The following is a 72,089-nucleotide window of genomic DNA, read 5'->3' on the forward strand; positions in this document are numbered from 1 at the left end:
TTTAAAGATTTTATTTATTTATTCATGAGAGACACACAGGGAGAGAGGCAGAGACACAGGCAGAGGGAGAAGTAGGCTCCATGCAGGAAGCCCGACATGGGACTCGATCCCAGGTCTCCAGGATCACACCCTGGGCTGAAGGCGGTGCTAAACCACTGAGCCACTCAGGCTGCCCCTAAGTATGGGTTTTTATTTTGTGTTTTCTTCCCTGCAGGTGTCACTGTAGATGAGCTATTGAAGGCCAGGGCTCATGTTGCCTGGGACTCCATTACAGATATCTTTTTGGACTCTAGTTCCTACTCCCTCTGTTTGCTTCACCACACTCAGTGGCAAAATGTCCATCCTACTGTTGTTAGCTCAGGACACTGTACATTTGCTTAATGCTCATGCATCTATGAACAGTTTCTTCACTATACCAAGTTACCCCATTTTAATTGTGCCCTCACTTCTTCAGATCCTGACTCATACAGTAAGTGATACAGGAAGTTGCCCCAAGAAACAGACCTTTAAAATGGGTTTGTAATGTCATCTTGCTGAAGCAGAATGGGGTAGTAGAAGTCTGTGTCTCCTGAAGGTGTCACAGTTATGGAGCTACCACCAGTGGTAGCAGAGGGTGAAGTGCAGATAGAGAGCAAGGTGTTGGGATATCAAGTGGCTATTGCATTTACCAACCTTGGTGACCACAGTGATTGCAAAGACTGCTGTACCAGAGCTAATGCTGAAAATCTGAGAGCATAGAGGGGAGAAAGATAAGTTGCAGTCTTCCATTGCCCAAATCAGAAGAAACCAGTGGGAAATTTTTTAAAAATCTGTTATGGCAGCATTGAAGGTGTCTCCTATTTCTTGCAGTCACAAGATAGATATGAGAGAAGATAAAGCCCAGGTCCTTACAGCATTGAAACACTAATTAATCAACCCAATCAGGCCTCTTAAGTAAAGATTAAAGAACTGATGTGGGAGCAGAGAGACCCTGAGAGATGGTAAATGCCTATTTTGGTAAGCACAGATAAGACTGATGAATTTTATGTCACAAATTTCAATGAATATTCCTAGGTAGGGGAAGCAACAATTCTCTCCTTAACCTGCCAAAAAAGAAAAAAGAAAAGAAAAGAAAAAGATGGTTTTTGAGTGAACCAGTTTTTCAAGTCGCATAATAGCCTTGCAGTGATTTGATCTGGGATGGTTACTTCACCATGGCATACTCATACTCTTCAGGACATCTAGCTTGCCCCACTCCTCACTGACTCTCCACATGTAAGAGTTAGAGCCAACATAGTTCAGGTAGTGACACCCAAGGCCTGGTATAGAAAGAGATACATTACACACTGAAAGACTTATAGGACCTTACCAATTTATATCACTACGAGTCTAGGAAGATATATACGAGTGGATTGTAAGGGTGTTAGGTCAAGGGAAATGAAATATAAGGTTTGATCAGGCTGAAGTAATCAAAACTGGTGCACACAGCCAGTGACATTAGTTTCCTCAAAACCTCTATTGAGATTGACCTCTGTAATTTGGAGCTGTCACTGGGGGTTGATACAATGGTATCAGGCTTCCTGATTTCATTGGGAATAATAGGATTTGGGAATGGAGAGACCAGATGTATCACTTAACTCAAAGGGATAGGTGGGCATAGTTACCACAATAATCTACATTGAACAGGTAATTAGAATGTTTCACCCAGAAAGATCTGCCATATTGATGAATTGATCATACCGTCTTTAGGAATGAAATTAATAAGCAGATAACTAACAAGCTTCTTGATATATATGTATACAGGCAGCCAATTCTGGCTGTACTCATTATTTGTGTGGTATTTATATTCTACAAAGCTACCAGACCACTCAATTAGGGAAAACTGAAGCACTGAACCACTACTCCAAAAGGGAAATACAGGGCTACGTTCCCCAAAGCCTCTGTCCACAGCATTTTCATCAACTGATCAATATATTAACTTTGTTTTATGTGTGTTTTTGTTTAAAGACACTTTATTTAATATATATTGATTCATTATTAACATTGGACACCTGGCCAACGTCACCATAATTACTATGAAATTTCTAACATAATTTGTATGAAACTTCCCTAACACATGTGTTTTCTCCATAAACTTTATCATGCTTAAGAACATTACTTAGGAAAAAAAAAAAAGAACATTACTTAGGTCTATGCTTGGGGGACATTTTAAACAGTAAAATCACCAACACAAAGCATAAAAATGTAGAAAGTGTGGCATTAAATAACTCTGAATGGACCCTTGTTTACTTGTAAGCTGAAACACGAAGGCAGGGAATCATTTCATCCAAGCTCAGCTGGGAACGCAGGCTTTAGGTGATTTCAATATTTTCTTCACTCTGTACATATCTATAAATTACTGAGAAAGCCAGTGAGTATGGACTTTGAGGTTACAGATAAATTTTAGCAAGTATATGAATTCAAAGGTATGGAATCTGTGAATAATGAGAATTGACTGTATATATGTATACACACACACTATTTTAGGTATTATGGGAAGAATCCTAATTCACTTTGTCATAGTTGGGATTCGTTCTCCTTCTTATAATTTTTTTTTAAGATTTTATTTACTTATTCATGAAAGACACACACAGAGAGAGGCAGAGACACAGGCAGAGGGAGAAGCAGGCTCCATGCAGGGAGCCCGATGTGGGACTCGATCACAGGACGGCGGGATGACGCCCTGAGCTGAAGGCAGATGCTCAACCTCTCAGCCACCCAGGTGTCCCTCCTTCCCGTATCTTAAAATTAAGGTATTCCACATGTTGGAGGCATCAGTTGATGTGGAAGATAGGTCCATTAGAAGAAAATCACTGTAAACATGACTCTTCACACAACGTTTCCCCAGAAGAATCTGCATTTACCAGATTGGTGATGTACTCATAAAATTCTGGAATTAACTAAAATTTCTAGAATTTTCAGGGCTTAGTAAATATTAGTTTTGAATTGATGAAAATTCCCAATGCCACTGTGATCAATAAGTCATAGTAAATGCTTATAAAGTTCAAGTGATGAGTCCTGGACCAAGTCTGTCCTACAGTTGGCTCAGTGGGACTGCGAATACATTCTTTGGTTATTTTCTTATTCCCAGAATTCTAATAGGGATAATTGGCAGTACCCCCACACTGGTTCCTGGTCTATGCAGTGAGAATGATAGGGGAGGCCAAGTGGAAGCATCTGGTATCATTCCCTCCCCTATAAAGTAGTAAAGAATTGACACAACTGTGGTGGCAGTGGGGAGAAGGGGACATATTTTATTTTGTGCCACCTTCAAAGATTTGAAAGCTGTAGACTGGGGAATCCTTCAACATTCAGATTCCACTCACCTGAAGAATGATTTTTCACAAAATTAAACATGTGGTGATGCTAATTGCCATGTGCTCTTAAATGTGATTTTGTTACTGAAATAAATCAATAAACCTCCTGGTATCTGGGATACAGGTATTGATCTAGAAAATGCCACCCCTCCCCCATCTATCAACAAAGATAATCAGAGCCAGTTTCCTTTTATACAGCAAAAGCAAAGGTATTACACGTTGTTTCAAGACCATGTCAACATTCATTTTCTCTGTCATAACAAATTCCAGAGAGATCTTGATCACCTTGATATTTCACAGATTATACTAATCCATTATACTGATAACAGTAATTGAACCTGAGGAGTAGAAAATATTAACCACCTCATTGTATTAATAAGAAGAATATGTATCTAAGGGTAGAAGATGTAGCCTACAGAAGTTTAGGAGCCAGCTATGTTGGTATAATTTAAATGGATTTGGTGGCCTGGTGTATATTTGCATATTTATCTTAAAATAAGTCATGTTGATGAACCTGCTACCTCAAAATATAATGGAGGAGGAAATTTCTTTTGGTATGCCTTTCTGGGTTTTTGGAAGAAATATACATCATATGGGTTCTTTGTTGTGCTTCATTTTCCTGGTCACCTAAAGACTGCTAGCTTTAAGTAGGATGGGAGCAAGAAAGAACCTTGAATCAGGTCAAGCTGTGATGTGAGGTGCACAACCACTCGGACTTTATGACTCAGCATATCTAATGAAATTGGAAGTGCCTGTAGCATAAAGAAATGCTATAGGGAGCATTCAGCAAGCCAGAATAGGATAATCACAGTGCAGATCTTTAAACTTTTCCATTTAAGGCTATGCTTTATTTAGCCAATAACTATATTCCATTTGAAAATCAGTTTGTGGCTTGCTATTTAGCCCTCCAGATAACTAAAAGCCTGTTCAGAGGACACAAGAAACTAGATGACCTGAGTCATCCATCATATATGAGGCATTATCCTATCTACTAAATAATAAAATTGGATGTATGCAGTAGCATTCCCTTGGAAATTAGAAAATTGTATATATAAGTTTAGGCCCAGCAAGCCCAGAAAGTACAAATAAACTGCTTAAGTAGGGGGCTCATTCTTTCATGCTATATAGTCTTGCAGCTTATTTCTATCTCAACACATATGTATTACCTCAAGGGTATTTTCCCTACAACTTCTGGTATGCCAGCACCAACTGGATGCGGATGGCCTCTGTACCTACTTAGGAGTTCAAGGCAATGCTGTGAATCGTATGCCTATATCTACTTTGTATGAAGAAGACATTACTTAAGTGCTAATCTATATGAATTCAGATGTTTCTGATAGATTGGCCATCCTGTTAGTGATTTAGAACAGGATTAGAATATTGTGTTGCTGTTCCCCAATAGAATATAGATAGATATAGATATATAGATATGGATAAGAGAAGGTTTATTATAGGAATTGGCTCACATGTTTATGGAGACTGAGAAGTTCCACAATCTGGTATCTTCAGGTTGGAGAACAGGAAAGCAGTGGTATAATTCAACTCAAGTCTGAAGGCATGAGAACCAGGGCAGTCTGCTTGTATAAATTCTGGAGAATGCCCAGCAGTTCTAATGTCTTAGAAGAGGAAAATATTGATGTCTCAGCTCAAGAATTGAGAGAGGGAATTTGTCCTTCTTTTGCATTTTGTTGCATTCAGGCCCTCAACAGGCTAGATGATCCCCACCCACATTGGTGAGAGCTAATATCGTTACCCAGTCTACTGAATTAGTGCTAACCTCTTCTGGAAACACCCTCACAGACATACCCAGAAATAATGTTTTACTGGCTAGCTGGGCATTACTTAGCCCAGTTAAGTTGATACATAAAATTAACCACCACAAATATTGGTGACAATGGTTTTATGAGAGATATGTTGGTGATTCTTGAAATAGTCACAGAGTGTCAAAATATTCACATTCGATATAAATGTCCATCGTGATTTGCTGAGATGAAATGACCTATCTTGTGGATGTCAGACTACTTCTAGCCACTCCAACGCTTATTCAATAAGTCCACTTAAAAAGTGCTATGATAGCAGGGAGTAGGCTGACAACATCGAATTCATCTTATTAAGGGTGATCTGATTTTTAACAGTGTTGAGTGCTCAACTTGCCAACAGTAGAGGCCTATACTAATGCCCCATCATTCCCTGGAGAATGAACAGCCAATAGGAAGATTGTTCGATCCCATCTTTCACAAGTAGCAGATGGAGAAAAGATAGAAATCAATTTTCTTCAAAATACACCTATATTCTTACTGTATAGAATTTCCTTATTATCGTCTCTGGTTGTGCCAGCACCATCCCTTGTGGACTTACAAAATACCTTATTTGTTGTCATCGTAACCCACAAAATAGTGTCTTTTATCATTTGTTGGGTAACTACCACCCTTGCTCACTAAAGTCTGTTGGTAGTAATAGCTCCCTGTTATTGCTATACCTTACTAAATTTTCTAATTGTACCTATAGTTTTACAAATAGTTTCCATATCATACCCTGTACACCATATTTTGTTTAGGTGTGCCAATTCCATTCTGCCCAGACTCTCAGTGAGTAATTTATCAATATTTATAAAGTAAAACTAGCAAGCAATTAAGGAAAGTTGAAGTTTCTTCAAAGTGATTTTGTTTGTTCATACGACTAACACACTTTTTCAACCCTTTGAGCTCAAATTAAAATTTTAAAAATTAGAAAGAAATTAAATTTAGAATAAGGTCTTAGTTATGGCACAATTTTTCAGTCTTTTTCCATTTCTGTTTTTAAATGCATTTGGAAGGAGAGAATGCACCACTAATAAGAACTAAAGAGAAGACAATTTCTGGGCATGACTGAGTGGTTGCTCAGTGTACTGGGTCATCTGTTTGATTCTTTCCTTTCTTTCTTTTCCAATTATTCTACTTTCATTTTTAAAATCATCTTATTTCGCCATCCCCCCAAACATTTCCATTGGCTTTTCCTAGATTTGCTGATAACATCACCCTGTTGGACCTAGTGATTTCCACTAATCCTGTGGTAGCATTTTGAGCTTTTTGAGGACCTGATTTTTGGTCTGGACAGAGGAGATCCTTGGTCAGTCTGGCCAAAAAGAAGAAGCAGAATGTAACTGGTGTTTCACTTAAATCATTTTCTTCTTTCAAGATTAGGGCTATTAAAGTATAACTTCTTGAATTTTATAATTTTCTGATGGTAAAGAGAATTATTAAACTTAAGTGTTGTATATATGATTGACCAATTGAGATGAGTATTTTCAAACATGAGTCTCATCCTTTGTGGGGTTTTCAGAGTTTTAATCCATTATGGCAGAACAAATTTTATTTTGGCATCTCTTTTTCTTCTTCCTTCCTGGAAAGTATTTAACATAGAAATAAAGAAGTAAAAATAGCAAAAGGTAAAATCAGTTTTAATATTAAAGAAATATTTTAGTATTTTCACCTACTCTCCTCCTTGAGACAAATAGAACTACCTAATGTGTTGAAAATTCAGGAAATTCTGGCATAGATAATAACTTTGGTTTCATCTTGCATACTAATTTGTTATGTAGGTAAGAAATTGCAGCCTTAGTGTCCCAATTTTATCATATCACAAAAGGTAATTGTACTCAGCCTTTATTGTAGCTTTTAGAAAAAATACATTTATGAGAAATGCCTTGATTACCTTCATTTAATCATTATTAAGATAGATTGCTCTTAAATTCAGATTATTACATTCTATTATTGTTAATATTTCCTAGTTGAGATTGGGAAGCAATAATATTAACTTGAGACAGGTGGCATAATAGCATTGGCAACAACAATAATCTATTGAGTACTTATGGCATTATCTCATTTCATCCTTTAAAAGAATACTTTAAGGTATTTTTATCCTATTTTTATAGTTGAGAAAATTAGAGCTCAGTGATGGTAATAAGCTTGTTGGGTAGGATGGTATCCTGTGGTATAGTGTGGATATGTCCCTTACTAGCTTTGAAAATTTGCACTTACCACTTAATCTCTAAAGGTTACAATACATGGATCTGTGACAAGAAGAATTTAATTGAGTCACTTTGAGGTACCATTTCAATTTCAAAATTCTCATATCCTAATTGTCACTATACACATACTGAAATATCTCCTACTGTGCTGAATTTATAACAGTGGACATGTTCAGCATAAGTACAATATCATTAAATACATCATTAGTCTTCATTATCTATTGCCCTACACCTAGGGTAATGAAAAGAACTTTTATTTTATGGTATCTTTTCAACTAAAATACTTGAGATATTTATTGTGTACCATGACTACTTTACTTTCATAAAAGGAAATCAAAGAGGCAAATAAACAACTTTAAATGACTTAACAAATTTCATGGAATTCCTTTTACTAGAGCAAAGTCACCAAAGTAATAAAGATATGGTCTCAAGTCATTAAAGAAAATCATCTTATTTTTTATGAGTGAGTAAATGATTCTGCTAACTCATGGAAGAGCAAGCATCAATTCTTCTGACAGCTCAATTATGGTACCAGCCACCCAGAATTTCTAATGATTTTTAATTACAAATGTCTACAAAATTTAAAATGTTGCAAAATCTATTATTTAAAATATACATTTAGAAATTTTTTATTAAATATATTACTTCAGAGGTCATTTAACATGCACATATATTTAATTAGATTTATAAAACTTCAACCTACTTAAGGAATATTTATCTCTAAATTAGGTATCATTTATAGTTGATACAGTTACAATATCAACAGAAGTTCTATATTCCAATTCAATATTTATTTATTTATTTAGCTTTATTTATTTTAGAGAGAGAGTGTATGCGTATGGGGGGAGGGTCAGAGGGAGAGGGAGAAAGAGAATCTTAAGCAGACTCCCCGCTGAGCATGTAGCCCAATATGGGGCTTGATCTCATGACTCTGAGACCATGACTTGAGCTAAAACCAAGAGTCAGATGCCTGACTGAGTCACCTTGGCACCCCTCCATTTCAATATTTATTAAAGTATTACAGCATGTTGGTTGTTTCCTTATGTGCTTTTGATAGGGAAAGAAAAGACACGGAAAAATGAAACTAGAATTTTGGGTACCTATTAAGTACCAGACACTATGATAGTTAATTGCCTCCTAATGGATATAGATATTCAGATTCTTTAATTGTTTAATTAGTAAATTTCATAGGAAATATTTTACTTTGATAGTTGATTAAACTAGACAATACTACCAAGACTAAAGTTCTGTATAGAAAACACTAACATACAGACTATGTACCAATTCAGTTCCAATCAACAAACAATATTGAGTACCTTCTAGTGAGGTAAATCCCCCATAGTGATAATTTGGGATTCCAGGATATGGTAAGGAAGGATTGTCAAGTAAATCTGAAGATATATTTATTTAAGAACCTTAGACTTCCATCACAAATATCAGTTTTCTTCTTTTTAATAGGCAGTTGAAGTCAGCTCTTTTCAAGTACATCTTTGGAGGTGGAGTTTCCATTCATGCATCCCTTCTTTCTACCTCCAGTTTCTGACTCCAAACAAAAGAAATGTTCCTATCCTAAGGCGACATTCTCTAAAAGTCCTTTAATATCCTTGCTTCTTAGTGCAACTCTGAAGCCAGGCTGTAATAGTTGCTTCTCCAAAAGTTGGGTTGTTTCCATGTACTCCTGGGAATCTGTGTATCCACTCATTTTTGAAGTTCTCTGGAGGCATGCTTTGTTGCTGTACTTAGTTACAGTGCAACTCTTAGTTATATTAGCTTTTCCTCTTCCCTGCTTCTGTTTGATTTTGCTCAAATTCTGCAACTTCTATAATTTGAAACTTTATATTAGTACATTAAGTAGAAACCTTAGGTCCACTTTGTACGATCAACAGTGCTCTTTCTCTCACAATGCACCCTGATAACGTACCTCCTTTTATCTTCACTCATATACACTTGGGGTTTTCTCATCATTTTTACTTCCCCATTTCTATGACCCTTAACTTTTATGTAACAGGTACAATGGTAGACATTCAACCCTGAATAAGACTTTTTCTTCTCTGTAAAATGTGGCAAACAAACAAATAAATAACAAGGTTATAGACTCCACAATGTAGAATGACATCAAATGTACTCTAGAATCCATAGGAAGAACTAACTTGTTGCCACTTGGGAGCTCTACCAGGAAAACACAAAAGTAAGTTGACACATACAGAAGCTTTTAAAGCAGTCTACCTGCTTTAAAGAGAGTTAGGAATGGAATATTTCAAGCAAGAAAAGCATGAACTGAGACAATTAATAATTGGGATTAATATCTATCCATTCAGCTAAATTATAGATCTTGATTTCAGACATGAAAATTCCTCTAATTTATCTTTCACATATAATCTCTTATCAGATCCTTGCTGCTCTTTTAAAATATCTCTTACCTAATCTTCAAGTTTTCATCTACACTATCCCAAAAGACATCTTTGTAAATTATCTAATTTTTCTCCCCTCAATATCCTTGGATGGTTCCACGTTGCCTAATAATGGAATGCAAACTCCTAAGCATACTGTTTCCTGTTTTATGGTCAGATCTTTGTGGAAGCAACAATTGTACCAAAGGTCATTTCAATAGGGGAGAAAGGCTAGTCTTTGCTCAATTCCACTGAAGCAAAGACTCTGGTTTTTATGAGCTGGGGTTAGGGTGGGGAGTCATTGACCATCTATGTTTACTAATTGGCTTTACACAAAGGAAAAGTAAAGTTTCTTTTATCTTCATGACAGGAAATATTTTTACAAGTTGGAATAAGACACCTGCCCAAATTAGACTCCTATCTGCCCTCCCACAGAGAGTGGGAAATAGGGGTGCTATCTTCCCTGATGATTACATTTGAAAGACATAGCTCCCAGGTCCTTGGTGGATACATCTCTAAGTCTCTAAGAAAAATTGGCAAAAAGCCTTTAAAAATAGTTATACATCAAATGAGTAGAGAAGGAATTTGTAATTACAGGTTTGTAAAGTGAATGCTCTACGATGATGATAGAAATTAGAAAATAACATGGAGAAATGGAAATACATTTCATACTTATGGATTGGGAGAAAACACTCCTAAAATTTTAGGGAACTATAAAAGATCCTGAGTAGCCAAAGCAACCTTGAAAAACAAAAGCAAAGTGAGAAGCATCACAATTAGAGACCTCAAATTATATTACAAGCTGTCATGATCAAAACAGTATGGTACTGGCCCAGAAATAGGCACATAGATCAGTAGAACAGAATAGAAAACCAGAAATAAACCCCCAGCTGTATGATCAATTCATTCTTGAGAAAGCAATAAAGAATAACCAATGGAAAAAAGACAGTCTCTTCAACAAACGGTGTTGGGAAAACTGGACGGCAATATGCAAAAGAATGAAACTGGACCCCTTTCTTACACAAAACACAAAAATAAACTCAAAACGTACTAAGGACCTAAAGGTGAGACCTGAAACCACAAAAATCCCAGAGGAGAACACAGGTAGTTACCCCTTAGACATTGGCCATAGCAACTTCTTCCTAAATTTGTCTTTGGATACAAGGGAAACAAAAGCAAAAATAAAGTATTAGAACTTCATCAAGATAAAAAGCTTCTGCAGAGTTAAGGAAATAATCAAAAAAACTAAAAAGCAACCTGTGAAATGGGAGAAGGTACAAATAACGTTTCTGATGAAGGATTAATATCCAAAATGTACAAAAAACTTATAAAAATGAATAATCCAATTAAGAAATGGGCAGAACACATGAATAGACATTTTTCCAAATAGATGGCCAACATACACATAAAAATATGCTCAACATCACTGATCTTCAGGGAAATGCGAATCAAAACTACAGTAAGATATCACCTAACATCGGTCAGAATGGTCAAAATCAACAACAAAGGAAGCAACAGGTATTGGATGTGGAGAAAAAAGAACCCTCTTATACTGGTGGTAATGCAAACTGGTACAGCTACTCTGGAAAGCAGTATGGAGGTTCCTTAAAAAAAATTAAAAATAGGGGATCCCTGGGTGGCTCAGCGGTTTAGCGCCTGCCTTTGGCCCAGGGCGCAATCCTGGAGTCCCGGGATCGAGTCCCACGCTCCTGGCATGGAGCCTGCTTCTCCCTCTGCCTGTGTCTCTGCCTCTCTCTCTCTCTCTCTCTGTCTATCATGAATAAATAAATAAATAAACCTTTAAAAAAAAAAAACAAAAAAAAAAATTAAAAATAGAACTAACCACCCTACAATCAAGCAATTGCACTACTAGGTTATTTACCCAAAGAATATAAAAATACTCAAAGGGATACATGCACCTTGATGTTCACAGCGGCATTATGTACAATAGTCAAATTATGGAAACAGCTAGGTGTCCATTTACTGATGAATGGATAAAGAAGATGTGCTATATATATATATATATATATACATATATATATAAAATGAAATATTACTCATATATATACATGTAATGAAATATTACTCTTATTTATATATAGATATATATACATAATGAAATATTACTCAGCCATAAAAAGGAATGAAATCTTGCCATTTGCAGTGACATGGATGGAGCTAGAAAGTATTATGCTAGGTGAAGTAAGTCAGAGAAAGACAGATACCATATGATTTCACTCATATGTGGAATTTAAGAAGCAAAGAAAATGAGCAAAGGAGGGAAAAATAGAGACGGGCAAACCAAGAAACAGGCTCTTCACTATAGAGCACAAACTGATGGTTACCAGAGGGGAGGTGTATGGGTGGGGGGATGGGTGAAATACTTGATGGGGATAAAGGAGCACACTTGTGATGAGCACCAGGTGTTGCACAGAAGTGTTGAATCACCATATTGTACACCTGAAACTAATATTATACTGTGTTAACTAATAGGAATTCAAATAAAAACTTTAAAACAAGAATAAAAATCAAACAAAAATAATTGCTAATTATAATGGAGTCCAAATCTTTTAATAAATACGCAATCTCTCCACTAAAAAAAAAAAAAAAAAAAAAAAGGTACTCTAAGGAAAAGGAGGTCAGGGGCTATTAAGGCTGTCATGGAGAGCTCTCTATATCCATTTTGCATTAATTAAACTCAAAACGTTACCATTTTCTGAGTATGCCAAATGCTCTCTTATTTTAATGCTGGCATTGTACAAAATCCTTTTCTTTGAATGATAGAATTCTATTCAAAAGTTTCCATTGGTTTTCACTGCTCTTAAGCATTAGTATACAGTCTTAAACATGGCCTAGGAGTCTTGCCTATGTGGTCCTGACTAGGGTTTCATGCCATCTTACTTTATCCTTCTTCAATACTCTGCTTTACTACAAGATTTTTGGTGGTTGTGGTTGTGGGTTTTAAAAATCACTTCCCATGTGTTCTATTTTCTTTTAGATGATCTTTGTGTATGCAATGATCTTTCTTGATCTCATTCTTTACTTTGCCTAACCAATTCCACCAAGCTTAAGCCACATTTCCTTAGGGTAAATTTGAGTACTGTCTTATATGCTTTTACAGACCCTCATTCTTTGTCTTTATATAATACACTTCAGTTTACAATTATATATCCATTAAGGAAATTATTTAAATCATTTCTGTATCCTGTATTAGTTATAATATATCTGGGGTTGAATATATTGCTAAAAATTACATCACTATTACCTAGGCCAGTGCCTGGAACATAAAGTTTCTCAAGAACGACAACAAAAGGGTGGATATATAAATAAATGAGTGGATAAATTCTTCAAGTTGAATAGTATTTCCTTGGTTAAATCTTTCTTTTCCCTTCAGAGGCAGGGTTAAACATTTCTTTATCTGTGTTTCTGTTGATCATAGTTCATATATCCAGAATAGTATTCATTACCTTGTATTGATTGTGTATAAACTAGTCTCCTTCATCTAGATTATAAATTCCTTGAGAGTGGGAACTCTTGACTTATTTATATTCATATGTATCTCATCTCTGAGAGAAAGTCCTCTTAAGTAGTTCAAGTAGGAAAAAAAATGTTCAATCAATAAGCATTTAGAAAGCACTTCTAGTAAGGTGTAATATCTGTTGACCTGATATTTAGAAGCATTGTGGAAATTTGAAAGAAAATTGTTTTTAAAATGTATGTTTCAACAGTATATACTAAAAATCTTTGAAAGAATATTCTTATTGATATAAAAATACTCAAGTACTGGTTAATACAGCCTCAGGTATATTAGAGAAATTTAGAGAATATTTATGACTGAGTGACTACACATGTGCAGTTAACATAATGTCTAGCAAAATAGGCAATGGTTGTAATTAAATTTGAATCTACATATTTATTCTTTATGAACATGATCATAGATTCAGTGTTCATTACTAGCAATTTTGTTCTAGGTAGTTAGATGTATCGACAGAGGAAAAGGGAAACTATTCATTTGTATGTTTAATTTCCCAATGATGCAAACTTCCCTGTAATACTAATGATGACCAAAAGTTAAAGATTTTCACTGAGACCATAAAAATATTTTTGTAGAGGCACCTGGGTGGCTCAGTTGGTTTAGCACTGGAGTCTTAGTTTTAGCTCAGGTCATGATCTCAGGGTCTGGGATGGAGTCCTACATTGGGCTCTGTGCTCAGCCTGGAGTCGGCCTGTCCCTCTCCCTCCCCCTTTATTCATCCTTTCTTTCCCCTACCCCCATGTGCAAGCATTCTTTCTCTCTTACACATAAATAAATAAATACTATCTTAAAAGAAAATATGTTTGTAATGGAAAATTTAGTTTTGTCACATAAACCATATTATAAATAGATCACTTTTAAGATAATCAGCATGCAAATTAATTCCTTGTCATTTTTTAGTTTAAATATATCTCTGTATCTATCTAGTATAATTTTGTCAGGAAGATTAAATTTTTATTGGCTCTTCCTCAGAGTCGAAGAAATAAAAATATATCAGCTATGGTACAGCTGGATGCAAATACAATGCCAAATTTAATTTTTATCACAGCCTATTGAAAAGATAAAGTTTAACATAAAAAATAATGTACTAAAAAAGAGTATATTTATTTAAAAGCCAGATCAATTTAATAGTAATTAAAGGAAAAGAGTGATAAGCACAGAGTATAAATTTCAGGAAAATTTCTTAAAATATTTGAGCTAGATCTTGAGGCATGGAAGAAACAACTGAATTGCAGGTAAGTACTTGGTAATAGGTTGGCCCAAATAAACAAAAACAAAAACTCAAGAGGAAAAAACCCAACTACAAGCTAAAATAACCATGTGGTGTTGCTAGGAAACTATACCCGTGTATTAGGGAACATCCACTTACTATGTTGTGAGAAAAACATCACAGAATTAAGATACAAATATAAAAAAATTAAATTAAGGCTCAAGTATCAATCTGAGAAACTCAAGAATCATCATCTGTTCAATGAACATTGTTCTTCATTCATTGTTTTTTTTCAGCCACTGCTACAAAAACTGATAACATCATTCAGACAAGAGGTCTTATCTTTTTATTTTTCCTTTTGCTTTTCCCTTTTTTCCTTTCTTGACCTTTTCTTTATTTTTAAAATTTGTTTTATTCCTATTAATTACAAAAAATTATATAGACATGGTGTAGAAAATATAGAAAATCCAGAAATTTGTGACAAGGAAATTAAAAATAACCTGTAATTATGCATTTCACTAACCTTTGTAATTGTTTGATATGTTTCCTTATAAACTAGGGATATTACATAGTTTCTAAAAAAAGACAAAAATACAATGTCCCTCATAACATAGCTTTTCTTTGATCATTTGCAGAACATTAAAATGAACATAGACACACACACAGACTTCTACATGAATTACCTTTCTTCTTGTCTCTCTTTCAGCTGCAGTACTTTAGGTGAGAGGATTCTACACAAGAATGTCAAGTTTCTTTTTCTTTCTTTCTTTCTTTCTTTCTTTCTTTCTTTCTTTCTTTCTTTCTTTCTTTCTTTCTTTCTTTCTTTCTTTTTTAGTATTTTATTTATTTACTTGAGAGAGTGTGTGTGTGTGTGAGCGTTTGCAAGGGAGAGAGAACACAAGGGGGGTGTTGCAGAGGGAGAGGGAGAAGCAGACTCCCAGCTGAGCAGGGAGCCTGATGTAGGGCTCAATCCCAGAACCCCAGGACCCCAGATCATGACCAGAGCTGAAGGCAGATGCTTAACAACTGAGCCATCCAGATACCCCAAGAGAATGCCAAGTTTCAATATCTTGTTTTCTTTTTCTTTTTCTCCCACTCATCAGGTGGGTAGTATAGGATTGTATGCAGAAAGGTCATGAGGTGGGATGTGGGACAATGACTACTTGAGAAAAGAGTATTCCTATACAGAGCACCTAGATGATATAGAAACGTGTTTTAGCTACAGTAAGAGAGTTAAGGGGAGTAAAACCAAAGTTTACCTCTTTCGTGATTAGTGTTCAAGATCAGAAGCTGAAGTATACAAAAAGATGCCACTAAGTCTTGCCTCTAATGAACATTCTTTACTGACACTAATGAATTAATAACTGCTAGCCTAAGTTTTCAGTGCTAATGCATTTCATTGTTTAGTATACCTAAAACATTCTGGTATGGCATACAGAGATGGTACATTTGAGAATGCTGTGTTTACATTATCTTAACCTAGATGTACTATCATTTTTCCTTTTTTTAATGTTTTATTTCTTTATTCATGAGAGACACACAGAGAGAGGCAGAGACATAGGCAGAGGGAAAAGCAGGCTCTCCTGGGAAGCCTTATGCAGTACTCCATCCCAGGACCCCAGGACCACAAATTGAGCCAAAGGCAGATGCTCAACCACTGAGCCACCGAGGTGCCTCTACCATTTTTCCTTTTAAAGATGAATTCGTTTTTTTTAAAAAAAGAATGAGTTTAATGAGTTTTTTGGATGAAAAAAATGCTTATTTACTTTGGGTAATGGAAGGTTGTTTTTGTTTTTTTCCTAGTTACATCAATCATAATTTTCAAAAAACATCTCAAAAAAGATTTATTTACACATTTATTTGACTGGAAGATCAGAACTCATGCAGATATTCTCATAACCAGTGTTTGAGTACTTGGCCTCTACTATTTCTAAAGTGAAGTAATAGGTACTTTTCTATCCCCAAGCATTTTTAGAAAATTAATTGCCTTTATATAGCTCAGCATATTAACTTACAGGTTTTCTTCCATAGGATTAGATTTTCAAAATATTTGAATTTAATAGTTTTCTTTCAAACATTTTTAATTTCTCTCATGTATCCAAGAGTTTCTGTCTTGAGAAGTTAAAGAACAAATAAAACTCCAGAGTAAACATTGAAAAATTCTATCAACATCAGCTTTTTATTGCTTTGCTTATGAAAATTAAGTTATAACCTTCTGTTTTCATCATTCTATCCCACCAAATACTTAATTTTTGGTCTACTTTCCATAATACTCTGTTTAAAAACCTAGTAAGCTTATTTAGATTTCTGTGAATCCTATTAGGGGCATGATAAATATTTTTTGCTCTACAATGTTTGCTTTCTACTTCTTTCCACCTAGCTCTCTGGATAAGCAATTGAGTAATATTCCATGTTATTTATTTATTTATTTATTTATTTATTTATTTATTTATTTATTATTTTTTAGAGAATGAGAGAGTGCACACATGCACACATTGCATGCACACAAATGGTGTGGAGGGACAGAGGGAGAGGAAGAGGGAGAATCTTAAGCAGACTCCATGCCCACTGTGAACCGGATACCAGGCTTGATCCCACGACCTTGAGATCATGACCTGAGCCAAAAATCAAGTCAGATACTTTACCCACTAAGCCAACCAAGTATTTTGGTCCCATGGCTTTTAGATTCCAGTTGGTGCTGGCCAGTGGGGAACCTAGCAGGAGATTTAGATGGAGAGAAATCAGTGGAATCAACATATTTATTTTCTTAGCTCTCATTACTAGGTGAATTCAAGCTAGTTGTTTCACTCTTGAAAGATAAAGCCTTTCTCAAGATATCTCTATATAAATTGTACTGAGCTCAACAGTGTTGCCCCCCAAATTGACATAATCCCCAGGACCTCAGATGTGACCTGTTTTGCATGTAGGGTCTTTGAGATGTAATCAGTTAAGATGAGGTCATACTGGAGTAGAGTGCACCTTAAATCTAATGACTAGTGTCCTTTAAGAAGAGGTAAAGTGACATAAAGACAGAAAGATACACAGAGAAGATGGGCATGTGAAGATGGAGACAAAAATTTGAGAGATGTATCTTTAAGCCAAGGAATATCAGGATTGCCAGTAACCTCCAAAATCTAGAAAGAGACAAGGATGGATCCTCTTTTTTAGCCATCAGAAAGTCATGGCTCTGCTGACATCTTGATTTTAGACTTCTTGCTTCCCAAACTGTGAGAAAATATATACTTCTGTTGTTTTATGTCATCCAGTTCATGCTTTTTTGTCAACCCTAGAAAACTAATGCAACCACTATCTCCATCAGAATTTCAGTAACTTCTTCCTTCCCATATCTCTTTGGGCCCAAGAGTGGTAACAGCTATACTTCTGATTAACCTACTATCCCTTCTGGTTTCCTTACATTGCTACTTTTATAAATGTACAAGAAAACCCTGCACAAATGATTTTGTTTTAAGTGTCCCATCTGTTTCTTAATGGAATCCTAATTGTTAAGTAATTGGTCCTGCAAGTGACCAGAAAAAATAATTAATTGAATACATATTTGGAGATGATACTGGTCCATACTTTCTAGTAACAGAAGAATAATTGTCTTGCCTAGAAAAAATGAAAAAAATGGCATGTCTAATCTTTATTTCTGCTTATAACATGGCATGAAGTATAAGTAAAGGTACGAAGTACAAGTAAAGGGGCAGGCTTTGGGAAATCACATGGCTGTAGCAGTTAAACATAGTGGCAATATTAGTGATTATAAAAATTATGCAATCACATCACTTACTCGATTGGTCCTAGAGATCACATAGAAGTACAAATACAAGTAAAAAAACTATTAACATGTAATTAAGAGTATGTGTCAAAAATCGGAATGCCTCAATGGCAGCTTTAAACGAGTCTGTTCTCACTCACATGAAGACCATGTCCAAGAAATGACTGAAATGCTAAAGACTCTGCAATACCAATTAAATGCTTAATCCCACCAAGTGTCTTATACTCATGTATGACTAGAGTAGCAGGAACTTGAGACATGGAATTGTTACACGTGTATATTCATGAATGAGGCCAAGAATTTTGAACCTCAGTGTTTCCCTGAATGTCTTTGGTCATTGCAGACAACATCTCCCTGTGAAGGAATGTTTTTTATATTTAAAAAGCATTTTAATGGATACATTGCATGTGAGAGCAAGCATTTCTCCATAAGACCCACTCAGTACTTCACATTACCTCTAGGCCCATCACTGACAGGACAGCATCCACCAAGGATTTGTATTTAATTGGCAGCTTCAGCACTGGGGACTAGCATTAATGGTTAACTTGGTTGGATAATTGAAGCCTGGATGGAATGGAATGGTGGTCTTTAGTTAATGAAGCCATAATGCCAGAAGTTTCTTGTCATAACTGTAGAGGAAGGTGTCTGAGAACTCTCAGAAATAAGCACATTGAAATGGACCTATTATAAGAAATCTGTTCAGCTACTCCTAAACCGCACTTTCTGTCAATAAGCAAGGCAATGCTCTTCATTTAAGAATTCAGAAATATATTGATCAGGGAGTATCAACAACACTAAAGGAGGTTTTCATATGTAGGTCAGAAATAAAGTGAAGAAGAAAGTAAAAATGGTGCTATATTGGAACTGAATTATATGATTTCAATGGGAAAAAAGAGAATAATAGAGCCGAATGATACAGACCAGGCCTTAATGTGATTGCTTAAATACCATAGACAAGGTAGAAGCAAGTAATAAAATAAGCCACAAGGACTCCATGGGAACTAGGTTATTCTGACACAGATTTATGACAACTACTAATGGATCGGCATCCTTAAGATAAAATAAATGAGCAGCTATATATGGTTGTACCTAACATATACAAGGTGAGGAGGCTAGCTCTTTTGTTCAGAAATCAAATGTAGCTAATACTGTAGGAATACTCTTATTTTTGTTTAGGCGTATGACAGTTCACAGGTCTGGTGCTACATAGAGAAGGAGGCAGAGTTCCTTTATGGAAGGACCCTAGAATATAGCCACAGGATTAGGTCATTAATCTTCATCCAAGACTTTCCCAAGGGGACACTGGTTATGCACTGGTGAAAGAAAATTGCCAGGTATTCTTGGAATTACTTATTATTGACATTGCTCTCATGCTTAACCACGAAGACCCCAAATGCCACAAGCCATGAGTGAGTGTAGTCAAGTGACAACAAGAATTGACCTAAGTCAGTCTAACTGAAGTTTACATGGGTCATGGATGCATCCTGAGCTTATTTGTCCAGTCCCAGAAAGTGGGGAATAAATGAACTTAGTTACTGGCAGAACTCTGCCCTTGTCATTAAGCATTATAGTCAGGATGGGAAGAGCAGGAAATTGTTACTATGGTGAGAAGGGTATGAAAGCATTCAATATGAGTGTACCCTGCCAATATGGTAAACTAAAAGCAATAGTACATCCCTGAGACTATTGCCTATAACCTAAGAAATGGGGTGATTCCTACCATATTCATATTTAACTTGCCTGTTTGGTCAGTGGAAAAAAAGGATATGGAAAATAATACCAGAAAAAAAACTAATGCAGCTGTTCATATCAATTATATCTGTGGTTCTAGATATGGTATAACTTCATCAGAAAAAATCAATACTGAAAAATAAATAAATAAATAAATAAATAAATAAATAAATAAGAAAAATCAATACTGTTCCTGACACATTGTATTCTAATATTGATTTAGAATATACATTTATTTGTCTTTTTGATTCTTATCACAAAGAAAAATAAAAAAGTAAGTTGAAGTCATATAGAAAAGCCAACCATTTAGCATTAGCTTCTTTAGCCAGAACTATCATCCTGGTTTCCATCATATTCTTATCCTACCTTGTTGTTATCCCAGAGAATATTATGCTGACCCATTTTAAAAAATGAGACAGGAATCACATCTTTCAGAATGAAGTATGACTCATGAAAAGATAAACTTTACCAACCATAATATAAATACAAGCTCTCTAAGGTCAATTTTAAAGAACAATTTGCTTTGGGGCAACTGAGTATCTCAGTTGGTTAAGTGTCCAACTCTTGATTTCAGCACAGGTCTTGATCTCAGGGTTGTGAATTCATGCCCCACACTGGGCTCCATGCTGGAATTGGAGCCTACTTAAAACATAACAAAACCAATTTGCTTTAGTCTCAAGTCATTAGATCAAGAGGTTTAATAACAATAACACAGCATCATAAAATAGTGACTCCACATGGATTCATGTACTTCAAATATAGACAAATTAGTGCACCAGCAATTTTTGTAGTTTAAAAATTCTGAGCAATCAGTGCCCAAAAGCTATAAACACCTTTGACTAATATGTTGATTGCAGTCTTAATGAGATTTGAAGAGGATGATCTAGCTGAGATATGCCTGAAGCCTATGGAAATTGTGAAATAATAAATGCGTGTTGCTTAAAGTCCCTAAGTTTGTGATAATTTGCTATGCACCAAGATTAAAAAAATAACAGATTTTGGTATCAGAAGTGAGGTGCTATGGTACAAAGCCCTAGAAATGTGAATGATTTTGGAACCGAGTGATGAACTGAGGCCGGAAGACTTTGGGAGAGCATACTGGAAAGCCTAAATTGCTCTGACTAGATTTCTAGTAGAAATCTAGACTTAAAGGAAATGCAGTGTGTGTGTGTGTGTGTGTGTGTGTGTGTGTGTGTGTGCGTGCGCGCGTGTGTGTGTGTGTGTTGGGGGGGAGGCTCAGAAGGAAGTGAGGGATAGATTATTAGAAATTTAAGGTATGGGGGAAATCCTTATTACATGGTAGCAGAAAGCTTAGCAACATTATCTCCTGCAGTTATATGAAAATCAGGACATTTAATCGGGATATATTTGGTTATATAGCAAAGGAGATTTCCACGGACGTTGTTGAAGGTAATACCTATTTTCTCCTCGATGCTTAGGGTAAGTAGAGGGAAGACTATTAAACAAAAAAGGAAATAGGAGTCAATAGTTTTGAAAATTTTCAGTTTCTCCAGATGGTGAAAGATGCCAACATAAAGAAATTTGCTGTTAGGAAAGTATGCTCTAAAGGGAAGGCCAGGAAGTTAACTGCACAGCATTTTATGAAAACCTTAAAAAAAGACAAAAAGGTCAGAATTGTCACATAAAGGGCTCTTTCATAAGATTGAGTGTGTATCTCCCAGATCCTCTGAATCAAATGATAGCACCCTGAGCAAGCTTTGGGGCACTGTTCTTTAGCCATCCCAGCAGAAGTCCAAAATAGAGACAATACCTAGAAAAATTGTAGGTATGGCTTTTGTCTAATGGAGTAAACCTCAATGACATCTGTGGGAGACGTACAGAATTTCTGAGAACTTTACTTCAGCAAAAACTGGCCACTTGGACTGACGGGGACAGAAAGGGTGCAAAGTGCGGAAAGATCCTGGAGCCCCCAAATTGTACTGGAAGCGATTAGGCTGCTAAAATTCCTTGCAAACACATACCATCTTTCATTTAAAAAGGAAGTATGGCTCAGAGGGCACTACCAACGGCCCAAACAGAGCTAGAAGATGGGAAGAATTATTCCCAGACTTCCAAACCTAATCAAGGAACTACGGCTGGAGTTTGCTGGCTGGATGCCAGAACTACTATGGACCTGTGACTCCTTTTCGATCTTATATTTCTCTATTTTTGACCAGAGGGGGGGGGAAACTATAACTTTTATCCTCTGCTTCTCTAACATTTATTGGGTGTGTTAGAAAGATATTTTTTTTTCTTTAGTTTCACAGATCCACAGTGGAGGGGTATTGTCTCCTAAGAGCTGTACTTAATGGGTTATACCCAGAAACCTCATCTGAATGTGGATGTGATCTATATGACAAGATCACAGACTTTGAGGAATGCTCTAAGGGGGCAGGCCTGTAAAGAACTTTGGGAGCGTGTAAATCTTTTGCATGTGGGAAGATGGTGAATCACTGGAGGCTGGATGGTAGCCTATGGCAGACAACTTCCATGGTAACCCAGGATAGTTCTCACCTCCTAATGTTCACACCTTTGTTTTTCTGCTTCTGCCATGTAGGGGGCGGTGTGAAAGGACAGGAGAGAAGCATTTAGAAGTTAAGAACATCTCCAGCTGACATCCAAGAAAGAAATGATGACCTCAGATTACAGCTGAATAAGCTGAGTGTATAAACCACCTGAAAGAGCCTAGAAATGGTTTCTCCTCAAGAGGCTCCAGATGGGAGCCCGGGCTCACCAAATCTTGATTTGATGTCTTGAGAACCAGAGCAAAGAAACTAGCTGATCTACCAGATTTTGACTCACAGAAAAGTGAAATGTTAAAGTTGTGCTTTTTGAGACACTAAGTTTTATAATTTTTTGTGGCTATAGAAAAGCAAACCAACAATGTATGGAAAAAAAGAAGGATGGGGAAGGTGAGTATAAACTACTTAAATCCTGATGTAAAATGAAATAAAATCAATATATAATATACTGATAAATCAATAAATACCACGAATCTTATTATCTATATATGTGGAAATAAATTTCAGAAACAAATTAAATGTGTTAAAAGTGACTGTCTCAAAAGATCAAAACTTGGGTGATAGGAAGTTCTAGCTGGAGCTCATGACTGCTATTCATTGGAAGACTTTTAATATTATTTGACTTTTAATTGTCTGGGTATATATAGAATCACATTAATAACTTTTTGGAAATATGTTAATAAGGGCTATGTCTCAGTATCTCAGATACTTCTAAGAATATTTTTAAGTTTGGAAAGAGATAATTACTGCTTTTGTAATGAGGACAAAATTTCTAGTGCTCATGTAGTCAGAGCCATACTTTAAAATGACATAACAATATTTGTTTCCATGTTGTAAACTGAATGAATATTCTGTAAATTGCATATACATATATTTTTATATCTTTCCCTTTTCAGATTATCTGATGATATTCTCTAGTCCCTAACACAGATAGCATGGTAGTTTCTCAATAAAGATCCGCTGAATAAATATTCATCACTATTGTTACCTCATTACTCTCACATACAATCAAAACTTGTACTATATTTCTTTGAAGTACTTCTTTAAGGAACTTTTCATATTTTGCCTTCTAATTTTTTTACTATTGGTGTGTTTAATTTGTTAGTATAAGCTTCTTCATTTAGATAAGGAAAGACAGGGCCAGAAAGGTGAAATAACCTTGCTGAGATCACGAACCAGGGCTAATCAGCTGAAAAGTTGAGATAAACACCCAAGCTATCTGACTGCTATCTAGAGGCTTCTCTGGTATATCACATGAAACATCCTTTTAGTCAGAATTTGTATCATTACTACATTGCATTTTACTTTCAGTAATGAAAAATACAAAAATAATTGAAAATCTGGTCAATCTTTACGTGATGATGCTGGTATTTCCATATACTTCTTGTCATAAATTATATAATCGACTCAGCAAAAATAATAACTGTGGCAATCTCTCCTTCCATTCTCCAGATATTTTGCTCCTGTATCCATTAATAATAGTGATTTTTTATAGGAGGCTGTGAACTGGCAAACCATCAAGCGTACTAAAGTCAAATTTTTTTCCTGACTGTTTTTTTATTTCATTTCCTCATTCCTTTTTTTATGAGATTGGTTTATGTTATTTGATTTCTCATTAAATTTTATATTTGTGGATTTATTTTATGATTTCTCAGATGTGCCAAGACTCCCTCGCTGCAAGTGATAGTAAAAAGACAGATAGCTTAGAGGAGACAGTTTATTTGATAAAAAAAAATTGTGTCTATATGCTTTTCTACCAAGAGCATTTGCTTTATTTATCATTTTAAGAATAATCTAAGGTTCTCTATGTTCTAAATTCTGTTTGGGCTTTTTTTGAACAATTCTTTATGCCATCTATGTACTAGCAAATAAAATTTAGATTTATAAATGCTTTTTATTTCAAATTTGAGGTTTATGACTAGGGCTTATATGAGCAAATCATAGCTGCATAACTACAGCGGGAGCTAATTGTCTCTTTTGGACCACTGTTACTTTTTAAATATAACAACAATAATAATATTAACTCTCTACATTCTTCATAGGGCTGTTGTGAGTCAAATGAGCAAATCTTACTGAAAACATATGAAAATGGGAAAAGACTATTTTTATTGTAATTTTCCTCTTTTATATTGAAGCCTGGCATACATAGTGATCATCATTATTTGCATATACAGTTGTTCACAATGTTCAGCTAATCCTATCTGGCTTTTCTTTTTCATGATGCCCAACGAAGGTGTCAGGTTTCATTTTATAATGAGAAGCATGATGGTTAGAAAGGCTTCTGTATTCTGTAACTCAGTATTTTAGAAACATAAGAGGAATCTGAAAGAGGTATACACCAGTGATTCAGTGGCTCATTTTACCACAGTGATGTCTGGTAAAGCCACTTGGTTACAGCAGAGAATCTATGTATGTACCTTGTAAGACCAACAGGTGAATAAACAAAACAGTGTGGACTTACACTTTTAGTATTTTGAAAATTTATGTAGGCGTTATGTAAACATTACAATAAAAATAATAAAGTATTTCTTAATTCCTAGTAGTTTTGGTATTATATTTTGTCAAAATAAATAAAATATAAAAATACAATAATGGATGATAAAATCATTTTGAATTAGAATGAGACCTTTCTGCTAATAAGAGAGATTCTTGACTTGGAATCCATGAAATTCTGAAAATTATGTGTTGCTGTGTGTGTACGTCTGACCATTTTTATGGAAGATCTATAGGTTTAATTCAATTCATTCAAGCATGAAGTTTATTATTCTACAAATTTGGAACAATTAAGTTATGCAATACCTGCTTTCTTCTTTCAGGATGTGAGATAGAGGGAATATTATTATGAGATTATTATTATTATTATTAATATTATTATGAATATTATCATGATATTATTATTATAATATTATTATGAGATTAGTTAAAAATGATAGTTATATGACTTCTAGCACCACAACACTGAGAAAGGTATTCTACTAATTCTCTCCACATTGAACTGTGGGTAGAATATTGTTAAAAGCAGTAAATATTAAAAAACTTGAAAAACAAAAAGAAAAAAACTGAAGTTGAGATGGGAAGATCAATGTAAGAAAACTAAATAATACTATCAAACATCTGTAGTCACAGTGAGATGTAAGCTCCTAAGAAATAATAAGCCTATGTTCCAATCACAGCTCAGAGACACCATGGGTGGCACTTTATTATTCCAGAACTTTTTGGGTGCAAGTGACAGAAACTCACCTTTACCTAACTTAGGCCAAAGAGATAATTTCCTTTTTTTTTTTTTTTTAAAGACACTTTTTTTTTTTAATTTTTATTTATTTATGATAGTCACAGAGAGAGAGAGAGGCAGAGACATAGGCAGAGGGAGAAGCAGGCTCCATGCACCGGGAGCCCGATGTGGGATTCGATCCCGGGTCTCCAGGATCGCGCCCTGGGCCAAAGGCAAACCACTGCACCACCCAGGGATCCCGATAATTTCCTTTTTGATCTGTGATATATTTTGTACAATGCTAAATCTTTTAAGTTAGTTGACTCTTATTTTATGACCCAGGATATAATTTATAATGGTAAATTCTCTGGATATACCTGGAAAAAAAAATCATTTTGCATTTGTTGGGGAAAGAAACTATAAATATCAAGTAGGTTAATTTGATCGATAATGTTTCTCAACTAATCTATATCTTTAGTGATATCCTACATCTACTCATTACTATAAGAAGGCTATTGGGACACCTGGGTGGCTCACTGGTTGAGCATCTGCCTTCAGCTCAGGGCATGGTCCCAGGGTCCTGGGATCAACTCCCACATCGGGATCCCTGCATGGAGCATGCTTCTCCCTCTGCCTATGTCTCTGCCTCTTTCTCTGTGTCTTTCATGAATAAATAAATTTAAAAAAAAAAGAAGGCTATTGAAATTTCCAATTGGAGTTGTGGATATTTTTATTTCTCTTTTTATTTATATAATTTTTTACTTTATATATCTTGATGCTCTGTTGTATAACTGGATTTGTCTATTTCTTTTTGTAATTCTGTCATTTTTGATTTAGAGTTTTGTTATTAGATATGTAAATGTTTAAGATTGGTATGTCCACTTAATGAATTGACCACTTTATCATTGTGAACTGACCCTCTTTATCTGTGGTAATATTCTTTGATCTGAAATCCAGCTTTATTTTGATTGGTGTTTTTCTGTTTTATTTTTTCTGTTCTTCTAATTTTGATATATTTAAGGTTTTTGCATTTAAATTGGATTTCTTGAAGGGAAGATGTAGAACAGTTCTCTACTAAAAAAAAAATCAAATCTAGTGTTCTCTTCTTATATGGGTACTCTGATTGCTATATTTAAAGTAATTATGGAGGAGTGATGTCAGCAAGATGACAGAATAAAAGGTCCCCCACTCATATCCCCCCCCAGCCACAATATTTTGGCAACCATCCATTGAAAAAAATGTGTCTTTGTGGGAATTTTGGGACCCAGATTGGAAACTGTGAAACTTAATGGAGTTCAAGTTGAAGGAAGGCCATTTGGGGAGGCAGGCCCAGGAATCCCAGTTACAGATCTGCAAACAATGCCAATCCATGTGAGCAAGGCTAAAGCCTCATTTGATTGTTTATGAAAGAATAAAACTCACTGGTAAAGGTAAATGTATAGTCAAAATCAGAATACTCTAATACTCTAACAGTGGTATATAAATCATTTTATCCATGACATAAAAGTTAGAAGAGAATAGTATTAAATAGAACTATAGATACAATCATTTGTTAATGGATGCAAAATACAAAAATATGTAAATTATTGTGCTGACAAAATGTGGGGAAGAGTAGAAAAAGTATATAGTTTTTGTGTGTAATTGAAGGTAAGTTGTTATTAATTTAGACTATTATAAGCTTGTATGTAAGCCTCATGGTAAACAGACACACACACACACACACACAAACACACACAAAACCTATAGTAGATACACAAAAAATAAAGAGAGAGGAATTAAAATGTGCCACTAATAAAAAATAAATCATAAAGGAAGATGGCTAATGAGGAAGCAAGAAACAAAAAAATTATAAAAAGTCAGAAAACAATTGAAGAAATGGAAATAGTAATTTCTTATCTATTAATAGTTATTTTAAATGCAAATGGATTAAATTTTCCACTGAAGACAGAGTGGTTGATGGATAAAAAACAATATTCAGCAATATGCTGGCCACAAGAGGGTCACTTTAGCCTAAAGGACATATATGGACTGAAAAAGAAGGGATGGGAAAAAGATGTCTCATGTAAATAGTAACCAAAAGAGACTAGAAGTAGCTATTCATATACCAGAAAAAATAGACTTTCAGTCAGTTACAAGAGACATAGAAGAAGGTCATCACATAGTGATGAATGAGCCAATTCCTCAAGAGGATATGAGAATTGAAAATATATATGCACCCAACATTGGTACACCTAAATATTAAAAAAAAAATTAATAGAGCTGGAGGGGAAAATAGACAGCAATACAATAACAGTAGTAGACTTAAATATTCTACTTTCAACATTAGATAAGTCATCTAGACAGAAAATTAATAAGGAAACATAGAACTTGAATAACACTATACACAAAAAGGACATATAAAACATACACATTCATTCCTTTTTTAAAAATAAAATGTTATTTACTTATTCATGAGAGACACAGAGAGAGGCAGAGACACAGGCAGAGGGAGAAGCAGGCTCCATGGAGGGAGCCCAACGTAGGACTCGATCCTGGGTCTCCAGGATCACACTCTGGGCTGAAAGTAGCGCTAAACCACTGAGCCACCTGCGCTGCCCACAGACATTCATTCCAACAGCACCAGAATATATATTCTTCTCAAGTATAAACAGAAAATTCTTGAGGATTGATCATATGTTGGACCACAAGCTAGTCTTAATAAATTTAAAAAGATTAAAATTATATCAAGTATCTTTTCTGACCATGTGACATAAAACTGCAAATCAATAAAGGGATGAAAATGGAAAAATTCACAAATATATGGAAATTAAACAACACACAGCACACACAAAAATACAGACACAATGATCAATGGAACAGAACTGAGAGCTCAGAAAAAAATCCCATATACATATGTTCAATTAATCTATAACAAAGGAAGCATAAATATACAATATACAAGAGACAGTTTTCAATAAACTATGTTGGAAAAACTGGACAGCTACATGCAAAAGAATTAAAATAAATGGCTTTCTGATATACACAAAAATAAACTCCAAATGGAGTAAAGACCTCCATGTAAAAACATGAAACCACAAAACTCCTGAAAGGACATCAAACTGGTAAGGTTGTAAATAACTTATAAGGTTATAAGCAATCATTAGGGAAATGAAAATCAAAACCGTGCCAATGAGATATCACTTCACACCTGTCAGAATGGCTAGTATCAAAAAGATTAAAAAAATAACAAGTGTTAACAAAGATGTCGAGAAAAGGGGACCCAGATGCACTGTTTGTAAAAGTATAAATTGGTGCAACCACTGAGGGAAATAGTACGGAGATTCTTTAAAAAACTAAAAATAGAAGTACCATGTAATCCAGTAGTTCCACCTCTGGGTATTTACCTGAAGAAAATTAAATAGTAATTTATTTTTTTTAAAAAAATTATTTATTTATTCATGAGAGACACAGAGAAAGAGAGAGAGAAAGAGAGGGAGGGAGGCACAGACACAGGCAGAGGGAGAAGCAGGCTCCATTCCATGCAGGGAGCCTGACGTGGAACTCGATCCCCGGTTTCCAGGACCACACCCGGGACTGAAGGTGGCGCAAAGTCACTGAGCCGCCCGGGCTGCCCGAAATAGTAATTTAAAAATGATATATTCACTATGTTTATTGCACCATTATTTACAAAAGCTAAGATATGGAAATGGATAGTGTCTATTGATGCATGAGTGAATAAAGAAGATGTGACATATATACATCATGGACTATTATTCAGTCATAGAAAAGAAAGATTTTGACATTGTGACAACATAGACAGACCTAGAGGGTATTATGCTAAGTGATATAAGCCAGACAAAGACAAATACCATAAGAGCTCACCTACATGTAGAATCTTAAAATTAAATGAACAAATGACAACAACAACAACCACAAAGAGAGAAATACATACATAATTATAGAGAACAAACTGGTGGTTGCCAAAGGGAAGGGGGTGGGGAGATGAGCAAAATGGGTGAAGGGGATTAAGAGGTACAAACTTCTAATGATAAAATAAGTCATTGGGATGGAAAGTACAGTATAAAGAATACAGTCAATAATGTTGTAATATAGTTATCATAATGAGCATTTTGTAATGCATATAATTGTTAAATCACTATGTTGCAAACCTGAAACTAATTTAATATTATATGCCAATTATACTCCAGTTAAAAACACACACACACACACAGTCTCTTGAACAACCAGTAAGTGAGAGAATAAATCAAAATGGTAATCCAAACTATTTTGAGACAAATAAGAATGAATGGAAAAACAACATATTAAAACTTATGGGATGCACCTAAAGCATTTATAGGAAGTTTGTAGTGATAAATATCTACATTATGAAAAATGAAAGATTTCAAACAACCTAACTTTATATGTCAAAACTAGAGATGCTTGGATGGCTCAGCAGTTACACATCTGCCTTTGGCTCAGAGTGTGATCCCAGGATCTGAGATCGTGTCTCACATCAGGTTCCCCCGCAGGGAGCCTGCTTCTCCCTCTGCTTATGTCTCTGCCTCTCTCTCTCTCTGTGTATCTCATGAATAAATAGATTACAAAAAAATTATATCTCAAAACTAGAAAAAGAAAAAAAAAGCTCAATATTAGCAGAAGGAAGGTAATAATAAACATCAGAGTAGAAGTAAATGATATTGAGACTAGATAAGCCATAAAAAACTAATAAAACTAAAAGATAACTTTTTGAAAAAAATAAGCAGAATTGACAAACCTTTAGCTAGACTAACCAAGAAAAAAAATGACTCAACATTATAAATGAAAGAAACAAAGCAATATGGGGGGACAGCTTTACAATAATGGATTTGACAATGATTTATTGGATATGACCAAAAGCACCATGGAACAAAATACAACATCCTTTCATGATAAAAACACTGCACAAAATGACATATCAGATAAAGGGCTAGTTTCCAAAATCTATAAAGAACTTATTAAACTCAACACCAAAGAAACAAACAATCCAATCATGAACTGGGCAAAAGACATGAAGAGAAATCTCACAGAGGAAGACATGGACATGGCCAACATGCACATGAGAAAATGCTCTGCATCACTTGCCATCAGGGAAATACAAATCAAAACCACAATGAGATACCACCTCACACCAGTGAGAATGGGGAAAATTAACAAGGCAGGAAACAACAAATGTTGGAGAGGATGAGGAGAAAAGGGAACCCTCTTACACTGTTGGTGGGAATGTGAACTGGTGCAGCCACTCTGGAAAACTGTGTGGAGGTTCCTCAAAGAGTTAAAAATAGACCTGCCCTACGACCCAGCAATTGCACTGCTTGGGATTTACCCCAAAGATTCAGATGCAATGAAACGTCGGGACACCTGCACCCCGATGTTTCTAGCAGCAATGGCCACAATAGCCAAACTGTGGAAGGAGCCTCGGTGTCCATCGAAAGATGAATGGATAAAGAAGATGTGGTTTATGTATACAATGGAATATTACTCAGCAATTAGAAACGACAAATACCCACCATTTGCTTCAACGTGGATGGAACTGGAGGGTATTACGCTGAGTGAAATAAGTCAATCGGAGAAGGACAAACAGTGTATGTTCTCATTCATTTGGGGAATATAAATAATAGTGAAAGGGAATATAAAGGAAGGGAAAGGAAATGTTGGGAAATATCAGGAAGGGAGACAGAACATAAAGACTCCTAACTCGGGGAAACGAACTAGGGGTGGTGGAAGGGGAGGAGGGCGGGTGTTGGAGGGGAATGGGTGACGGGCACTGAGGTGGACACTTGACGGGATGAGCACTGGGTGTTTTTCTGTATGTTGGTAAATTGAACACCAATAAAAATTAAAAAAAAAAAAAAAACACTGCACAAACTAGTAGGAATAGAAGAGAACTTCCTCTACGTGGCACAGAGTATGTGTAAAAACCCTACAGCCTAATCATATTCTCTATGGTGAATAACTTCATCATAAGAGTAAGAACAAGACTAGGATATCCTCCCAACACTTCTATTGAACATTGTGTGGAAGAGTGTAAGGGCAATTAGTCAAGAAGAAAAAGACATCCAGATTGGAAAGGAAAAAGTAAAATATCTCTATTCACACATTACCTGATCTTATATTTGGAAATCATAAAGAAATCACTAAAAATTATTAGAATTAATAAAAGAGTAAGTTTGCAGGATATAGGATCAATATACAAACGTCAATTGTATATTGATTTTGTAATGCATATAATTGTTAAATAACTATGTTGCACCTACATTGTACACTAGCAATGATCATTCCAAAACAAAATTTAGAAAACAACTACATTTGCAAAATCTTCCAAGAGCAAACATATTTGGGTATAAATTTAATAAAAGAAGTGCAGTATTTGTACACCAAAATGATAAAACATTATAAAAAGAACTTAATGAAGGAGTCCCTGGGAGGCTCAGTCAGTTAAGCATCTGCTTTTGGGTCAGGTCATGATCTCCAGGCCACATGGGGTTCTCCACTTCTCCCTCTGACCCTCTCTCCCCTTGTGCTGTTTCTCTCTCAAATAAATAAGTAAAATCTTTTTTCTTTTTTTTAAAGAAAGAACTTGGGATCCCCAGGTGGCTCAGCGGTTTAGCATCTGCCTTCAGCCCAGGGCCTCATCCTGGAGATCCAGGATCGAGTCCCGCGTCAGGCTCCCTGCATAAAGCCTGCTTCTCTCTCTGCCTGTGTCTCTGTCTCTGTGTCTCTCATGAATAAATAAATAAGATATTTAATAAAAAAAATAAAGAACTTAATGAATACATAAATAAATGGAAAGATACCCTATATTCACAGTCAAAGACTTAATATTGCTAAAATGGCAATATTCTCCAAATTGACTTATAGATTATTCTGGATCAACATCCACGCTACTTTCTTTTGCATAAATTATTAAACTGATCCTAACATTCATATGGAAGAACCCATTAATTTTTTTTAAGTTAGAAGAGTTACATTTTCCGATTTCCCAACTTACCACAAAGCTATAGTAATCAAGACATTGTACTAGTGTAACAACAGATGTATAGCTCAGTCAATGGAATAGAATCAACAGTCCATGAACAAACCCTTACATTTATGGTAAATTGATATTTTTACAGGAATGTCAAAAAAATTAAATGGAGAAAGTATAGTCTTTTCAACAAATGGTTCTAGGATAACTAGACATCCAAATGGGAAAAGATGAAGTGTATACTTTCCTCCCTTATCCCCTATACAAAAGTTAAAAAATGGATAACAGGCCTAAATTTAAAAGCTGAAATGCTAAAACTTTTGGAAGGAAATATAGGAGTAAATCTCCATATCTTGGATTAGGTAATGGTCTCCCAAACATGGCATCAAAACTACAAATAAAAAAATAAACAAATCACATTATATTCAAATTAAAACTTTTGTGCAACATGGTACAATCAAGAAAAATAAAAAAACTCATAGAAGAAAATATATGTAGATTATATATATGATAAAGAACTGGTTTCAGAATATATAAAGAATACTACTCAATAATAAAGGGACAAATATAACGATTATAAAATGGGCATAGAATTTGTAAATATATTTCTCCAAAGAAGATACATAAATGGTCAAAAAATCACATAAAATGATGTTTAACATTATTAGCAATTAGGTAAATGCAAATCTAAACCACAGTGAACTACTACTTCATACCCACTGGAATGGCTATAATAAAAAAGATAAAAGAACAAAAAATGTTGCCAAGGATATAGAAAAATTGGAGCCCTTATACATTGCTCACAGGAATGTAAAATGGCATAGCCATTTTGGGAACATTTTGGCATTTCCTCAAATGCACCTAGTAACTCCACTCTTAGACATATACTTAACTGAAATGACAACATATAGCTACCCAAAAGCTCATACACAGATATTCCTACAGGATTATTCAAAACAGCTAAAGAGTGGAAATAAGCCAAATGTCCATTGAATATGTATTTATTCATTGTAGTATGTGTTACACCCATACAATGATATATTACTTTGCAATAAAAAGGAATGAAGTAATAATACATGTATTAACGTTGAAACCATCATGCTAAGTTAAAAAAGCCAGTCACAAAAGACCATGTGTTTTGATTCCTTTTATATGACGTGTCCACAGTGATCAAATATAGAGAGAAAGAAATCACTTAGGGACTGCCTAGGGGGCTGGCTAGGGGACTGGGAGAGATGGAAATGAGGTTTTGGAAGGGGGTCAGAAAAAGCTCTAAACTTAGATTGTAATGATGTTTGTACAACTCTGTAAATATACTAAAACCATTTAATTGTACACTTTAAATGGGTGGATTTTATGGTATATAAATTACATTGCAATAAAGATATTTTTAAAAATCAAGGAGAAAAACTGAAATGGCTCTTTTTCAGAGGCACCTTAATGAAAAGAGAAGTTTTGGGGGAGACATAACAAAAACAGTTTTTTAAAAGTCTTTATTCCACTTTCATCTTTGAAAGATATGATCGATGAATATAGAATATCAGATTGAATTTTTTTCCTTCAGAGTTCAAAGATGACACTCCTCTTCTGCCTTTTATGTCTCCATAAAGAAATCTACTATCATTCTTATCTTTGTCATCCTGTGCAATCTCTTCTCAGATTGTTTCTAAGGTAAATCAACTTAATTTAATTAAGCTGGTTTAATCAACTCAATGAACTGCCTTGGTTTGTTTTTCTTTATATTATTTTCCTTATTATTGGGACTCATTGCACTTCTATGGGTTTATAGTTTCACCAAATTTTGAAAAATTCAAGAAGTATTCCCTAAAATATCTTCTCAAAATCCATTGCCCTCCCTACTTTTGGATTCAAATTACACTTATTTTATACTGCTTGAAGTTGATCCAAAATTCACTGATGTTGTTTATTTTTTTTTTCAGACTCTTTCCCCCCTTATATTTATTTTAAATATAGTTGACTCTTGAACAACATGGGCTTGAACTGAGCAGGTCCACTCATATGTGTATTTATTTTTTATAAATACAGTACAGTACTATAAATGTATTTGCCTTGTAATTTTCTTAACAACATTGTCTTTTCTCTAACTTACTTTATTATAAGAGTATAATATATAAAACAGATGTTGGTTAACTATGTTATTGGTAAGAATTCTGATCAACAGTAGGATTTAAGTGGTTAAATTTGGAGGAAGTCAAAAGTCATACAGAGATTTTTCACTGTGAAAGATTGGTGCCCCTAACCCCCATGATGTTTAGGGGCTAATTATAGTATTTATTACTGTCTTCAAATTCACTATTCTTTTGAACATTTAGTCTGCTTTTATTTCCATCAAGAATAATAGTTCTAAGTCAGACATATTTTTTTTATCTCAAGAAGTTAGATTTGGGTCTTTTTACTATCTTCTGGGTCTCTTTGCATGCCTAGTTATTTTTATTATATGTGATAAACTGTGAATTTTACCAGTTGAATACTAGACTTTTATAAATTTCATTTATTGAGCCTTTTTGTGGTATATAGTTAAGCTACATGGAAACAGTTTAATCCTTTAAAGTTTTAATCATATGCTTTGTTAAGTGAAACCAAAACAGCATTTATCTTAGGGCTAATTTTGTCCCACTTTGAGGCAAATACCCTGGTGATTAATTGCCTGGTAATGATGAATTAGTATGCATTTCACATTGGCTAGTAGGAATATGAACTATTTATGGCCCTTTGTGAGCTCCAGGGATTTTATTCTCTGATGTTTTTGGGTGTTTCTATTCCTGGTCTTGTATACATGCACTGATACAAGTAGTAAGCTGAAAATTTAAGGTATGTATGTGGGGGTCTTGTGATCTCTGGAGTGCTCTATTTTGGCAGCTCTCTCCTTCCTGAACACTTCACTCTGTGATCTCTTACTATCCATGGATTCCAGGCTCTCTTTCCTTCACTCTGGCAGATGTATATGCTCTGTTTCGGCTCTCCTCTCTAAACAGATGTCTGAATTCACTTTCTAGGCAGTAAGTTGGAATTATGATAGGGCTCACTTCATTGGTTTTCCCTCTTTCAGAGAGCCCTGTGCTTTGATGCCTACCATACAAAGTTTGGAAACTATTTCTTCATATTTTGTTTGTTTTTCCTCTTGGTTGTTACAGGGGCTGGGTAAATCCTATTCCTTTTGCTCTATCTTGTCCAGAAATGAAGTTAGCTTCTCATTTTCAAGATAAGACATACCATAACTTATATAAGTTGAAGGCTTTCCAGTTAGAGGTTGTATTACCTTATGTCACCTTTTTGATTTCTGAAAAGAATGTTCAGGAAGATAAATAAATTTTTATTCAAAATTTTCTCATTTTCTTTAAGCCTATATTACACTGCGGTGTAATCTCCCAGAATTTCTTGTTTTAGGAAGATAAAGGTACTTAGCAATACATCAAATATTTAAATACCAGGTATGTATAGAGAAAGGGAAGAGTCTGTCTTTTCACATCATTTATGTACACATTGCCATTATAGCATAGACTTTGAAGAAAGAAATCAAAGCTTTGAAATACATATATCACACTACAGCACATTAGATATTAAATATATACACATGCATACATCATTGTATATTTGTAAGTCTGTCAAATATGGGTGAATATCTGTATGAGTAAAAATATAAATATATAAATATATATCTATATAAATATATATATAAATAATAAAATCTATATAAATATATAAATAAAATATCTATATAAATATATATAAATAATAAAATCTATATAAATATATAAATAAATATCTATATAAATATATAAATAATAAATATATATAAATATATAATATATATTTTATTATAAATTTTATATATTTATAAAAACATTATAAATATTTATAAATATTTATAAATATATATTTATAAATATATTATATATAAATATATATTATTTATTTATAAATATATATTTATTTATTATATATTTATATATAATATAAATAAATATATTATATAAAAATATATAAATAAATGTATATTATTTATTATATATATTTATAAATAAATAAATATATATTATTTATTATATATATTTATAAATATATATATTATATATAAATATATATTATATTTATATATTTCATATATATATATATATATATATATATATATATGAAGCCTATACATGGTGTCTAAATACTTCAGTCTTGGGTCACCTTGGTGGTTTAGTCAGAAGAGTATGCAGCTCTTGATCTTGGGGTCATGAATTTGAGCCTCAGATTGGGTGTAGAGATTACTTAAATAAATAAATAAAACCTTCAGCATTTAGTCATTAATCATCAAAGTTTCAATGTTTGAGTTAACTAGGGTCAAATCATGGTTAAGTGGTAAGAACAATACATTTATTTTCTAAAGAACTATAACTTAATGATATATTCAATTCTGTTATGAACTATAATCTTGCCAGTTCTATCTCAAAGGTCTAGTTCCCAAAGTAAGAGTATCACAAGCCCATAAATAAACAAGTAATGACTAGCTAAAAACATTATGAAGAAATTATATATGTACAATGAAGTAATGAGAAAAATATCACTAACTCAAATCATTTTCATCGTGGTAAATAAACAGAATTTTGCTAATGCTAGTGGATGTTTGGGATAACTTTACCTTTATTGTATTATAATAATACTGACAAGTCTCAAACAGATGGAGAAAACTCCTGTCATCTAAAACTGCAGTGAATTCATGTTATAATACGTCTCACAATACAAAATAATTAAGATCAGAGAAATGGGTGGATTTTTTTTTTTTTTTGAGAGAGAGAGAGAGAGAGAAAGAGAGAGAGAGAGCATGAGCAGGGGAGTAGGGGAGGAGCAGAGGGAGAGAGAATTCCAAGTAGGCTCCACACTCAGCAAGAGCCCAACGTGGGGCTGGGTCTCACAACTCTGATATCATGACCTAAGTTGAAATCAAAAGTAGGATTCTTAGCCAAATGAGGGACTCAGCCACCCCAGAATTTCTATAAACTTATAGTGAAAGCCAAATAGCTTAGAAGTATCAGGAAATGAAGTCAAGCAGCCTGGATTCAAATCTCAACTCCTTACTACCTGGGTGACAACCTCTCTGTCCCTCTGTAAAATGAGGATAACAATGGCATTATCTTTCAGGGTGGTTATGAGAGTGACATGGGTTAATATATTAAGCACTTAGAATATTTTATGATCCATAGTAAGCACTCAGAAATTATCATAATTAGAACAAAAATGAATTAAGTAATATTTGTATGTTTGTGCAATTCTAAAAATGTATAATAGAAAATGTCATCAATACCTTCACATTTGACTCCGTCATGACTACAAAAGCTGTCAATTTTAAAAAATATTCAAAGGTTTTGATTTTCCCAAAAGCTTATATTAAATTAAAGATTCAGATCACTAAATAAAAGAAAAACTTTTATAGTGTCATAATCTGGGAGGTAGTATAATATAATCAGAATAAATGGCTTGAGCTTAATACTCAGTTGTACTACTCATCAATTATGTGAAGTTGGGTAAGTTCCTTAAGCTCTCTGTGTCTCACTCCTCTCTGGCAAATGGGAAAAATAACACTGTCTACCTAACAGGATTGTTGCAAAGATTAAATGATGTAATATTTGTAAAGCCCTTAGAAAAGTCCCTTGTTCATGTTTAATTGTATGCTTTTATAATAATCATTACTGATCTTTCTCTTTTCCAGTTTTGACTCTTACAATTTTTCCAGATTTTCTTTTGTCAATGACATTTCATGTGAATACTGTACTCCCATAAGATGTCTTTGACTTTAAAAAAAATTCTCCTTTTTAATCTGACCCTCAAAACCCAGAAATTCCCATTCAGAATTAGAATCAATTGAATTTGTCATTGCACTGTAGGATTGAACAAAATAATAATTTTAAAAATCTACATTGAACTATACTCCCCTTTTCTGGTCTTCTGTTTGCACATACAATTCCACCGTTTATACATACAATTTTGTTTATTCAGATCAATTCTCTTTTTCCACTACACTGCGTTTAGTGGCCAAAAACGTCCTCTTTATACTTGACGCCCTCACAGAATATGCTTGAGTCTTAGTTACTGCTTTCAGTTTTAAACATTCAGTGAATTAAAAAAGGAGGGAGAAATCTGGTGCAAGCCTTTCTATCACTTATCTTCAGAAATCATTTATCAATTCCATTTTCCTTTTATTTTTAAAGATTTTATTCATATATTTATTTAAGAGACAGCAGGTGCAGGAGTGTGCACATGAGCTGGCGGGGAGGGGCAAAGGTAAAGGGGGCCGGGGTTACTCACAAGTGGACTCTGCACTGAGGACAGATCCTTATCCTGAGATCATGACCTGAGCCTAAACCAAGAGCCAGATGCTTAACCAACTAAACTACCCACATGCGTCTATCAATTCCATTTCCTGAAGAACTCCCAAATTCATCTTATTTACATTATTGTATTCAGCCTTTTTAAACCTCTCACTTATATTATTGCAGTATCTTTCTATTTGGAATCCTTTGCTCAGTTGCAGAAATATAGTATAAAAAATCTCATCATGCACTTCCCTTTTTAAAAAATTATCCTTTGGCTTAATGCTAGGTATACATGATCAAGTCTAAACTTTAGAGCATTCTCTCACAATTTGATTTATTTTGTTTCCTAGCCCTATTGTTAACAAAATTTTCCTCAATCTAATGTAATTGTTGCTTCATATAGCTGTTCTCAAACACAATTTGAACACCTTGAGTAGAGAAGCTTTAAGTCATTTACTCTTTTTTTTTTTTTAATTTTTATTTATTTATGATAGTCACACACAGAAAGAGAGAGAGGCAGAGACACAGGCAGAGGGAGAAGCAGGCTCCATGCACCGGGAGCCCGACGTGGGATTCGATCCCGGGTCTCCAGGATCGCGCCCTGGGCCAAAGGCAGGCGCCAAACCGCTGCACCACCCAGGGATCCCAAGTCATTTACTCTTTATCTCCAATACCAATCACATGACTGGAACATGTTCAAGCTCCATAAATATATGCAATGAGTGAATGGACACACAAATTAGTGAATGAATGAAAAATAAGACCTGGTTTCTTAGGATTTCACCTATAAAAATAAAACAAACAAAAGAACAAAGGATTCAGACCCAGATAGGCCCTAAGCTTTCAATGTTTGATAACTCTTAACTACTCTTAAATACGTTGTGAATAGGAGTAACCTACTTGGTAAAAATTTAAAACTATTTTTATATGACTATCAGCTGGAAAATATTTCCCTGATCTGCCTGCTAAAGAATCTAGAATTCTCTCGTACAGAAATCAAGTACTTTGGGGTGCCTGGGTGGCTCATTGGTTGAGCATCTGCCTTTTCAGGTCGTGAGCCCGGGGTCCTGGGATCGAGTCCCACATCGGGCTCCCTGCGTGGAACCTGCTTCTCCCTCTGCCTGTGTCTTTGCCTCTCTCTCTGTGTCTCTCAAAAATGAATTAAAAAAATTAAAAAAATAAATCATGTACTTAGATTTTAAATGATAATTTTATTACTAACAATACATAATTTAAAAGCTTAAGAAATATTTCTAAATAACACTAATAAAATCAAGCATTGACTAAGCATATACCCTACCTGATCCATTTAATAATCCTAACACCCAAAGTCACACAGCCATCAAGAGCTAGAGTCAGGTCTTCTAAAACCAAATCTGTTGTTCATATTACATATGCTTCTGTGCCATGGTAAAATTTAAATAACTCCACGGAAGAGTAGCACTTAACAGCCGTTATCACTCAGGCACTGAAGTCTTAGATAAAGCTCAGGTTATTCATTTGAAAAGACCTAGATGACAGAAAAAACAGGACAGGTATGAATTGATAAATTAAACACAAAGCAACTGACTTCTGTTTTCAGCTCTGATATATAAGGAGCTTGGAAATTGTTATTCTTATCCTTATGGTAAGAAAGAACTAGACAAACCAAGAATCAATAATTTTTCTTGGATACAGCAGACAATGAAATTTGCAATACAAACTGCCACGCTGAAATCCTGAGAGACAGGTGAATTCAGGGAGTCCCAGCCAAGATCTTATTACCCGCGGGAGAAGCTTCTAGAGCCATAAACTGATATTAACACTTGATTGGTAATTTTGTGGTTGAGTGTGGACCAGTGTGAGAGTCAGCAGTTAAAAGGGGGTCCCTGCACTTTAATGGACTATACTTCTAGGATCCACACCAGGTTCTTGTGGTGAAGATGTGAGAAAGATTCCTTTGTGGCTCTGGCAAGGGAAGAAAAGAGAAATTCTTATGAAATGTATTTAGAACCTTCTCCATAACAAAGGCCTACTCTCCAGGGGGAAAGACTCCCAGAGCCCTGTTACAGTGGGTTAAATACATTTGTCTCACTTTGGCCTGTGCTAGCCTTCCTGTCTCCCTAAAGAGTTTGGAAAGCTATATAAAAAGAAACACTCATGAAGCTCACAGACCAGAGACACAGGCCTGCCGGAGGACTGATATTTAATCATAATAGAATGATCCTCTCCCTGAGACTTAACCACCATTCCAAGAGAGCTGCAGTGTAATAATAGTGGATCACTGCTGAAAGCTCTACAAGATACTCTTTGAGGAGGAGTTCACAGAGAACCCCAAAGTCAAGAGGGGAGACAAAAACATGCAGACAAGGATTCAAAGCCTCTGGCACTTGTGGCTTTGACAAACATTAAACAAAGTCCCACTACTAGCCAGTTTACCATAAATCCTCACACTAGAGGCCTAGTTACCCCAGTAGCTTTCAACAACAAAATTATAGACATGCAAAAAGTTAAAAGAAAAACAGCCTGAAGAGAGAGAGCCAGCCTCAGAACCAGACTCAAGACATGACACAGGCTTGGAGTGAAATAAAAGAATTACATAAGTATGAGTAATATATTAAGAGCTTCAACAGAACAAGTAAACAACATGTATGAATAAGCTGAGTGATATAAGTAGGCAGGTGGAAAACCTAAGAATCAAAAGGAAATACTAGAAATTAAAAAAAAAAAACATTGTAACAGAAATTAAAAAATGTGGTTAAGCAAAGCTGGAGGCATCACAATTCCAGACTCGAGCCCCCTTCCACACGGTCACGCTGAGCTAGTCCCCGCGCCTGGAATCGGCCGCAAGCTCAGCTGCACCTGCCGCCCGCCGCCTGCCCCCTGCCATCTGCCACCTGCCCCCTGCCAGGGCCTCTGGATCACGGACCCCGCAAAGTGAGCGAGCTTCGGGCCTTCGTGAAAATGTGTAAGCAGGATCCGAGCGTTCTGCACACCGAGGAAATGGCTTCCTGCGGGAGTGGGTGGAGAGCATGGGGGGTAAAACACCACCTGCTACTCATAAAATTAAATCAGAAGATCATATCAACGAAGAAAAAACAGTAAGAAGGCGGAGGAAAACATAAAGAGAGGAACCATCAAGTGAGGAAAGTGATCTAGAAATTGACAATGAAAGTGTAATTGAACCAGATACTGATGCCCCTCAACAAATGGGAGATGAACATGTAGAGATAACCGAGGAAATGATGGATCAGGCAAATGACAAAAAAAGTGGCTGCCATTGATGCCCTAAATGATGGTGAACTACAGAAAGCCATTGACTTGTTCACAGATGCCATCAAACTGAATCCTCGCTTAGCCATTTTGTATGCCAAGAGAGCCAGTGTCTTCATCAAATTACAGAAGCCAAATGCTGCCATTCGAGACTGTGACAAGAGCTATTGAAATAAATCCTGATTCAGCTCAGCCTTACAAGTGGCGAGGGAAAGCACACAGACTTCTGGGTCATTGGAAAGAAGCAGCACATGATCTTGCCCTTGCTTGTAAACTGGATTATGATGAAGATGCTAGTGCAATGCTGAAAGAAGTTCAACCGAGGGCCCACAAAATTGCTGAACATCAGAGGAAGACTGAACAAAAATGTGAAGAACGAGAGATCAAAGAAAGAATAGAAAGGGTTAAGAAAGCTCAGGAAAAACATGAAAGAGCCCAGAGGGAGGAAGAAGCCAGATGACAATCAGGAGCTCAGTATGGCTCTTTCCCAGGTGGCTTTCTGGGGAGAATGCCTAGTAATTTTCCTGGAGGAATGCCTGGAATGGCAGGGGGGATGCCTGGAATGGCAGGAATGCCTGGGCTCAATGAAATTCTTAGTGACCCAGAGGTTCTTGCAGCCATGCAGGATCCAGAAGTTATGGTGGCCTTCCAGGATGTAGCCCAGAACCCAGCAAATATGTCAAAATATCAGAGCAACCCAAAGGTTATGAATCTCATCAGTAAATTGTCAGCCAAATTTGGAGGTCAAGCATAATGCCCTTCTGACAAATAAAGCCCCTGCTGAAGGAAAAGCAACTTCGATCACTTAATGGATGTCGCAATAATACAAACCAGTGTACCTCTGACCTTCTCAAGAAGAAAGCTGGGGTGCTGTGAAAGAGAATCCCTACCCCTCTGCCCCACATGCAACTGAAACATTCTACAGTGGTTTGCCATTAGGGTATTTATTCAGATAATGTTTTCCTACTAAGAATTACAAACTTTAAACACTTTTTAAACCTTAAAAATATTTAGAAACATTAAAAGGGTGTGTTATTCCCCCCAAAAAACAATTTCAGACTTGAAGCTATATTACAAAACTGTAGTAATCAAGAAAGTATGGTACTGGCACAAAAACAGACACACAGTTCAATGGAACAGAACAGAAAGCCCAGAAATGGACCCACAACTATATGGCCAACTTTGTCAAAGCAGGAAAGAATATCCAATGAAAAAAAGACAGTTTCTTCATCTAGTGGTCTAGTGGTATTGGAAAAACTGGGCAGCTACATGCAAAAAAGAATGAAATTGGACAGCTTTCTTACAACATACATAAAAGTAAATTCAAAGTGTATGAAAGACCTAAGTGTGAGACAGAACACCATCAATATCCTAGAGGAGAACGCAGGCAGCTACCTTTTTAATCTTGGCCACAGCAACTTCTTATAAGACATATCTTCAGAGGCAATAGAAACAAAAGCAAAAATGAACCACTGGGACTTCATCAAGATAAAAAGCTTCTGCACAGTAAGGGAAACAATCAACAAAACTAAAAGGTAGTCTAAAGAATGGGAGAAGATATATGCAAATATGAAGTATCTGATAAAGGGCTAGTATCCAAAATCTATAAAGAACTTATCAAACTCAACACGCAAAGAATAAACAACCCAATTAAGAAATGGACAGGGGACACCTGGGTGGCACAGCAGTTGAGTGTCTGCCTTTGGCTCAGGGAGTGATCCCAGAGTCACGGGATCGAGTCCTCATCAGGCTCCCCCCATGGAGCCTGCTTCTCCCTCTGCCTGTCTCTCTCTCTCTCTCTCTCTCTTTGTCTCTCTGTCTCTCAGGAATAAATAAATAAAATCTTAAAAAAAAAAAAAAGAAATGGTCAGAAGACATGAACAAACATCTCTCTAAAGGAGACTTCCAGATGGCTGACAGACACATGAAGGCTACTCAACATCATACATGATCAGGGAAGTACAAATCAAAGCCACAATGAGATACCACATAACACGAGTCAGAATGGCTAAAATTAACAACACAAGAAACAGCAGGTGTTGGTGAAGATATGGAGAAAGGGGAAACCTCATGCACTGTTGATGGGAATACAAACTAGTGCAGCCACTTTGGAGATAATGTAAAATTACATAAAACACTCAGAGAAACAAACCTCTGTCAACAAATAGAAAACAGTTGCTAACATAGTTGATATTGAACCAATTATATCAATATCTATTTTAAAGTAAATGTGGTCTAAACACATCAATTAAATGACAGAAATTGTTAGATGGATCAAAGTAGAAAACCCAACTATATGTAGTATACAAAAGTTCTTCTTTTAAAGTAAGACTACAAAAGTAAGTTAAAAATAAAGATGGGGCATGTGGGTGGCTCAGTCAGTTAGGTGTCTGACTTCCACTCAGGTCATGGTCTCAGGGTACTGGGATTGAGCCCCATATTGAGCCCCAAGTCCAGCCCCGTTTCAGGCCCTGCAATCAGTGGGGAGTCTGCTTCCCTCTCTCCCACTGACCCTCTCCCGACTTGTGCACAAGCACATGCTCTCTCTCTCTATCTCTCTCAAACAATAAATTTTTTTCAAAAGAAAAAAAAAAAAGGAATGGAGAAAAGCCAACCATTAAGTTATACTGTTTTGATTTCGGAACAAAGAAATATATAAAATTAATAACTCCAGCTTGCTCATCTAAGAAACCAGAGTAAAATAAAAGAGCAATTTATATTTATAGAAGAAAGCAGTAAAAATAATTAAAAAACTGGAGCAGAAATTGATGAAATTGAAACCAGAAAAACAGAGAAAATAAAAACCAAGCTGCTTCTTTAAAAAGGTCAATAAAACTGATAAATTTCTGGTTTGGTGAACCAAGAGAAGGATTGTGATGTTCTATTCAACATCACATTGAAAGTTCTAGCTAGTGCAATATAACAAGATAAGGAAATAGATGGTATACACATTAGAAAGAAATTACATGCAAAATTGTATTCATGGATGACTTGACTGTCTATGTAGACAATCTCAAAGAATCTACAGCAACAACAACAAAATCCTATATTAGGATAGTCACAGGAAACAGACATAATATATAAGCATCATGACTTCACTATATACCCAGAGTGAATAATTGGGATTTGAAATTAAAAAAAAATATATATATATATGGTTTAGTATATACACATATATTTCTCTGTTCTGACAGCTGACAGAATCTAAAAGAAAAACATCCCAGTACCAGTGAGCATACCACTGCCCAGATCTTGGTTTATTAAACCATTGTCAAATATAAGAGAACCCGGGCTGCAAACCTCCGGCTGATTGTAGGACTGGCAGAGGAAATTTACAAGATGTGCCTAGAGCATTTTCTAGTGCCAAAAATAAGAAAGTACTCATAAACAAACACCCCATAATGGGGATCTGTCCAAGAGACACAGGGGGCAACTGAAAGAGTTCCCCATGGCTAAAAGCTGGAGCAGCTTGAGCAACAATGTAAATGGTTTTGTACTGAATTATAATTCCATGTACAATACAAATACCAGTAAACCTATATTGAGGTAAACAAATGATTGAATAAAGAAGTAAGTAAAGAAATAAAGGGGAGGGGACTAATCTCTTGCAGAAGAATTCCAAGTAATTTATGTAGATACTCTGATTTGAGGAGGTTTAACAGTTAAGTGTGTGCTGTGCATAAAAACTTTCCAAAGATTACAGTATACAAAAGTGGAAAAAGAGGACCATTATAGTGGAGAATCTTGCCAAACCCCACCTCAGTCATGTGATTAAGATTAACAACAGGGGTGCCTGGGTGGCTCAGTCATTTAAGCATATGACTCTTGGTTTCCACTCAGGTTATGATCTCAAGGTTGCGAGATGGAGCCCTGTGTTGGGTTCTATGCTCAGCACGGAGTGGGCTTGTCCCTCTTCCTCTGCTCCTCCTCCTCACCCCCTGCTCTCTCTCATTAAAAAATAATAATAACATCAATAGTAATGGAATATTTTCTTGATATGATGTAATATGTTTGGCACTTTACCTCTGTGGTCATTCAAAAAATGCATAACCCCAGTCTAATAATGGGAAAAGCATCAGAAAAGTCCCAATTGAGGGACAGTCTACAAAATATCTGATCAGTATTCCTCAAATCTATAAGGTCATCAAAAACAAGGTTATTCTGAGATACTGAAACAGCCAAGGGTAGCCTAAAGAGATGTGATGTTTCTGGAACAGAAAAGTGACATTAGGTAAAAACCAAGTAAATCTGGATAAAGCACAGGCTTTAGTTAATATATCAATATTTGTTCCTTAACTGGGAAAAGTGTACTATACTATAGTGGATGTTAATAAAAGGGGAAATAAAGGAGAAGTATGAGAAACACTATCCTTTCAAGTTTTCTGAAAATTTAAAACTATTCTGAAATAAAAAATTTAAAAAAGAAAATGATAGGAGAAATAAAAGAACTGATTTATTTTCCAAGAAATGTCAACCAAGGTATTATTGAGCCAACTGCAAACCTTTAGTACCCGGGAACCTCAATGTCTGGGGAAGAGCAGATGCCTCAATGGTAAGTAGGTCTTTGCAAGACAATTGGAGGATACTATACATTTTTTTAAGGTACAGTTCCTATTATTACATACTCTCTGTAATTTATCTCTTCATTCTAGAATAGTTCTAGGAACATACAAACATTTTCTAATATGTCTCATATTAAACAATGTATTTCATTTCCTTCTGAAACTCCTGATTTTTGTTTTCTGGAATTCTACAGCAAATTCTCGCACATACTCTACTCAGATTATACTAAAAATACTATTGTCAATGTTACTATTGACTTCTAAACATCTGATTCAAAGATTTCTTACCCGTTCTCCTCTTAGACAAATTGTCAACAGCATTTGGGACAGATGCTTTTTTTAAATATATTTTTTATTGGAGTTCAGTATGCCAACATATAGCATATCACCCCGTGCTCATCCCGTTCGGTGACCCCTCAGTGCCCGTCAACCAATCCGCCCCCACCCACTTCCCTTTCCACTACCCTTCGTTCGTTTCCCAGAGTTAGGTGTCTCTCATGTTTTGTCACTCTCACTGATATTTTCACTCACTTTCTCTCCTTTCCCTTTTATCCCCTTTCACTATTTTTTTTTATTCTCCAAATAAATGAGACCATATAATGTCTGTCCTTCTCAGATTGACTTATTTCACTCAGCATAATACCGTCCAGTTCCATCCACGTAGAAGGAAATGGTGGGTATTTGTCGTTTCTAATGGCTGAGTAATATTCCATTGTATACATAGACCACATCTTCTTTATCCATTCATCTTTCGAAGGACACCGAGGCTCCTTCCACAGTTTGGCTATTGTGGCCATTGCTGCTAGAAACATCGGGGTGCAGGTGTCCCGGCGTTTCAGTGCATCTGTATCTTTGCAGACTCCTACATTCTTGAAATACTATTGTTTTGTTTTCATCACATCCTGGTTAACTTACTCTTCTCACTGGCAATTCCATTTTAATCACTTGTCCTTGCTTCTCCTTTTCTGTTAGGCCTCGGAATGTTGCAGTACATGAGGGCTCCATCCAATGTTCGCTAACGCTCTTCATATATACTATATTCTCCCCGCCTCAGGATTAGGATTTATTCATTTATTTGAGAGAGAGAGAGAGAGAGAGAGGGAAAAGGGGGACGAACAAGGGGAGGGGACAACCAGACTTCACTGAATACAGAGCCTGATGTGAGGCTCGATCTCACAACCCTGAGATCATAATCTGAGCTGAAATCAAGAGTCAGACGCTTAACCGACTAAGCCACCCAAGTGCCTCAGATATACTATTTTCTTAGGTGATTATCAACAGAGAGGTAGTAACAACTCCATTAAGTTATCTAAAATACATTTCAAGTCCAACGCAGCAAAACGGATCTCTTGTTTTAATCCTACTTATTTCCCTCTACCCTTCTCTGTCTCAGTAAATGGCATTAGTGTCTATCCCACTGTTTGGGGGAAGGGAGGAAATACCTTAAACATTTTCTAAATAATTGCCACATACTTCTGATTTTACTTTCAAGAGTGAAACCCTGTTCCCATCTAATATTCTCCATTTCTACCACAAACACTTTAATTCAAATCACTGTCATCACTTACACATCACTTACACAGGATACTGCAGGAATCACTTAATTGTCATATTTATTTCCTATTTATCAATGTCCTGTGGTATTTAAATGAAATTTTCTTAAAAACCCCTACCTTGGGTGATTGGGAAGTCAATATATTTTCTCATGGTATCTGCAAATCTGTGTGGAAATTTATTCTCACAGTTTCTTCTGTCCTTTACCTTATATGCCTAATGGACTCTAAAATCCATTTAGAAATCAAATTTTTTTCCTCTCAGCTGCTTTCTTCTTTGACATGTGCCACTGTGATGTGGGATATACTCCCTTTTCAATACTTTTTCTCGAGTACATCTGCACAAAGCATATATATAAATTTTTACTAAAGTCTGAGGTAAAAATTACAATGGAGACCCATAAGACTGAATGTTAGAATCTGCTGTTACTAAGAATATTTCGGGGGGGCACCTGGGTGGCTCAGTGGTTGAGTGTCTGCCCTTGACTCAGGGTGTGATCCCAGGGTCCTGGGCCTGAGTCCCATATAGGGTGTCCCTGCAGGGAGCCTGCTTCTCCCTCTGCCTGTGTCTCTGCCTCTTTCTCTGTCTCTCATGAATAAATAAATACAATCTAAAAAAAAAGAGGAATATTTCAGGCATTCTTGATGCTCAAAATCATAACAGTGGTTTCTTTCTCTCTGCCCACTTGTGATGCCGCTCAGCCTTTTCTCTTCTCTCACTTCTTGTTCTATACTATAAATTATTATGCAGTCCAGCTTACATATCATTTTGTTTTACTGTCTCTTTTCAAACTATGTCCCAGTGAAGGAAGGAAGGAGAAAAAGAGAACATGTTATATCTTTCACATTCAAAGTAACTCATCAAGATATTTTTCTAAATAAAAGCCATCTAGCTCCAGGGAGAAACTGTTCCAATCCTTAAGGCATAAAAAAGCAAGCATTTAAAAAGCTCCAATACACAGATATCTATTCATACATTCCCCTCTCAATGATTATCCTTTGACTATGCAATAGACTCCAGATTTCCTAAAATAGGTAATCTGATCCTAAACTGTTCTCAGTCTTATCGCCCCTTAAATCCCTTCGAACATGGCATGCTATGGTCATATCATTAAATTCCTCCTTCATTAACCAGTCTGCAATCTTTCATGCTTCTGTGCCTTTCTTTATACTTTATACATTTTCACCTGGAATTTCCTTCCACAGTTCACCTCCTTGAAGAATTCATGCTTTGAGTACAACTCTCATATGATCCTTGTTAAACTCGGAATAGAACAGAGTACTCGCTCCTATGTCCCACAACCCACTCGTTTACACCACCAATGAAAGTGGACTATAACTACTGATTGGAGAATCTTTTCTTCCTGACTAGACTGTGTGTCCTTTGAGGTTTATTTTCTTTTCTGTAGGCCAGCACCGAGGAGTTCTAATGCTCAATAAGCATTTCTTTTTTGGCTCCATTATTTTTTAATGAAAAATTACCTTAAGTGTTTATTCTGCAGTCTCATTCATGACCAATGACCTTCATGAATCTGATCCTTTGGATCTCTATAAAACACCCCCACAGTTTCAAATTCAGGGATAGAACAAGGTTCAGGTTTCACTCCTGCTCCTTACTAGCCTTCTATCTTTAGGCAAGTTATCCAGTGTCTCCAGTCCTTATTTTTTTTCTCTGTAAAATGGTCATAATAACATCATCATTATAGGATTAAAAAAACAATTAGATAATACTAAAATATGTAGTTAGGTTAGCACTACTTAAAAGATGGTAAACGATAAACTAATGCTTATCCTTCTTTTAGTGATCTAGAGATGTGATGAAGGATAGCCCTTAGAAATCAAGCATGAGCTGCTCTGAAGGAGAACCCTTGAAAATATAGAGCAGAGGATCCCTGGGTGGCTCAGCAGTTTAGCACCTGCCTTTGGCCCAGGGCGCGATCCTGGAGTCCTGAGATGGAGTCCCGCATCGTGTTCCTGGCATGGAGCCTGCTTCTCCCTCCTCCTGTGTCTCTGCCTCTCTCTCTCTCTCTCTCTCTCTTTTCTCTCTCTCTCTCCTCTCTCTATGTCTATCACAATTAAATAAATAAATAAATCTTAAAAAAAAAGAAAATATAGAGCAGTTGCAAGTACCACATCAAGCACCTCAAACTCAATCTCTGTCCTCCAATTCCTTTCTTCTCCCAAACTGATAGAGACTCCAAAACTGATAAAACTAATAAACTAATATTTCCTCTTTGAACACAACGTTTTTTTCAGAGTAAATAATCAGTTATTATTCTTCCCTTCATATTTGATTTCTGAGCACGTGCTTGCAAGCTGTTCTGTGTCAGAGCTGAAATTGCATATGTGAAAATTATGGAACTACCACATTTTGTTTCTTGGTTATTGATGATAGTAATATGGCAAATTCAAAAACTTCAGAATATATGCAGGAGGGTATATGTGGATTGCTGTGGTAAGGTATTTTTAGGGGTTCTCTAAAACATTGTGACAATAGTTATAGTTTATATCTTGAAGGTTATTTACTTTGTGCATTTTGGTTATCTCTTTTTGGACTGTAAGTGGATGTCTATTTTTTTAATCTTTTATTTTTTACGACTTGAAATATTTATTTCTGTCATGAGAAACACCATGGTTTGAAATTCTATATTCCCAGGTCTGTTAAAGATTATTTTTGTTCTCAGATTGTCTAATATGATACTAGTTTTCAGCTGTCACAGAATGTATTCCATCTTTTTCATTTTCTGAATGAAAATGGTTAAATTATTTCAAGCTGCTCAGTAATTAAAAATAATTTGTTTACCAACTTGGACACAGTTGATTCAGCCCAGAGCTTTCTTGAAATCAAATAATGTAAACTACCAAACAGTTTTTAGCCAAAAGAATAGAAGGAAAAATCAGATTAAACTGCTAAGATATTCAGAAATTCTAGCTGAGCTTCTGGAAGCTGAGAGTTGTTTAAGTAAGACAATACCAGAACCTTTTAAAGATTATTTAAAGATATGGATAGTTACATAAAAACATTAAAATTCTACATTACAGTATAAGAGAACACCTTCCAAGGAAAATTTTGGCCCTTGGACTGCTCCTGCAAAGCAACCTCTAACGTCTTGGAATGTTCTGTCTTGTAAGAGTGCCTTTTCCTGGGTTCTTGGGCCACATCAAACAGTTTATTTTAACAATATTAGTTTTGATGGGGCCTTAGGCCACTGCTATCAGCTTGCCCACTGGAGGGGCCAGAGACTGAGTTAAGTAGGGTCACAATTTAGTAAGGCTGAGTACCATGAGTAGTCATGCTTCTGTGACTGACTTCCAATAAAATGCTGGGCACCAAGGTTTCAGTGATCTTCTCTGATTGGGAATATTCCATAAATATTGCTACACATTGTTGCTGGTAGATGTAACTGCTGTCTGCATGACTCCACTGAGAGGGACAATGACGTAGGTTTAACATCTCTTATCTCCTGACTCTGCCCTATGTGAATCATTCCTTGGCTGATTTTAGCCCACATCCTTTTACTTTAATAAACTGCAGCCCCACGTATCAGGGCTTTTCTGAATTTGGTGGGTCCTTCTAGAGAATTATTTAACTTAAAGGCCGTCTTGGAGATCTCTTGAACTGCATTTTTGAACATGCAATCTCTAACAGCCATTGGTCATTCTTTCTTTTATGCAAACTCTGTTTCAATTCTCTGCACAGAACTTTTTCCTTTGTAAACAAAGATATCCTCTGCAAGTTCACTGGTGTGTATCCAGTGCCTTAGAGAAGCACCTGAGGGATCCCTGGGTGGCGCAGTGGTTTGGCGCTTGCCTTTGGCCCAGGGCGCGATCCTGGAGACCCGGGATCGAATCCCACATCAGGCTCCCGGTGCATGGAGCCTGCTTCTCCCTCTGCCTATGTCTCTGCCTCTCTCTCTCTCTCTCTGTGACTATCATAAATAAATAAAAATTAAAAAAAAAAAAGAAAGAGAAGAGAAGCACCTGACACAGAGAAGGCATTCAGTAAGTATTTACTGATCGACTGAATCGTAATGCTTATCAACCTTGATCCTGTTGTTTCTTTACTTTATTAAAAAAGTAAAGAATTTTCAGATGCTGTCTGTTAGCAACCATCTTTATTATCCTTATAATGGCTTCATGTCAATTACTACCACATTTTTCTCCCTTTAGAGCAAAATTCCTAAGAATTCTAAGAGTTGTCTTGTCTTACAGCCTCAATTTCTTTCCTTGCATGTTCTCTTAAATGCAATTCAGTCAATTTTGGGTTGAAGGGATGGGGGAGTTGGTCTCTACCAAGATCTTCGTTACCAAGATCTTTACTTTGCTATATCAATCAGTAAATTTCCAGATGGCATATTATTATACCTATCACTGATGTGTGGCAGAATCATTTCCTCATCCTTGAAAAGCTTTCTTCCCTGCTTGGCTTCTAGGAAACTACAGATCCTGGTTTTCTACCTACCTTTTCGCTGATACTTTTCATAATCTTTTGATGGTTTTTCCTTAGTCCTCATTACATAAATACTGGAATACATCAGGGTTAGTTTTTGGAATTCTTGGGTTTGTTTGTTTGTATTTACTCTGATTCCATAGAAAGATCATACATTCTCAAAGGACTGAAGTACCATATATAGGCTGATTATTTAAAATTTTGTATCTCTACTTCAGACCTCTGAACTCTGATCTCATATATTGAACTCCCTAATGTTTCCATGGGTATTTAATACATAAGCCAAACTTAAAATCTAATTTTAAACACCCAAATATTCAGCATCCAAAACTCCTAATGTATCCCCCACATTTGCTTCTCCATAAGTCTTCTGTATCTCACGTGATAACTACAAACTTGCAGTTCCTGAGATCAAAAACTATAGGCCCCTTCTTAGTTCTCCTCTTTATTCTTACCTCTCATTCAATTCAGGAAGTTCTGTGGGTTCTATCTTCAAATACCCAGACTCTTACCACTTCTAACTATTCCTATGCCACCACTGTAGGCCTAGTCTAAGCCAATATCATCTCTCATCTAGATCATCGTGACCAATAGACCTTAACTGTTCTCTTCACTTCCTCCATTATATCTATATATTCTATTAACCTAGCAACCAGAAATATCTTTCACAATGTAAGTGAAATAGGTTATTCCTTCCCTCAGAAGCCTCCAATGGCTTATGCTTCACTTGAAATTAAGGGCAAAGAATTTCTAATGGCCTGTAAGACCTTGTAGAGTCCGTTTCCTACCATCACCCATGACCTCATTATCTCTCTGATGTGTGTCTTTCCCACCTTCCATTCACTGGGTTCTCACTGATTGCTCCTTGTACATTACAGGACACTAATTCTTCAGGAGCTTTATATTTACTGTTCCCTCTGCTTGTACCTTAGATCTTCAAGTTATCTGCATGGCTTATTCCCTCACCTCTGTGAGTCCTTACCTCAGATATCACCTCCATAATGAAAATTTTTATTCTACCCCCATTCAAATAGGCACACTATCCTCACCTTCATTAACACTTCAATAACCTCAATCCCTTTACCAGCATTTATTCTTCTGTTTGTTTTTTATCTCTGTCTAGTAATGCATGATAGCCAGATACTTACCCATTATTTTTATTGTTATTTATTTTATTCTTTCCTCCCCACTAGAACATAAGTTCTGTGATGGCAGGATGTATATTCTCAGTATTTAGAAAATAGTCTGGCACATTCTATAAATTATTCTATAAATTATTGAGAAATAATCTTTAAAAAAATAGAAGACTTTTTATCAGTGAATAATGTAAATAGATATATAGTAGAAGGCACCATAAAAATGTGCAATAAACATAGCTTTACAATCCTCAAACTGCTATTTGCAAGCAAACTAATTCCTCAAGCTTTTTAATCTATCAAGTTATTGGTTTCTTTACTTGAAAAATTTATATAATGATATAAATTCTAAAACTTGGGGATCCCTGGGTGGCTCAGAAGTTTAGCTCCTGCCTTCCGCCCAGGATGTGATCCTGGAGTCCCGAGATCAAGTCCCACATCGGGCTCTCTGCATGGAGCCTGCTTCTCCCTCTGCCTGTGTCTCTACCATTCTCTCTCTCTCTCTCTCTCTCTCTCTCTGTGTGTGTGTCTCTCATGGATAAATAAATAAAATCTTTAAAAAAAATTCTAAAACTTGCATGAGGATTGAAATAAAAAACAATAGTGCTTGACATTTTTGCAGATTTTCAATAGCATTGATTCTCATTGTCCTTAAATAGACTGTGTCTGTATGGGGGGAGGATAGTTTACAATATGATGCCAACTAATGTGGTGATAGTTTGCATCTCAAGCTATCGTTAGCTTGAAGCAAATTAGAAAGTCTGTAAAGATTAAAGATATTTGACATTGAGAAAACCTTAAAACCATCTAACTTAAAGAGCTCATTTTAGAAATAGAGAAAATGAAATCCAGAGAAGGTAAATAATTTGTGATGGAGTTGGAAGTACAACCCAAGTCTCCTGATTTCTCGTGTACTGTGGTTTGCAATCACAATAAAAAAGCAAGGATAGAGACTCCCATTCTCTCACAAATGTTCACATGAAAGGCTGAACCCTGTCTCACAGGTCTTTTAGGTGTGGGGTTAAATCATTCAAGATACCAAGGCTACCTAGGGGAAGACCTTTCCAAAACCTTAGAAGAGGAAATAGTCTAAGTCACAGACATTTCTTTTTTTTCTTCTTTCATTTGGTCAGACTGATGTGGCAGTGGAGAAGAAATCCACCCAGCATCCAGTCTAGGTACCCCAGAGAAGAAATCTTCATTGAGCCTTAATGAAAGAGCATCCTCCTCCAAGGTTTGCAGCTGTGAGATAATCATAAGCCTGGGAACATCGTGAGCCAGAAAGCTGACAGTAGAGTGTTTCCAATTCCCAAGAACTACATTTGTCTTATAATGACTGCAGTTGTCAAAGTGTCATTTCACTTAGAAGATGGTACCTTTGCTGAATACAGGTTGGGGGAGGCAGAGCCAGCCCCAAAGACATGTGATCCTCATTGCCCTGCAATTGTGTAGGCAGGTTAACTGGTCAGGCTGCTCCTTTGGTTTTGGCTATTTTAAAAATGGAAAAAAAAAAGATAACTACAGCCCTATTGCCAAATGCCTTGGAAAAGATACAGTCAATTTTCTCTTTTGTACTTAGCAGAAACAGTATTGGTGTCACCTCAGGGATGGGGAAGCCTTATTGTCTAGGTGTAACCTATGGGACCTGAGGGCTTCTTGAAATGCACATTCTTAAGATAATGGAAGTATTCCAAAAAGTTCAACTTCTCTCCTTTAAGTGAAAAAATTATTCATTTTCTGTGCCAGTAACATCTATAGATTACTTATATATTCATAATGAGGTTACCAAGTTCTTAAACTCATTTAACATGAAATTTAGAACCATGGAAAAATATTCTCATCAACACATACATTCTGAATCCCTCTCCAATACTTCCCCTCACTGTCAAACACAAAATAATACAATGAGAGAAAAATTATGTAACACTGGTACACAGGGTGAATTACTAATTGGAAATTGTTATGAAAAGCTGTGGTGAAAAGGGAAGTCTACTGCCCTATAATTTGGTATCATATGAGTTGGGCCTGTGCTTTCAATGAAGTAAAAGAAACCACACACATCTAGAAGAGAAGGAAGTGTAAGTATACATCTACATTTTTGTGCACTGCCTGCCTAGCTCCAATTAAATTTGTCTCTGTTTTATTCCATGGGGTAATCTGATTGATTCTTTCTTGTACAGAGAGAAAAACAGAGGAGAAAAGAGTATCTACCAATGATTATGTTACCTCAGCTCTGGTGATGCATTTTGCAAGGGTTTATACAATGCCATTGTTTTTTAGTAGTACCTAATCTCAGTGACTGACCTCTTCAGGTATTCAACTCTACTAAACAGAAGAAATGTATAAGAAGCCAATGTAAATGAGGACAGTGGATTAAGGTTTCATTAGGGTAGACAGTTATTTTTAAAAGTATAGTACTATTGTCTATTACATTACTATTGTACCTGGCCTGCCCCTTCCATGCTGTCGGTTATCATGTATTACCTCCCATGATCACCTTAAGTTATACATTGAGTTCAGGCTCATTTAATGGCTCCAAGTTTAAATGAGTATTTCTTGAAATATGCCACTCAGTACTTTTACAAACCTTAATGCTGAATGTTGTGACTTACTCTACACAGATTTGCATTGAGGGGCAGAAGACAGGTAAGGGACAAGAAGAGGTGGCCAAGTCGAAAAGGAGTAGTGACTTAAGGTTTATTGCACAACCATTTACTGATTACTTTCTATGTTTGTCAACATACAATAAAAACATTACCTTGTTTCTCTCCCCAAGAAAATTCGAATGTCTTACCTATCAGGCTCTCCAAGGAAATACCAGGTTCTAAAACCCAATTCTCTTCCACATTAGCCAACTGACCTTTGGCAAGTAATATTTTACTTTCATGAAGCCTCAGTTTTATAAACTGTAAAATGATATAATTACATCTTGCAGAAAAGGTAATTTAAAAAGACAATATATGTGAAAGTGCATAGGATTTTGTCTGACCTACTATAGATAGACATGCATGTTTATCTGCTTCTCCTAGGACCAAATGAAAATTATATAATACCTCTTAAATCTCTTACCTATGGGACATGGAAATAGAGTAAGATAGATGAAAAGGCAAATAAATATTATTCTATTCACTCTCATAATTTCTTGTAGGTGCGAGAAAAGGACTTTGGGAATCTTTCTCTCACTAGGACATGAAAGGGCCCAACATTTAGTGATAAATAAGGAAGGCAATATTCACAGGCATTTTAATCATTATAAAACTATGAGGCTTAGATATAGGAATTGGCTTTGATTAGAGCCAGTAACTGAGAGTCCCATTCTCTTAGGTTCCCTTTGCATGGCATTGTTTCTCATACAGCTGGTTTAAGCTCATTCTTCAGAAAAATATACTCTCTTGAAGTGATTTAAACTACCAAATAATTTGTTATTTGAAATAGCTCAAGAAAGTTCTTCCTGAAAGGGGAGTAGAAGCTATACTTGCAAGAGGGCTTTCATTGTAATTAAACAAGAGGCTTCATTCCACCAGAGAAATAGTGTTGGTTTTATGTTCACTGAGAATGAAGGATGTTGGGAAGGGCTCTTTCCATCTGTGATTCCTTCTCAAAAATAACCTGCTAGGTTGTCTGCATCTCTTTCCATAGCTAGTTGCTCCTTATGTAAAAGAAGCAATGATACCAGCTATTGATTACTCTTATTTATGCATCAGATTTTTTTTAAAGGGTTAGCTGCTAGCCCATACAATTCAGTAAGAGTTTTTGTTTAATGACATTTTCTATTTTTGCTTTAGTTACTAATAAGAAATCCTGCTGATTTGCCTCATGTTTTTCTCCAAAGCATCTCAGCTGGAAAATGAATACTAATTACAAGGAGGGTTGGGGTAGACCAGTTGAAGTTGGCAAACTCGGCTATGGTCTCAGAATGGCTCCTCTAATCTGTTACTTTCTAGCTAGAGGTCTCTGGATGGAGGACATTTGAAAATGATTTCTATAAACTTTGTAGATTCATGACAAATACTTTCATATAATTTTAAGAATTTACTCTTTCAGTTAAAAAAGTTCTTCCCATGGGATCCCTGGGTGGCACAGCGGTTTGGGCGCCTGCCTTTGGCCCAGGGCGCGATCCTGGAGACCCGGGATGGAGTCCCACGTTGGGCTCCCTGCATGGAGCCTGCTTCTTCCTCTGCCTATGTCTTTGCCTCTCTCTCTCTCTCTCTCTCTCTCTGTGACTATCATAAATAAATAAAAATTAAAAAAAAGTTCTTCCCAGAGTTTGTAGTTATAGTTGCAAATATGTTGTAAGAAAAAAACTATAGAACATTATCACATGTCTTAATTGGTAGATATCTGAGGATACAAAAAGCCACAAACAACACAAAGAGTTTCTCCTGAAATATGGAAATAATGTTTTTATCCCTATCCCTTGGTGGTCAGAAGAAAGAAGCAGGGCTTTGATGAAGCCCTCTGCTAACAGAGGAATATTTGTAACTAAAGTGATAGATAACATTGACATTAAGGAAGCAGGTAGAGCTAAGGGTTACCTAAAGAACAGAGTGTAAGCCAGTTTCCAAACCAAAGATAAAGCTGTGAATATAGACACAAGGAACATAACGTGAGAAAATGAGCAGAAGTGTTTTCTGGACAATTTTCAAGACAGGTATCTGACCCCAGCAAATTTTATAGGCTATCACCAGAAAGTTTATAAAGAGCCATGGCAAGGCTAAGAGAAGATTACAGTGTGGGCCAGTTCACAGATTCTCTCTGATGCAGTAAACGTTCTTGCCAATTCCTTGTAGAGGAGAAAGTGTCTACTGTCCATCTTTTACATTTCATTACATATAAAAGTAATCCATATGTTTGTCACTGGAATGTCATTAAATCTTCCAATTATCTGTTGTTCATCAGATATTTATTTAAGTATTTTACTTATCTTTTATGCATGAGACAGAGTGCATGTGTGAGCAAGAGTGGGGGATGGGGAGCAAAGGCAGAGGGAGAAGCAGATGCCCCCCCTAAGCAGGGAGCCCTACACAGGGCTTGATCCCAGGACTCTGAGATAGTTGACTAGAACCAAAGCAGACACTTAACTAACTGAGGTTCCCCTTTATTTATTTATATTCATTGTTGTTGTCCATATCTTTCTGTCTTTAAATACAAACTACTTTGAGTTCCTACTCCACTTTATATGGAAAGTCCAGGCACCTCGCAGTCTTGTGTGGGTTTAGGAGGCATACCTTGATCAAATTTCTTGCTTCTGCTGAATTCTCAATTTTACATTCTAAGATTGTACTTTTCTCTCTGCCTTTTATATTCCTAACCATGGAAAATCTCCCCTTTCTTCAGACCCCAGAGCCATTGGTTATACTAATTTGGACAAAAGTGTTTCACTAAATATTAAAGACAAATTTTAGCACAGCATAGAACAGGTTATAACTTAAAACTGAATTATCAAGCAACTCAATCCTTTGACCCTTTGGCGACACCTGCCACAGCCTTCTGTCCAACCCTTTCACATTTTTTTAATAGTTTTCTTTCTTATAGCCTTGCCTGATGCCATGTTTATTTGACCTTCTCTCCTTCTATATTTTTCCCTCTATTTTTCTCAAATCCTACAAATGTCTGATTCTCCACTCAACTTTTTCATATTTAATATAGTATTACTAACTATAAATGACATACTGTACATTAGATCTCCAGAACTTAACCGCCTTATCACTGAGGATTTCTACCTGTTGACCAGTATGTCCCCATTTCCCCCACCGTCTAGTCCTTGAAAAATCACCATTATACTCTGTTTCTATTAGTTCAGCTTTTTATTTTTTTTTTTAAGATTCCAAATATAAGTGATATCACACAGTATTTGTCCGTGTCTGACTTATTTCACTTAGCATAACATACTCAAGGTATAACCATATTGTTGTAAATGGCTGTATTTCCTTCTTTATTTCAGCTAAATAATTTTCCATTTATTATATATGCCACATCTTATTTATCCATTTATTCACTGATGGAAGCTTAGGCTGTGTCCATGTCTTGGGTATTGTAAATAAAGCCCCAATAAACATGAGGATACAGATATCTCTTTGGGATAGTGATTTCATATTCTTTGATAGACATCCAACAGAGAGATTGATTATTGGATCATATGGTAGTTCTATTTTTCATTTTTTGAGAACCCTTTCTGCTGTTTCCAAGTGGCTATACCAATTTATGTTCCAACCAAAGATGCACAAGGTTTAACTACCCATCCTCATCAACGCCTCTTGTCTTTTTAATAATAGCCATTCCAACAGGTGTGATGCAACAGCCCATTGTGGTTTAGACTTGTGTTTTCAAGATGATTAGTAATGTGGAAGAGTGTTGAGAATGGGATGTAAACAAAGATCATTTTATTTGGACATCTTGCTGACATCACTACACACCTACGTGTCTCTGTAATGAACAACTATTTACCCTGGTCATGTTGCTCCTCTCTTAGACTGCAGCTCTGTAATAACTGTATTTTTATAGTTATTTTTTCCTTTGCATGTAAAAAGTTATGTATAAAAATGTATATATAGTTTTCATCATAGATTTTGGATTATAGATTCGACTATTCTTCAAGTTACAAACTATAAAATATAGGTAATTTGGGTGAAACCTGACTAATTAGAAGTCAGGAATCTGGTACTCAGATGAGAAAAATTCATAAGCATTTTAGGGCTATAAGCCGAATATATTACAAAGTTCACTGAATCTCACATTTATTATTGTTAATGGGAAATTCTTTTGGTGTCTTTGAGGGTGGCTTTTGTGCACAGAAAATAAAATTTGTAGCTATTTTAGCATTTAAAAATAATTGTTTTATATTCAAATTTTAAAACCTATTAACCCTTAAGCTTTTAGTTTTCAATGACAAATATTTCCATTCTATTTAATAAATGTATCCAATTTTAACAATCACCTTTGATCAATTTTTCTCCTTTAGTACTTCTGCTACCTAACAAATAGAACCCCTCTAAGTATTTAAATGAGTCTTATAAATACAATAGATTAAAGTTAGTATGTGCTAATTCTTATATTTAATACTGTTATCAAGTTCATTAATGTTTAACCTGTCATATTAAAATTAAAAGTTTCAAAAAATAAAAAATAAATAAAGTTTCATCATTTACATAAATATTTTAATTATAATCATAATGTTAAGCTATTAGGTATTCAAGTGTGTGGTTTTTCTTATTAAAAAACAGTATTAGGGGATCCCTGGGTGGCGCAGCGGTTTGGCGCCTGCCTTTGGCCCAGGGCGCGATCCTGGAGACCCGGGATCGAGTCCCACGTCGGGTTCCGGTGCATGGAGCCTGCTTCTCCCTCTGCCTGTGTCTCTGCCTCTCTCTCTCTCTCTCTGTGACTATCATAAATAAGTAAAAAAAAAAAAAACAGTATTAGAAGAAAAAAAAACCAGTATTGGGTTCAGTTGGTTAAGTGTCTGCCTTTGACTCAGGCCATGATTCCAGTCTTGGTATCAATCCCATGTTGGGCTCCCTCCTCAGTGGGGAGTCTGCTTCTACCTCCTCCCCTCCTCTCACCCCTGCTTGTGCTCACTCTTTTTCTCTCTCATAAGGAAAATCTTTAAAAAAAAAACAATATTTACAATTTTGTGTATGTATACCTCCAGACACACAAATTGTTCTTAAGGACATTAAATTATAGGCTCCATTACTTCTAAATTTTTATAATTTATTTTAAATTAAGTGGATTTGCCCACCAAGGAACCATATTCATCTACCAAGGAAACATTAATATCACTTCAGGCAATTTAAGGTTATCCTCCCAAGGAATTTTGGATTATACGCCCAATTTAGCTGGGGTTGCAGACCAACCAAAGATTGGGAAGAGACCTGACATCTGAATGGCTTTGCTCAGGACAGTAAGAAACACATAGAGACCTCATTTATAATTCTTATATATCACCTCCAACTCCATACATTCTAAGTAATAGGGTCTTTATCCTAAATTCTCTGGATTTATGTTAGCTAATAGATACCTTACAAATCCTTCTTGAGTCTCAAACCATCCTAGATTACTCCACATACAGAATGGATTCAAGGTTTTGTTTTGTTTTGTTTTGTTTTTTAAACTCATTTCATTCTGAATTATTCCCACATAATTCCCATCTGGCAGGGCCATAAACCTTGGGGATATTAATATTACTTTTGACTTGATTCTGGATGTTTTGTGGCTTACTCTCACATTATGGTCAGGACATTAAACCATGACAATGACAATAACAGGCCTGAAATGTGGATTATTAATGCTCTCTCCAAGGGAATTATATATTGAGCCAGAGATATATACTTACAAATAAAATAAAGCCTTCATTGTACATACCCATATGTATGTGCCAGTTTGGAGCAACACTTTATAGTTTATTGTGAATTCATATTTTTCACAAATTCTGTAATTTTCTTGTGCATAGCATAGTTAATTTATATCATATATCATAATTTAAATAATTTATTTAAAAATGAATTTATTTATTGTATGTAAAATTTGCCATGGTGTCTACATCATAGTTTTAATTTATTAAATTTTTTATTTAAAATTTCATCTGTATTTGTTAAACCTACTATGCAATTTTCCAAGAAAAAATTTTGAGGGGACCATCCTGCAAATGAAAGTGTTTTTGCAAGTCATCTTTTCCTTGTCCATGTGCATATTATATTTTTATGTGTTCACACTAATATTGAGTTTTACACATTCTATATATTCTATTGTGTTTATTTTAAATATATTAATGCATTGAATATATATCTAAAACCTTTATAACTTGTTTGGCATATTTTCCTTTTTAATTATTTTTTTTTGAAATTTTAGTTGACACAATGTTACATTATTTTCAGGTGTACAACATAGTGATTCAAAAAGTTTATTCTTTCATTCTAGACTCAACACAAGTGTAACTACCATCAGTTACCATACAACACTATTACAGTACCATTGACTATGTTCCCTATGCTGTGCCTTTCAGTTCCATGACTCATTCATTTTGCAACTGAAAGCCTGTACCTCCGACTCCCTTTCACCCATTTTCCCCATCCGCCTGTCCCTTTCTCCTTTTTGATACTACAAGTCTGTAAAAGTGGAAGAGGCCTGTGCCATTTTGGAGAGTACATGGTTATTAAGATCTGGGAAAACTGAAAAAGGAGTAGAGGCTTTAAAAATAGTAGATTTCTTTACCTGCAAGTAATGTTTTGGGGTTTTTTTTTCCAGATCATTATGTATCTTCATACTATTATTAAAAATTGAAGGAAGGTACTTTTTTTTTATCAACTCAGATATCATTTTCCTCATTTATTTTTATATATGCATTCACCAGTTTAAGAAACATGTCAGACTCTGCCCAATGAGCCTGGAGATAATAAAACATTATCCTCTCCCTAAGGAGATTTTTGTTTTTTGTTTTTTGAAAAGATTATTTGTAAACAGAAAAATTAGAGTAAAACATAATAGAATTTTCATATAGTATTTTTGGAATACAGAGGAAATACAGAACTACAATACTTAGAAGAATCAGTGAATGCCTCTTTAGTCATGCTTCATGTTAGTTGATAATATGGAGAGTAGTGGGGCATACTGTTATTCGTTTATCCATTAAGTATGTGTAGTTCCTATGTGTTAGAAACTGTTTAGACTTAAGAGATACAGAAAAAAATTAGAAAAAAAAATCTTGCCCTTAATAAGCTTTTATTGTAGGGGCAAGAGAAAGAGAAAGAGAGAGAGAGAGAGAGATTTCTAAATAGGTAAAATATAAATTATATCAGAGTTAGGTGCTGAATGGAAAATAAGTCAGGGAAGGATGAAAGGCAGTGTTCACCCTAAGGTGAGTTGCTTTCCTGCCCATGATGCCTTATGATTAGTCTGGGGAAGAGGGATGCTCTAGGCTTCCCTTGGTGACCACTGACTGTTCCAGAGATGGATGTCATAATGAAATTTTCCAGGCAGAATTAGCGGTGGTAAGAGGATACATTTTATGAAGGAGGGTAAGGTACAAGTCTTGACAGAATACGGGGTTCTAGGACTCTCCCTTCATGCTGCCAGTGATAGTAGGAAAGAGAAAACTTTATTTGGGACATGTTGGGGACACTGAGTTTCTGCATGACCACTGTCAATGGAGACAAAGAGGGTAGGAGAGATAATCATATCTACATATTTTAAATTATGCTCCATAGTATACTTGGATTTGCAATGACATTCCACTGATAATCAATTCTGATGGACTCCTCAATTGAGATCACAGAAAATAATGGATTAATCAATAAATTTCTCTCTTGATTCTTTGACTTTAAGTGAAAAATTGCCCTTAGCACATAAAATTTTCTTTGAGTTGCTTTCGAAGCTTATTCCTTACCTGAGCCACTCTACCAATTTGTCATGACCTGACAAAGCTAACTTCTTCTTCCCTCATATTGATCCTATCATTCCTTCTGTTTTCTCAAATCCTGTTACAATTTTGCCATTCTAAAGAATAATTCTAACATCCTATTTGGAGAATCAGAGACCCTTACTAGGATGGCCCATATAACATCAATTCTCACATTTTTTGGTTTATATCTGCCTTAGGTTTCCTGTGATATAACTGTTTTTACTAATTATGCCATTTCTTGGCCTGATATTTATCCAAAAATATATCAATGACACTCTAGGAGATGTAACATGTTTTATGGCCTCATGGAAACATTTAATGCACAACTGCATGTTAATGACCTAGGATAGTTATACTATAAATAAATGTATTTATACCATTGAACTAAAAGTTTTCTTAAATTATTTGACCTAGGGTCCATCACTTCCCATTTCCCAATACTTCTTATTAATAGTTCATAGCAAAAAAAATAGTTCATAGCAAAAAAAAGTGTCTACAAAAAGTCCACAGTATATATCTTATTTCATAGTGAAATACCAAAGGCTTTTACTCTGAAACTAGAAATAAGATAGTCTTCATTCACAGGTGATGTGATTGTTTATATAGAAAATCCAAATTAGAATAAGTGAATTCAGCAAGATCACATATATGTAAGATCAATATTCAAAAATAAAATTGTATTTCTATATTTAAAAATAGTTCATGGTAGTATCATAGGAAACATTTATTAAAGAATTCTAATCTAAATAATTATATTTGCTCCTTAGAGGCCTCTTTCTGGCTTGTATAGTTTCTAGAACTGAAAATTATGATAAACTTGGCACAGCAGTTAAACATTCTATGTACTGTCTAATTAAAAAAAAAAAAAGACCAATAACAGAGTCCAAAGTGTTTGGTCATACTTAAAGTAGCATTTCTCTGTGTAATGTATTAGAAAGGTGGTGTCACCATCTACCTTAATATAATAGTTCTCAAACTGTAGTATGCATCAGAATTACCTAAAGGGCTTTTTAAATTATAGAATGTTGGGCCCCACTCTCAGAGTCTTTGATTTAGTAGGTCTGGGATGGAGCCCAAGAAATTACATTTCTAACAAGTTCCCAAGTTTTATTGATGCCATGGATGTAGAGGCCACATATTGATCATCATCATTTTAATACAACAGTGTATCAAATCATTTATTAGGTTTTGGTGAAATTTTTAAAATATGCCCAGGAGTGACTGAGAAGAAAATGAAGTCATAGACCATTCTGTATAACTTTTATCTTTCTAATTCTCAATTTCTCTGTCTTTTCCCTCTGAATATCTCAGGAGAATGTGGTAGAGGCCACATTCAAATAGAGGCCCAAAGAAAACAGAGGGAAGATTCAAAATAAAGTAATTAAAGGTTTGTTTATTAAAGAAGCAATTACAAAGATGTGGGATTAGAACTACAACCTGGAGTTTCATGACTGTCAAGCTGTTAACCTTTGGCATAAAGGAATGAAGCAATATAAAGGATATTGGAACCTGGAGTTGCTTAGAAGATCAGTAACTTTCAATCAAGGAAACACAACCTGCTCAAGGTGGCTTTACAGTAAGCCAGGCATCCAATCCATCCTTCTGACCTTTCATAGGGATTCCCAATGGCTAAACCCAAAAAGATATCATTCATTATAGGAACCCTTGGATGTAGTTCATATCCTCTACCTCATCAAGTCAGTGTCTCAGTGCTACCTGCGAGAGGCTATGCTAAGTTTCTTTAACAAATATACCACACTCAGTACAGCAAATTCAATGGGACTACTTGGGAAAAACCTGTGGTAATCCAGTGTCATCTGCCATGATTCCTCCAGTTTTGGTAGGGGCCAGAACTCTGGATTATACAGTAATATGGAGACCACCACTCTTGTATCTTTCAATTATTTTAGGGTGACATCAATTACTGTTACTCCCATGAGAATGCAATATTGTTTGTAATGCGCTATCTTGAAGGAAAGGGAAATTTTCAGAGCTTCTACTGGCCTTCATCCATCAAGGAACCAATATGAGGATTTTGCCAACTATAAGGATATCAATTCAAATTATTTGTTCAGTGACTAGGAAAATGAAGAGCAGGTGATCCACTATGAGCTAGATCTGAGCCAGGACTCCATTTATGACCTGCCCTGCATATATTCCTGTGTAACAGAGGCTGTGATGGTGCTTTGGGTCCTTTTTTTTTAAGACTTTATTTATTTATTAATGAGAGATATATATATATAGAGAGAGAGTGTGCGGCAGAGACACAGGCAGAGGGAGAAGCAGGCTCCATGCAGGGAGCCAGACGCAGGACTCAATCCTGGGTCTTTAGGATCAGGCCCTGGGCCAAAGGCTAAACCGCCAAGCTACCTGGGCTGCCCTGGTTCTTGACCCCCTGTGTCTAACAGTCCTGGAATTGTTGGAAGTGTTCATCTTTTCACATGGTATGAATACTGACTAACTGGCTAAATATCCCTTTGGGGAAGGTATGAGGGAAACATTACCAGATCTAATGGCACAGTGATCCCTTCTGAATAGCTGGCCTCTTTTCCAGTCCATGGGTTCCAAGTTTATGAACTGACTCAGATCGAGAAACTGGGCAAAACATCATTCTCGGTGTAGCTATCCTCAATCTCCATATTATCCATGCTTGATTTCTTTTTATTATATAAACTACACAGTCTATTTTTTGACTGTCCTTCTCTCCTAGGAACCTTTTGCTATTAACCATCCCACAGCACCCTTTGGGTCAGGAATCTCTGCCTGCCATCCAATCTTGTGCAGGTTTAATTCCTTGCTTGTTAAAGAACATTAAAAACACAAATAATCTGACTGCCACAAACTCATCTCGCGGTTTTGAAAATGAAACTACTCTATGAAAGTAAAAGTGTACTTGAGGGATAGATTTTTACCTCCCAGTAGTTTCAACCAAAATATCCCCAAGTATGCCCTACAAATATTAGAAATTCTCATATGAATTCTCATAGAAACAGACTTTGATATGGCATTCATGTAATATACATAAATCTGTCCAAATATTTTCTGAGAATCCATCAGTATGGTTAGATGGGTAATTAAGTAAGTTGACAGAGTCCATCTTTTAAATTTAAATGGAGAAGCAGAACTCAGGTCTGAGAAGAAAATGAACATTTCCTTCCGTCTCGTGTGTTTTTATTTTTTTTTTTTCAGGTGATTAAAAAACAATACAGGTGAAAAATTGCTCCTCAGAAAAAAAAAATTTATCTTCAAATACAAAATTATAATAATTACCATAAGTAGCACCATATAATTCTAAATTGAATATGTCTCATAGTAGATGTAACCTAATGAGAAAAGGTCAGAGAGCATACTTTAAGAGAGGAAAGATCAGGGCACCTGGGAGGCACAGTCTTGGTTTTAGCTCAGGTTATAATCTCAGGGTTGTGAGATAGAGCCCCAAATTGGTCTCTGCACTCAGCATGGAGTCTGCTTGAGACTCTCTTATCCTCTCCCTCTGCCCTTTCTCCCACGATCTCTCTCTCTCTGTCTCCAAAATAAATAAATTCTTTAAAGAGAGAGAGAGAGAGAGAGAGAGATCACCTACTTGGATGATCTCTGGATAAATTGAAAGATTTTGTCACTGCTTTGCAGTAAATAATTGCATGATCTTGAGTAAGTCCCTATTCTTTTTGGGCTTCAGTTTCTATGTGAACAAAGGAGCAAGATGAGGTATTTTCTTTCCTGGCACTTTGCAGTGCTGCTATATAGAGGCAATAGGGCAGAGTACACACATGCTTGGATGGAGACTGCAATGGATAAGCAAACAAATGCCAAACAAACATAGATTTCATCTGGGCTCCACTACTAACCAGCTGTGTCAAATGAATAATTTATTTCATTTCTCTAAGTCTCTGTTTCCTCATCAGGAAAATGAGAATGACCATAAATACAAGGAGAAAGTACAATAATGTGCTTAGCATTGTTCCTGACCCATAGGAAATGCTCTGGGAGAAGCAGCTGCTATTTAGGGCAGTAGGTAAGAGTTCAGACTCTGGATCCCAGCTTGTAGTTCATATCCTGGTTCTTTTCATTCCCATCTGTGTGACTGTAAGGTGAAAACGTAATGTACATACAACTCATTTTCCTTTCCTACAAAATACTGTTTTCGTATGGTAGTCACATCAAATGTTAAGCATGGTTCCTGGCAAATAGTAGCTGTCAGTAGATGTGAGTTACCATTATCATTAACTCTTAGATTTCTTAGTGATCTGGGACCCCTAGGTGACTCAGCAGTTGGGTTCCTGCCTTTGGCTCATGATCCCGGAATCTGGGATTGAGTCCTGCATCGGGCTCCCTTCAAGGACCCTGTTTCTCCCTCTGCCTATGTCTCTGTGTCTCTCACGAATAAATAAATAAATATTTTAAAAAAAGATTTTTGAGCGATAACTCACCAGATTTTATGAGGACTTCATGTTCATGTACAGGACAGTGATCTTCTTGGCCGTCTTGCCATATTTTAACCCATTCTAAGAAACTAGAGATAATTACAGATTGGATGAATGATTTAAAGAGGCAAGATGAAGATCAAATGCCGAGCCAGTTACCTAGGGAACGAGTGGAATGGATTCCCTCCCTCTGGCTCTGCTGCCCCTGTGTAGACAGTCACGAGACACCTGAACTCTCAACATGTAGCATCATCATCAGCCTCATGGAGACTCAGCTGCTTGTCATCACCCAGGCACTGTCTTCCTGACCACAACATCTCTTTGAATAGGTTACTTGCTCATCTTTTTTATTTTTGTTTTTATTTTAGACACTATTAATCTTCAGCTTGACAAAATGTCCTGGATTCTTGCTTCAAAATAGTTATCAGATGATAGGAGAAATACCTAAAAATGTTTCCCAGATGCTTTTCACTCCCAGCTTCTAGTTGAGATTCAACTCCATTTTCTTTTCTTTAGGATGTCTATCATGAATTTGGAGGGATCTTCACTGACTAGCATGTCTCACTGGGAAATGTTTTGTGGTGAGGCTATGCCTCACATACGATCACTTTAGGGTTTGCTGCAGCTGTTACTGCTGGGTGAAGAACTCAGCGAAGGCCATGGCCTGCAGAAAACCCTGAAGTAAAAACTGATGAAGCACTGGGAAGAGAACTGGAAGGGAACCAGGAACCCTGGGGCTTTAGATTCAGCTCAGCTTAACTCCGTGTGCAGACCTCCTTCTACCACACTATCATCATCCCCTGACTCTGGAAAAGTTGTTTATCTTTTCTCTATTGTATACATATATTTTATGAAAAATGGGGGCAGAGACAGCTATTCTATCTGGTAAAAACATTTTTTCGGGGATAATACACATGTGACATTGTTTTGGAAAAGTTAAAAGTACCATACCAGCCTGTTATAATTTTTCTAAGCAGAAAATTTATTGTAGGATGAGGGCTAAAATAGAATCCTTATAATGGATTGAAGCAGAGATGTGTATTGCCTTGTTGCAAGAATGCAAGTCCTTTCAGTGGTAATAAGCAAGAGAAACTGCCACGAAGGGGAAGGATAGTATTCTGGCACATGAGACACGCCATGTTTAATGAAGATTTTATTTATTTATTTGAGAAAGAAAGAGAGAGCATGAGAAGGGAGGAAGGAGGAATAAAAGAGGGAGAGGGAAAAGGGTGAGGGAGAAGCAGACTCCCTCTTGAGCAGGGAGCTGGGCGTGAGCCAATCTCAAGACCCTGGGATCATGACCTGAGCCCAAGGCAGACGCTTAACAGAATGAGCCACCCAGGCGTCCCAAGACACCCAAATTTAGATCAGTTTATTACTCAGAACATATGTAACCTTCAACACATTTCTTAATCCCTTTAATGTTCAGCTCATCATCTGTGAAATGGGGAAGTTAATAGCAATCTCTCAACATTGTACTGAGGATTAATTGGTGCTTAATACAATGCTCAACATATTGTGAATCCTCAGCATGCTAGTTTTATTATAATTAAAATGATAGTATTTAATTCATCGGTGTTACAGGTAAGAGGATGAAAAATAATTTAATTTTCTTTCATTTCTATGGGAGCATGAACATACTGAATCAGAGAATCATGAATCTCATCAGTGAAAGAACCCCTAGAGAACACCCCTTTCAATTTATATTCAGATACAGAAGTTATTATTTCCAGTCCAATCTAGATGCAAGGACAGAAGTATTCTTGCTTCCAGTATCTGAAGCAACTGAGGCCTGAATGTGATGAGATTTGTTCACATAACTGCAGGTAGTATAAGAAAGACTTGATTTTAAGTCACCTTTTAATGTAATGTTTCATACATTTCTTGATGTCATTCATATTATGCAAACGAGGCGCTATTTTGCTGATGGAAAATGTTGGCAGCCTGTATGATTAGATGTTGCAAAGTTACTGAAATGGCTTTTTAAATAGGACACAAGGTTCTATTGTGCCTGTCAAGTATCACTTGCTCTTAGTTCTGTTCTTCAAATGGAATAATTCTGTCTCTGAAGTCGAAATCAGAGAGATGCCATTTGATGATGCCATTCTGGCATTGCCAGTCTTCAGCTGTTGTCTCTTCCCTGCTGAATAGGAATTCTCTGTGTCGTTGCAAATATCGGACCAACTTTCCTCTTCTCACTCAGGAAATTTAAAGTATTGCATTAAGGTACAGAAAGTATGGTATCAAGGATCCATGGCTCTTACTCATTTGGATTTAAAAGCAATGTTTTAGCTATCCATGGTCTTAAACATTGGTAATTTCATGTGAAGTAAGGTTGCTAATTCTTCTCCAGTGAGGATTCTGGGTTGAACAACATTCTCTGTCTCATTTTGCTGAATGTGCTTGATTGCTTGAGAAAAATGACTTTATGCTGTTGCAGTGAACTGTTAAACTACCTACATGAAGGAATTACTATATGCACATGAAGATTTGTAAAAATTAGTAGAATCTTTACCTGAAAGGAGTTTTCCTCCACAAGGTGATAGTATAACATTTCATCTACTGACAAGGGCCTTTATGTGCTGCTAGCAGACTGTATATTGAAATGCTAAACTCAGACAATAAGAGAACTACTAGTTCAGTAAATAGCAGGCTTTTAAGTATTATTATTGCTATTAAGATTATGTTATTTTGGATTGCTAGTTAGCCTTTTTATGGAAAAATCAAGGGCTTGGCATGAGATTGAGCTAAAAAATATTTTCTTATTCATTTCTGAGTGGTCATTAAAAATCCTTTCCTTCTACTTGCCTGAAGAATTAATACATTTAAACATTTGCTTTGTTTTGTATTTGAAACATACCCTTTTCCCTTGTATAATCATCTGATAACTTTCACTTCTTGGAAAGGTTTCAGCATAATTAAACATTTTGTGATGATAATCATACACTGCTGACTTAACTGGACTCTCATGCAATTAGTGTGCCCATATGCTTAGTTGGATGGTCCATGTTTTGTCTGTTCACTTACTTTTTATCAAGATGAAAACATGTGATCCGGTCAGCCGTAGTATTCAGAAATGACATCTGCCCCATTCCCAAGGTTTTTTTTAAATCAATGAGTCATCTGAATTCCACTAAAAAATGAGTGTAATATGCTGCAGATTTTTACAGAATATGGCTTTCCATGGCTAAAATAAAGATATGACAAAAGAAATAAGGCTTATCATCTACAACTGAATTTCCTGCTAACTCATCATTACCAGTGGGTTTCCCTGCCTCTGATCCCACATTTGT

General features: G+C 35.8%; 1 pseudogene; it reads left to right on the forward strand.

Moving 5' to 3' along the window:
• The first annotated feature begins 21,993 nt into the window (after positions 1–21,993).
• On the forward strand, positions 21,994–43,288 carry LOC121476199 (annotated as a pseudogene).
• The last annotated feature ends 28,801 nt before the right edge of the window (positions 43,289–72,089 follow it).

Source organism: Vulpes lagopus, chromosome 15 (genome assembly GCF_018345385.1).
Source record: "Vulpes lagopus strain Blue_001 chromosome 15, ASM1834538v1, whole genome shotgun sequence".
NCBI classification, from domain to species: Eukaryota; Metazoa; Chordata; class Mammalia; order Carnivora; family Canidae; genus Vulpes; species Vulpes lagopus.